At 39.7% G+C, this 72,089-nt stretch overlaps 1 protein-coding gene and 1 long non-coding RNA gene across 3 annotated transcripts; one reads left to right on the top strand and one right to left on the bottom strand.

Moving 5' to 3' along the window:
* Positions 1-16,640: 16,640 nt before the first annotated feature.
* Hao2 (hydroxyacid oxidase 2) lies at positions 16,641-50,923 on the bottom strand. The gene is made up of 8 exons (XM_010643537.3): positions 50,840-50,923; positions 28,225-28,363; positions 25,538-25,689; positions 24,369-24,652; positions 22,598-22,807; positions 18,514-18,672; positions 18,093-18,162; positions 16,641-17,147 (listed from the first exon to the last, which is right to left on the bottom strand). Exons 2-8 carry the CDS (start codon positions 28,353-28,355, stop codon positions 17,092-17,094), a joined length of 1,062 nt encoding a protein of 353 aa, XP_010641839.1. The 5' UTR covers positions 28,356-28,363; positions 50,840-50,923; the 3' UTR covers positions 16,641-17,091.
* Positions 50,924-60,641: 9,718 nt separating this feature from the next.
* Positions 60,642-70,414, top strand: LOC104875809. 2 transcript variants are annotated; one of them, XR_004515060.1, is made up of 4 exons: positions 60,642-60,739; positions 66,651-66,766; positions 68,080-68,215; positions 69,637-70,414. It is a non-coding gene; the product is annotated as an uncharacterized LOC104875809 (long non-coding RNA). The 2 variants fall into 2 exon arrangements; XR_784178.1 differs by lacking the exon at positions 68,080-68,215.
* The last annotated feature ends 1,675 nt before the right edge of the window (positions 70,415-72,089 follow it).

Genomic DNA, 72,089 nt, shown 5'->3' with positions numbered 1-72,089 from the left:
CTCTAGGCTCTCCTTAACTGGAGGGTTTGTGTTGAAAAGTCTGCTGTGATTCTAATGGGCTTTCCTTTGCATGTGATTTGTTTCTTTTCTCTTACTGCTTGTAGTATTTTATTCTTCTTTTTGGTTTCTGGGATCTTGATTATTACATGTCTAGGTATAGATTTTTTTGATCATGGCTAGTTGGAGTCCCATATGCCTCTTATCTGTATGTCAAATTCTTCCCCTCTGTTTAGGAAGTTTTCCATCATTAATTCTGTGAAGCACTTTTTAAAGTCATTTGTATTTTCTCCTGCTACTTCATGGATTCCTGACAGTCTTACGTTATTCTTCTCTGCATCATCTAGGAGTTGTAGGATCAATTTCTCATGATACCTTACTGATTTTATGAGACTTCTCTTTTCAGGGTCACTGACTGCAATTCTATCTTCTATATCTGAGATTCTATCTTTGCATTCTTTTATCCTGCTGCAAAAACTTTCAATAGAGTTTGTAATCTCCTCGATATCTGTTTGCATCTGTTTTATGGATTCCATTTCTTTCCTATGTTGGGCATTCATTGTTTCCATTTCTTTCTTATGCTGGGCCTTCATGGCTTCTATCATGGTCCTAAGCACATCTATTTTTTTGTCAGTCTGTTCCAGAGTATCGAATCATGACTTTCATTTTGCTCACCATCTCTATGGTTATCTGGAAATTATTTCTGTTTTGAATATTTCTAGAGCCTGATTGATCTGTTTTGTTATTTCCTGTGGTATGAATTCAGGGTGTCCTTGTGGTTCACTGTCACACTTTTCATCCTCATTTGCCCTACTGTTTGCCATTGGTGAACTGGAAGTCTGTCTTTGTGTCTTGCTTAAGTGTTTTCTCATTTTTATTTTTGTTGTTGGGTTGTCCTTGGGTTATTACTTAAATCTTCCTGATATAGTTGTGCTTTAGCTTTTGAGTATCTAATGACTCATAGATATTCCCATTTTCATATCAGAGAAGACAAGTCATTAAATTAATCACAATCCTTTAGCTCAGTTGATACAGTCAGCAACACAATAGGATCAAACACAACTTACAAATTGGTCAGTTGTCGTAGTCATTAATCTATCACCTTTAAACCATGTGAATTAAATTAAAATCAAGAAGTGGCCCATAATATGTTTTCAGTGAATAAACTCTTCAATATAGCATTTTTACTATTTAGGATGGGGGCTTAGACGGCGTTAGGAAGAGAGGAGTAGAGAAGTAAAAGAATTGGAGAAAGTTTCAAGTGAAGCCAGAAGACATAAAAATGACCATACACTCTTTAGGAAATTGTTAAAGTCAAAAGGGAAAGAGAGAGTGCAAGAATAAGGACAAGAATATAACAACTTGTGGCCAGGGATTTAGCTCAGTGGTTCTGGTGACTGTCTCGCAAGCACAAGGACCTGAGTTCAATCCCTAGTGCCAAAAAAAAGAGAGAGAGAGAGAGAATATAACAACTTAACAGTAATAGGGGCTTACTTTCCTTTTAAACTATTGACCCTTGAGTGAAGTAAAATGAGAGAAGAAAAGAATATAAAGAAAGAAGAAACAACAATAAAAGAAGAAATCTGAGTTAGGGCAGGAACAGGAACAGAAAGAAAGATGAGGAATAATATGGGGAGCAAGAGACTGAGTTGGAAAAAAAGGACACAAAAAGGAAATAATTTGCAGAGAATGAGGAAAAGCAAGAAAAAAAAAGAAATTTGAAGGGTCTCTTTCAGACTATATCTCTGCTGTCATAATATACAATGTGCAGAACTAAGTCCTTTGATCTCAGCTTCTTGATGGCAGATCCCTGAGATTCAGACTGATTTCAGGCTGCAAGGCCTGGATTGAGTTCCTTGACCTCCTGCAGGGATGAACTCCGCAAAGTTCTACTAAAGGTTCCTTCTGCCCTTTCTGTGAAGATGTTCAAAGTCTGGAGCTCAGAAAAATGCCCTTTATGACCACCTGTGCCCCTGCAGAGTGGATCCAAGGACTGGCACAATTAGGAGGCTTAAGACCAGGGGCGGGGGTGTTGCAGGTGCTCTTGCAGGGCCAGCTAGTCCTCTTGGATTGGGTCCAGGCAGGCTGGAGGGAGAATGGATCTTGGAGAGGATGTTTCACTTTCCACCTTCCACAGGGTGCTGGTCGCAGCCCAGGGGGAGTGAGGCCATGGCTACCCAATCTTCACCTATTGGGCCCAGGCTGGCTGGAGGGAGAACGGATCTCAGAGCAGCTTTCCTGGACCTCCACCTTACATCTTCTGCTGGGTGCTGGTCCTATTACTTATTTTTTAGAAGTGAGGACTTTTCTAGATGTTATTGATTTCTGATTTAATGGTATTGTGGCTAGAACATATTCTCTGTGTGGTTTCAGTTCTTTGATAGCTACTGAGATTTCTTTTATGATCTCATGTGTCTTCTTTTCTGGTGAACATACTGTATCCATTTTTAAACAATATTTCCTGAAGTAGGTGTAGTACTCTACTGATGCATCGTTTTGGCATGCTGCTCTGAGTCCCCCCTCACCTCATGCTGCAAACATTTTCTTCCTGTTGCCAAATGGGGCCTGAGGAGTTTCCTGGGGCTGAAATAAGAAACCTAACACACCCTTTTATAGAATAAGTTTCTAGGTTCGATGACTCCCATTGTGGAAAAGCTCTATTCAGGGTGCATCAGTAAGAGGCAAAGGAACCATTTATGCAGATGTCACCAAGCATTGGGTCTTTCTCTCTGCTGTTCTTGTAGGGCTATCTGCTCAGGAGCAGGACCTAACATCCCACTGGCCATGGTCAACAGTGGTAAGCTGACCGTCTGGCCTCTTATAAAGGAGAGATGTCTATCAGGGTTACAATGTGACTGGGTGGTTGGGCTTAATTATTTCTGGCTGAACTGAGAATGTGGCTCAGAGGAAAAACACATCCCCAATATATGAGGGGCCTGGGCCTAATCCCTAGTGTAGGGAGAAAGGGGCAGGGTGAAAAAGAAGGAAAAATTTTTTTTAATTTTTTGATTTAAAAATCATAAAAATAATTTTTAAATGGAGAAAAAAATAGAAAAAAGGTCAAAATTTCTTCTACTTGAAGTCTCAGGAATGTTTCTCTCTGGTTCTTCTAAGGTTGAAATTTGCTAGGTATTATTTGAGGCAGTGGTTGGGCAGTAGTGGGTTATCACCTGCAATTTGTAAATTCCCTCAGCTCTCACCAAATGAATAAGGGTGGTGTGCAGGCTTGGTCCCAAATTTCTTGGGGAACAGCATGAGATGGAATGTTGACCTAGGCAACACGAGGGGTATATTCTCATCAAAGGATTTTATTCTGTGCATCAGGGGCCCACAGAATATTGGTGAAATTGGATTACACTGGGTGTATACCTGCTCCAGAAATTTTCCGACTATGTAACAAGAGAGTGGTTTCTGTTAAGGCCACAGCAGACTGCTGGAATGCCTCTGAGATTGAGGAGAACAACTGAACCATGGATTTCTGTGCTACAAAGAGGTACGTAAGGGACCAAGTGATCCATTTTGCTTTATCCAGGCACCTTCAGATCTGGCCCTGCAGATGTGACTCATGTCTCTCCACATCACTGAGGGCAGCAAAATCGCTGATTTGGTGTTTCTTCCTCCACTCCTCTTCCAGTCATAGCCCCACTTCCCACACTGTAAACTTTTCAGCACATTGTGACCTGTACTATGAGTAACTACTTTGAAGATAATGATGAACAATATAATAACATTATTCTTTTATTATTTGATTATGAAAAGTTTTATACAATAAAAATATTTTAAAAACAAGAACAAAAATGTGTTTTAATTTTAGAAAGTTTTGTCTTTGTATTTGCTTTTTCTTTGTAAGAGAGCATCTTTTTGTTTTTATTTATAGCTTGTATGCTGAAGTATTATTTTGGCCATTCTTTTAAGATTATAATACACTATATACTAACTTTTTATTCTCTAATTATTTTGTTATGAAATTTTGTTGTTTTATAGAAGAAAAGTGTTTTTTAATTAATATCTACTTGTATTACATTAAGATTAAAAAAAATTTAATGGGCTACTCCATTTCTTTCTTTCTTTTTTTTTTTTTTTCCTGGTAGCAGGGATGAAACTCATAAAGGACCTTTCTTAATCTTTTCCTTCTACCATAGATAATCAAAATGTATGACACAAACTAGTGTTTACAATTTTTGGAATGTTTGACTAAATAAAGTGTCTATTGGCCTGGGCATCTAGCTCAGTAGCTCTGCTGCCTGCCTCACAAGTGTAAGGTCCTGAGTACCAAAAAAGAAAAAAAAAAAAGTAAATAAAGTGTCTATGTCTCATATATTTTTATATCACCATAAGAGCTGGCATCTAACACATAATAGAAGCTTTATAAATGTTTCTACAACAACTGAATAAATAAATAGGATTATGAGTGGCGAATAATAGACTTTAAAATGCTTTTATGCTTTTGAAACCCCTATGGACTAACACATAAGTGGAAAGAGATGTAATCAGTGACTATTTAAAGAAAAAAAAGCATTTCAAGGCTTTCCATATCATTGGGAAGCTGGAACTATTTCCCAGGACAAAACAACTTACTAAGGAAAAGTAATTGTAGCACTATTTGAAGGATGATTATGAGTAGATTTCCATGTATTTAATGTATATTTGAAGAGGCAATTATCATCAATAACTTCACTCTAAAGGGAGGCTGAGGGCCATATCTTTATGCTCCTTTTTTCCCCTTTGTCAATTCCCTTCCTTCCTTTCTTTTTTTGAGACAGGGTCTCATTATCCCTATGGAGGGTGCAGTCAAAACAATTACAGCATAAGTTGTAAATGTGAGAGAGAAACATTCTTTACCAGTATGTGTTGAAAAGTGAAAAAATTTCAAAAACACTGCAGATTTACACTTATTATATTTCTCTAACAAGTACATGACTTTCTGTGATTTGTCTGTTTGAAATTGGTGAAGTTTCAGTTGTAAAGATTTCTGAAACTTTTCATTTAGTTTGATCCTGGCTTGATAGCTCTTTCTTTAAAGCACACAATAATATTCCATTGTCTAGGTTTACCAAAGTTTATCTGTTCCCCTACAAAGAACATCTTTGGCAATTATGAATAAAATTGCTATAATGATTTGTGTGCAGGTTTTTATGTGATGTACTTTCCAAGTTATGTGAGTAAGTACCATAGAATGTGGCCCCTGGGTCACCCAGTAAGAATATGCTTAGTTTTATGGCAAACTGACAAGCTGTCTTACAAAATAGATGTACAATTTTCCATTTCCACCAACAATAAATGAGAGTTCTTGATGCTTTCACATTCTGGCTAACATTTGATGTTGCCAGTATTTTGGATTTTCACCATTCTAATAGGTTTGCAGTGGTGTCTCTTTTTTTTAATGTGCAGTTCCCTAATGATACATGATCTTGAACATATTTTTATATGCTTATTTGCCATCTTCTTATCTTTTTGGTGAGGTATGAAGTATGTAGGGAGATGTTTACTCAAATTTTTTGTGTATCTTTATATTAGATTGTATTGTAATGTAGGGCATTTTTAGGTTTTAAGAGATCCTTTCTATTCCTTTTGAGATTTAATACACACCTCTTCTGATCATTGTAGGCATTCCTATGTCCATGCTCCTAAGTCATTGAGAACATTTTTAGACCTTATGTTTTTATAACATCTTTTCTTATTTTCCTTAGCATATTGGATTTAGCCTTTGGATTCCAAAAACTAACTTAAAGATTTTTAGCTCAAGGATCTAAAAAGACACCAGTTATACACCAGTTGTAAACCCAGGTAGGTGTATAGAGGTAGAACTTATACTACATGATTTTTAAGGTAATCTAACATCATTACCTGTATGCAATTTAGCAGTCCAGAATAATCAAACCAAGCCCTCAGCTGATGATGTCAGGATTTAAGAGATGACTGGGCCACCATGACATTTTGAAGTTCTTTTAATAAGTACAGTTATTACAAGGAAGCTTGGGAGAACTTCACAACATATTCACTAGCCTTCAAGATCACATAAAAATGTATGAGATTGTGGCATGGTTTTGAGGACAAATATTACCCTACTAGTATATTTTCTTTGACTTTAAGTCTTATCTTTAAAACTGTTGTATTTTGCTACAAATGACAACTTGGTACTGAGATATTCTTATCTTGTTTCTGGCGTGAAGAGAATAATTCAACCAAAGTTATGCATTTACAAATGGAAGGAAAATAAGACAAATGGTGTCTGCTAATAGTTCTGTGATCTAGAAGTGAAACCTCAGAACATAAAGTTTTAGACTGTGCAGCAAGCCCCACTATACATGATGCTGATTCCTAACGGATAACAGGAATATGTGAGTTGGGAACCTAGCCAGAGAGGAGCAAAATTTATCTAGGTATGGTAATATGCTACAGAAAGTGGGTGGGTACTACAGTTTTCTCATGCATGAGTCTGTCTGAGGCTATGTTCTAGGGTCCCCTGGGTAATAATATTTCTCAGACTTTAACATCTGCAATTAGTTTAAACTTTTTAGGCTTTATCAAAATATCTGTATCTATCTTATGAGATTATCATCACCAAAATAAAGATCTCTCCTTACTCATTCATTGGTAAAAGATGGGTGGTTCACTTTAATTTGTTTCCAGAGTTTTTGAATACTTTCTCTTGAAATTCTTTTTTCCCCTTTTCTTTAGAGATCAGTGCCCTTCACAAAATAGATATTAGGCGTGCTCTGGCACAAGCCCCAGCGAGGAAGGCCCCCCTGAGATCTCTCCTGCTGCCTGCTTGGGCTCTGCGGGTCTGCGCCATCTCCTGCCTGCTCTGGCACCAGCCCCAGCGAGGGAGGTAGATGCACGGGCACCCGTGAACTCCCCCCCCATGACTCCCCCACGCTCTCAGACCTCCTGATGGGGCCAGTCCTGAGACTCACTCTGCAGAGGCTTAGGTGGTTATTAAGGGTATTTTTTATGAGCTCCCAAATTTGAATCTCTTTAAAGAAAGGGTGGAGGAAACCTGTAATAGAACTGTGTGGAATTCAACCCTGCATGTTGGGAAACTCAATTTAGGCCTTGTGGCCTGAAGTCAGTCTGAGTTGCAGAGATCTGCCATTGACTAGCTGAGATCAGGGGACTTGGTTCTGCACATGGCTGTGCATGTGGTATATTATGACAGCAGAGACATAGTCTGAAAGAGGCCCTTCAAATTATTTTTTTTCTTTCTCTTTTCCTCATTCCACCCTTCAGTTTCTTTCTTTTTTCTGTCCTTTTTCTCCAACTCAGTCTTTTGCTCCACCATATTATCTCTCATCTCCCTTTCTATTCCTACTCCTACCATATCTCAGACTTCTCCTTTTATCATTTTTCTTTATGTTCTTCTCTTCTGTCATTTTACCTCACTCATGGGTCAGTAGTTTCAAGGGAAAGCGAGCCCCTGTTACTGTTAAGGGGATAAATTCTTGTCCTTATTCTTGCACTCTGTCTATCCCTTTTGAATTTAATAGTTTCATAAAGATTGTATGGTCACTTTATGCCCTCTGTCTTAACCTAAAGCCTTCTCCAATTCTTTCACTTATCTACTCCTCTCATTCTAACTCTATCTAGGCCCCCATCCTAAATGGTAAAGATGCTATATTGAAAAGCATATTTACTGCAAACATATTTTGGGCTGCCTATTGATTTCAATTTAATTCGTATGGTTTAAAGGTGATAGATTAATGACTACCACAAGTGGTCAATTTGCAAGCTGTGCTTGATCCTATTGTGCTGCTGAAAGTATCAATTGGGATAAAGGATTGTGACTGATTTAGTGAGTTGTTTTCTCCAATATTATGAAAATGAGAATATCTATGACTCATTAGAGTCTCAAAAGCTAAAGTGCAACAATATCAGGAAGATTTAAATAATAACCCAGAAATTAAACCAAAGACAACCCAACAACAAAATTAAAATTAGAAAACACTTAAGCAAGATACAAAGACAGACTTCCATTTCACCAATGGCAAACAGTAGGGCAAATGAGGATGAAAAGTCTGATAGTGAACCAGCAGGACACCCTGAAACCATAGCACAGGTAGTAACAAAACAGATCAATCAGGCTATAGAAATGTTCAAAATAGAAATAATTTCCCAGATAACTATAGACATGATGAGCAAAATGGAAGTCATGATTCAAGACTCTAGAACAGAAACTGAGAAAAAAATAGATGAGCTCAGGACCATGATAGAAGCCATGAAGGCTCAGCATAAGAAAGAAATGGAAACAATGAATGTCCAACATAGGAAAGAAATGGAATCCATAAAACAGATTCAAACAGATATCCAGGAGATTAAAAACTCTACTGAAAGTGTACACAACAGAATAAAAGAATGCGAAGATAGACTATCACATATAGAAGATAGGATTGCAGTCAGTGACCATGAAAAGAGAGGTCTCTTGAAAACAATAAGGGATCATGAGAAATCGATCCAACAACTTCTAGATAGACTGATAGGAGTCTGCGAAGTAGCAAGAGAAAAAACAAATGACTTAAAAAAGCTGTTCACAGAATTAATGACAGAAAACTTCCCAAACAGAAGGAAAGAATTAGACAAACAGATAAATGAGGCATATAGCACTCCAACTAGCCACAATAAAAAAAAAATCTACACCTAGACATATAATAATCAAGATCCCAGAAATCCAGCAGAACAAAATACTACAAGCAGTAAGAGAAAAGAAACAAATCACATGCAAAGGAAAGCCCATCAGAATAACAGCAGACTTTGCAACACAAACCCTTAGAGGTCAAGGAGTGCCTGGAGTGAGGTATTTCAAGTGCTAAAAGGAAACAACCTCCAACATAGACTAATGTATCCTGCAAAACTCTCGCTCAAAATGGATGGGGAAATAAGATACTTCCATGACAAAGAACACCTGAGAAACTTCATGAACACAAAACAAGCACTACAAGGAATTCTAAACAATATCCAGAAAAGGATGATGAAGGGCACAACAACGTGAGGCCCAACAGGCCAAATCAAACAGGCAAGGCAATAAAATAAAAGGAAAGGGGGGGGAATTAAAAGAGTCAACCAAAGGACAATAACATGACAATAATAAGTCAAAACATATCAGTTATAACAATAAATTTTAAGGGCCTCAATTCACCAATCATTAGAAATAGACTGGCAGAATGGATTAAAAAGCAACATCCAACAATATGTTGTATACAAGAAACACACCTAGTGCAAAAAGAAGCCCATAGACTGAAAGTGAAAGGATGGAGAACAATTCTCCATGCAACAGGAGCCCAGAAAAAAGCAGGAGTACCAATCTTATTCTCAAAGTAAATTTCAAACCAAAACTCATTAAGAGAGACAAAGAAGGCCACTATATCATTGAAAAGGGAACAATTCAATACAAAGAGATGACAATCTTAAACATATGCACCAAATGTTAATGCCCCCAACTATATAAAACAAATGTTAAGTAACATGAAAAACCAAATAAGCACTAATACAATTGTAGTGGGAGATTTAAATACCCCACTATCACAAATAGACAGAACATCTAGGCAGAAAATCAACAACGAAATACTAGAACTGAACCAAGCTTTGGAACATGTGGACTTAATAGATATCTACAGGGTATTCCACCCCACAAAATCAGAATATATATTCTTTTCAGCTGCACATGTGTCATTCTCCAAGATAGACCACATACTAGCTCACAGAACAGGTCTGAATAAATGCAAAAGAATTGAAGTCATCCAATGTATGTTATCAGATCATAGTGCAATCAAGCTGGAGATCAATAGCTCAAGAAACTGTAGGAACTTGACAAACACATGGAAATTGAACAACACTCTCCTGAACCATCAATGGGTCACAGAGGAAATTAAAGAAGATATTAGACAGTTTTTACAAATAAATGAAAATGCCAATACAACATACAGCAATCAATGGGACACAATTAAAGCAGTTCTATGTGGAAAATTCATAGTACTGAATGCCCACACTAGGAAAACAGAGTGAGCTCAAATAAACAGTCTAATGATGAATCTTAGACTCCTAGAAAAACAAGAGGAAGAAAAACCCAAAGCTCTAACAAGAGAGGAAATTATAAATATTAGAGCAAAAATCAATGCAATGGAAACTACAAAAATGATACAAAAAATGAAAAAGTTGGTTTTTTGAAAGAATAAATAAAACTGATAAACCCTTAGCTAATCTTATCAAAAAAAGGAAAGAAAAGGCTCAGATCCATGCAATCAGGAATGAAAAAGGTGAAGTCACAACAGATCCAACAGAAATCTAGAGGATACTCAATACCTACTTTGAGAACAGGTACTCTAACAAACTGGAAAATACAGAAGAAATGGACAGATTTCTAGATACTTATGAATTACCAAAGTTGAACAAAGAAGATAAAAACATTTTAAACACCCCAATTATAGTCAGTGAAATTGAAAATGTAATTAAAAATTTACCAACAAAGAAAAGCCCAGGTCCTGATGGATTCACTGCTGAATTGTACAAGACATTTAGAGAAGAACTACTGCCATTACTCTCCAAACTTTTCAATGAACTTGAAAGGGAAGCTATACTTCCAAATTCATTCCTGGAAGCAAGTATCACTTTGATTCCCAAACCAGGGAAAGACCCAACTAAAAAAGAGAACTACAGGCCAATCTCCTTAATGAATATAGATGCAAAAATCCTCAATAATATACTAGTACACAGAATACAGAAGATCATCAAGAAGATCATACATCCTGACCAAGTCAGATTTATTCCAGGGATGCAAGGATGGTTCAACATATGCAAGCCAATAAATGTAATACACTCTATTAACAAAGTCAAAGACAAAAACCACATGATCCTCTCAGTAGATGCAGAAAAAGCATTTGACAAAATTCAACACCCATTCATGATAAAGACCCTGCAAAAAATTTTAATAGATGGTCTATATCTCAACTTCATAAAGGGTATCTATGAAACACCAACAGCCAACATCATATTAAATGGCCAAAAACTGAAAAGGTTCACATTAAAATCGGGAACAAGACAAGGATGCCCACTATCACCACTCCTCTTCGATATAGTTCTGCAAACATTAGCCACAGCAATAGATAAGACAAAGAAATTAAAGCAATAAAGATAGGAAAGGAAGAAGGTAAACTGTCACTATTTGCTGACAATATGATACTGTACATTGAAGACCCCAAAAACTCCACCAAAAGACTTCTAGACTTAATTGACAGATTCAGTAGAGTAGCTGGATACAAGGTGAACACCCAAAAATCAACAGCCTTCTTGTACATAAATAACAGACTCACTGAGAGAGAAATTAGGGAAATAATTCCCTTCACAATAGCATCCAAAAAAATGAAATATCTAGGAATCAATCTAATAAAAGAAACAAAAGACCTCTACAATGAAAACTATAGCACTCTGAAAAAGAAATTGAAGAGGATATTAAAAAATGGAAAAATATCCCCTGCTCCTGGGTAGGAAGAATCAACATAGTAAAAATGGCCATACTACCAAAACTGCTATACAGATTCCATGAAATTCCAATTGAAATTCCAACACTATATTTCACAGAACTAGAAAAAAGAATCCAAAAATTCATTTGGAACCATAAGAGACCTAGAATAGCAAAAGCCATCCTAGGCAACAGTCACATGGCAGCAGGTATAACAGTTCCCAATTTGAAACTATACTACAAAGCCACTGTGATAAAAACAGCATGGTACTGGCAAAGAAATAGGCCCGAGGATCAGTGGAACAGATTGGAAGACACAAAAACAAATCCAGATGTACTCAGCTACCTCATCTTTGACAAACGAGCTGACCATCCTCAGTGGAGGAAAGATAGCCTCTTCAATAAATGGTGTTGGAAAAACTGGATGTCAACCTGCCACACATTAAAACTGGACCCTTATCTTTCACCGTGCACTAAATTAAAATCCAAGTGAATGAAAAATCTAAATATTAAAACAGAAAGACTAAACCTGCTGGAAGATAAGTTAGGCTGAACTCTGGAAGACATTAGCATAGGAAAAGACTTTATGAACACATCCTCAGTAGCACAGGAACTAGTAGAAAGAATCAACAAGTGGGATGTCATCTTATTAAAAAGCTTCTGCACTGCAAAAGAAACCATCAACAGAACTAAGAGACAACCTACAATGTGTGAAAAAATTTGTACCAGCTACTCCTCAAAGGACTCTTATCTAGAATATATAAAGAATTCAAAACAATCAGCCCCCCCAAAATATAAGGACCCGATTCAAAATGGGCATCTGAAATGAACAGACCTTTCTCAGACAGAGAAGTAAAAGCAGCAAGTAAATATATGAAAAAATGTTCCACATCACTGGTCATTCAAGAGATCCAGATGAAAACAACACTGAGATTCCACCTAACCCCACAAAGAATGGCTGCTATCAAGAAATCAAACAATAACAGATGTTGGCAGGGTTGTGGGGAGAAAGGATCCCTTCTCCATTGTTGGTGGGAGTGCAGACTGTTGCAACCACTATGTAAATCAATATGGAGATGCCTCAAAGAGGTGGGACTAGAGGTTCCATTTGGCCCAGCCATCCCTCTGCTGGGTATCTTTCCAAAAGAACTAAAAGAATCATATCACAGTGATGTATGTGCACCCATGTTTATAGTGGCACAGTTTGTAATAGCTAAAACTTGGAAACAGCCCATTTGCCCATCAGTTGGAGACTGGATAAAGAAGATGTGGTTTTTCTATAAAATGGAATATTACTTAGCCATAAACAATGAGAAATTAGATTCATTCATAGGAAAATGGATACATATTGAGGATGTACTCCTAAGTGAAATAAATAAGTCACAGATGTGTGAATAAGCTGTAATAATACATAAAATCCTGATGAGATAACTGACATCGTGAAATGGGAAGCAATGGGCTAAATAAAGGTGTAGGGAAGGTGGGATGGGTAGGGGAAGGGCAATAAGGGAACAGAAAAAAATGTGAAAAAAATGAAAAGATGGAAATAAAGTGTTTGTAATTGGGGAGCAGAGGAGGGGGTGAATGGAGAGCAGGGACAAGGGGGAAAAGTGAGAACTAAGACCTGTCATGTAGAGGCACACGATCCCAGCAATGAATGTATCTGTACTGTATCCCTAAAATGTACCAATAAATTAAATTATTTAATAAAAAAGATATTAGGCAATTAATCAAAGGATTCTGTGATATTCTAGCAGACCATGAGCACAAATGGCAGACTTCTTTCATTTGTTCTTCTGTTGCTTCATGTCTCTGGCCTTAATTCTGTGAGTCCAAGTAAAAATAAATTCCTAAGGTCCCTTGAAGTAGTTCTTGAGTTAAGTTACATCACATAACATTTTTAAAATGTTTTTTGTTTTTTAAACAATGTTTTATTCCTTTATTCTCAACCTTTCTCTTATTTTTCATTTCCAGATCTTGCTCAAACATTTTAAAACATTCAGGTTAGGCTATTGCTGGTTTAGCTTTCCTCCATTCTAAAATTTCTTTTTTTCCAAGTTTATTGGTACATTTTAGTATACAATACAATTACATTCACCACTGGGAACTTGTACCCCTACATGATTATTTGGTTTTTATTTTTCCCCATTTCCCTGTCCTCCCTTCTACCCCTTCACCCCCTCATATTTACAAAGATTTTGTTTCCATTTTTTCCTTTTCTCATATTTTTCCTTTCCCCTACCCTCCCACTTCCCCTACCCCTGTAGAACTTTTCTTTCTATTTCACAGTATCAATTATACATTTTGATCCTTATTTACACTGTTCTTTAAAATTTTTAAGTGACACAGTAATTGTACATATTTATAGGGCAGGGTGTAACGTTTCAATATATAAGTATAATGTATAATAATCTGATTAGGGCAATTGATGTCTTTCTTACTCCAAATATGTCATGTCTTTGGGTGAGAAAGATCAAAAACATTCTTTACTAGCTACTTTGGCAATTTCAGTTAATGTCTGTCAGCCATTCTATTCTTCTGTTCTATAGAACATCAGACGTTAGTCTTCCTCTACAACTTCACCCCTTTGCTTGTTAACCATTTCCTGTCCATCCTTCGCCTCTTCATATCCTTCCCAGGCTCTGGTAATCACTATTCTTTTCTTTACTTCTGTGAGATAAACTTTTTAGCTTCCACGTACAATATTGTGTGATATGTGTCTTTCTGTGCCTGACTTATTTCTTCAAGTTCCATCAAATTGCTGTAAATCACAAAATGCAATTATTTTTGTAACTAATATTTTATTGAATACCACATTTTCATTATCCATTCATTCTTGAGTGTACACTTAAATTTATCCCATAGCTTGGCTTTTGTGAACAATGCTACAGTAAATATCCAAGTGCAGATGTCTCAAAATATACTGTGATTCCATTGGATATGTAACCTGTTAGCTGCATTTTATTGTTGTTCTATGTATGACTTATTTTTGAACAAACTCCACGCCATTTTTCATAAAGGCTACTAATTACATTCTCACTATGTAAGAGAATTCACTTTTTCTATCTAGTCTCATGGACTTTTATATTTTGTCTTCTTGATAATGGCCATCCTAAGTGAAGTGAGATGATATTACAGTTTTCCTCTGCATTTCCTTCATAATCAATTATTTTGAGAATTTTCCATAATCCTGTTAGCCATTTGAAAGTATAAGAATATGCTAAAAAAGTGACACGTCCTCTTTTGAGGAATGTCTATTAAGGTCATTTGTCAATTTTTCTTTTTTATTTTTTTGGTACTGGGGATCGAACTCTGCCCTTGCGCTTGTGAACAGGTGGTGGAACCACTGAGCCAAATCTCAGGCCCCAATTGTCAATTTTTAATTGAACTATCTATCTATCTATCTATCTATCTATCTATCTATCTATCTATCATCTATTGCTGTTGAATTTTTTAGTTCTTATATTCTGAAAATGTATCCCTTATTGTATGAATAGTTTGTGGATATTTTCTTCCATTCCGTCGGCTGCTTCTTCACTCTGTTGAGTACTTCCTGTGTTGTACAGAATGGTTTTATATAGTAATTGTGTTTGTCAATTTCTGCCTGTGTGGTCTGTGCTACTGGGACTATATATAAAAAATCTTTGATAAGACTAAAGTCCTAAAGCATTTTCTCTATATTTTCTTCTATTAGTTTCATAGACTTGGGCCTTTGTTTTTGATCCATTCTGGTTTTAGTATATAGTGAAAGGAGAGGGTGTAGTCTCTTTTTCTATATGCCTTTTTGATCTTGTGAAGTTGTGTGGTCTGTGTATGTCCAAATTCAATCTTCAATATGCTAGTTTTACATGGTGGGACATTTATACATTGATCTAGGTAATGACAGAGCCTTTATGAATGGAATTTTGACTTACATAAGGATTCAAGAGAACTGGCTGGACATTTCTCTTCATTTTTCATGTGAGAGCACAGCACTCATCTACTCCGGTGAACACAACAAACAGGTGCCATCTTGGAAAGAAAGGCTAGGGCTTCCCCCGACACTAAACCTGCTGACACTTTATTATGGACTTCCTACCCTCCAGAAGCATGAGGAATAAATGTTTATTGTTTATGAATTACCTAACCACATGTATTTTGTTACAGCAGCAAGTATGAATGGACAAAGATAGGAAGATATTGTCTTTCCAAGGCACATATTACCACTTCAGTTACAGCCGTCTTCAGGGCTCATGGTCATTTAGGCCTCCTTTCCCACAATGCAACTGTGATTGCTATGTCTGCAAGCAACCTGCCCCTGATGATGACACTTGCTTATTATGGTTCTGAGCTTTCGCCTCGGATATACTACTTCTGCTGCCAAACTGAAGATCTTTTCTTAGCCCCAAACTAACTACAGTATCAGCCCAATGTCGGAGTTAATTTGAAATCTGCATAAAAAGTTAGGATCTGATACTAAGATTATGGTCAACTTCTCTTTTAATTTTACTATGCTGTTACCAGTGACACCTCACTTAGCATACAAAGCCTCTTTTCAATGACTGTTAGTATATCAAATATTCTTCTAAATATTCTAAGTATCCTAGCTTTGCTTTCCTTTCATTTGGTTCCCTTGTCCTGCTTGACACAGTATGGTTTGTGTTGGGTAATATTTTTAATATTAACAGATATGTAGGTAGATAGAACATGATTTGTGGTGGGGAATATTTTAAATACATATACACACAGTGGTGCCACCACCTGCTTCTCAAGCCCAAGGACCTGAGTTCAAACCCTGTGTGTGTGTGTGTGTGTGTGATATGTGTAGATAAATAGAAAATAATTTCTCTGAGGGAGTATTTAAAAAAATATGTTTCTGTGTGTCCAATACATACACACATATATAGATGATATATTTTTTCAAGGCACAAAATTCCGTAGTTTTGTGCATTTATGTACAAATAGAATCTACTTACTATTTAAGTCATTACTAGTCTACCTTTTGAAGACTTTTTATTATCAGAAGAATCGAAAGAATTAGTGATTTGGGAGTCTGGGTGTTCACTCCCTCTAGTTTCTGGGTTCTGAGTACATTCTAGTCATAAGCAAGGCTGTCTAATAGCACTATGCCTTATTTTCTTTTTCTAAATATGCTAGTATATACTGGATACATCTGTTTAGGTTACGTAAAGACCACTATGGGTTTGCTTTCTTTTTTGGTGTTTCCCACATTAACATTCCCTGGATCAGCTCTTTGTTGTGTGGGATAAACTGGTGAATTCCCTATTATCTGTAGATAGGAGTATGGTTTTTGTTGTCAGATATTTTATATATGTATAGCTTTTCTGTCCAGAACACAAAGCCCATAGTTATTTAGGATACACAAAAAATATAACATACTAACTTTTGCAATCTCAGCTTATCTGCCATTTCAGTATTTTTAGTTCAGAGGAGAATTTTACAGAAAAGAACAACATATAAAAGGTGGTAAGGTAAATAAAGGTATGGTGCATTTGAGGAAAATTAAGGATTTAAGGTCTGCAAGTACCGGAGGGTTTGAGTGTCCAGAGTCTGAGCTACTGCGTAGGATTGGCCCCAGGCAGGAAAGCACTACACACTATGCTGTGAGTTTGTCTTATCCAGTGGACAATCATAGTAGTTCCTTATAATCTGGAGAACTGGATCAGATCCCAATTGATCTCAGCAACTGACCGGCAGCCTGAAAGAACCACATGGTTATATGCTCACTTTTCTCATTTCTGATTGCACTGGAAATGGTAAATATTTTATGAACCTGAGTCAATGTCATGTTTTAACACAGTTATGTCAAAAGTGTGCAATTCTGATTTTAGCATTTAAAAGAAATCAATTCTAACATGCAATAGATATCCCTGACCCTAACTCTACTGGGGAGGAGGAGGCTCATGGATAGTGCAGGCAATGGAGTACCTCATACACCAATCTAAAGGAAAGTTCTGTCAAAGGAAGAGACCCTTCTTTAGTAGAAAATTGCAATTTACATGCAAAGTGATGCTTAGCTGAGATTGCATACAGTGATTGAAGAGAGTCACTTCAGACAAAAAGTGAAAAGAGACAGAAGAAAGAGGAGCCAGAAGCGGGTATGGGGCTGGGAGGTTGTAGGCTTGAGTACAAGATGAGAGGGCCCTGGTGGTGAGCAGATGGAAAGAAGTTAATAATAGGCTGTTTGATATTGAACTTGAAGTTATTTCCATATCTATGATGTATTTACCTTCTTGTTTCCAAACATTAGCAAAATGTATTGCTCACAAAAATATAACTAATAAGAGGGTATTTTTCCTGATTATAGAAACATAGGAAAGGATTGAGCTTCTTGCCTGCATTGATTATGTGGGTAGAAACAGCATGCACTGAATCTGTAGACAGTCTGTTCATAGAACTAATTTAGCAGAAACGGGAATGCAGAGCCAGACTGAGTCTCCCCAGAACCTACAATGAGCTTGAAGAAAGCCCTGGGATTCTACTGGAAGAGAGCAGTGCTTGATCTTTGTCTTGATCTTTCTGAGAAGCATTACTGGATAGCTACCAAGCTAGGCAACTGGGTTAGCTACAGGGAGGGCTGCCATTCCAGTTCTACAAACTTCCTACTTTAAGCTCCAGATCAGGAATATTTTTAAAAACTTACCTGCAAGGACCATGGAAGTGTGGAACTCAGTTTTTAAAATGTTCAAAACTTCCTCAACGCCACATTCACCCTGTTCTCAAGACAGAAGGGGGGTAGGGCATGAAAAGAGCCTTGAAGAACATTCTGATCATTTGTTAGATACAAATATTAGACGATGTCACAGCTGTGGCAGGGAGGATGGGGAATATCTGAAATTTGAATAGTTTTGCAAATAAAGGAAAGCAAAGAGAAAAAGGTAGGAATAAGAGCTACTGAAAGTCTGTGATGTGCTTCAGAGGGAGCATGGAGAGTTGGGTGAGTTATAATTACCCTTAGAATCCCTGAAAAAAATGTCTGAACAAGAGGGGAAAGATTAAAAAAAGCATGAAAATGAATGAAAAGCTCTATAGCTTTCCACTGGTTCCTACTTGGCCACACTCACCTTGCAAGCCAGACCCCATAGGATTGGTCTTCCAAGAAAAATGCACTTGGCCCCAAGGGCCAGAGTTTTCAGCACATCATTGCCAGTTCGAACCCCACCATCCATGTACACTTCAATTTTCCCTTTTACAGCAGTTACCACTTCCATCAAAGCATCGATCTGAAAAGAAGATCCACACATGACTGCAAAGATTTCTGTTTTGACATTCAGGGGCATGGGGTGGGTACCCTCTCAGAGTAGGACAGGACCTGGAAGTCCAAGCTGGGGTCACGTTCTTCACAATCCCTTCCCCTCTCATGCTTGAGGCTCTTGGGGCTTTTCAACAGCGGTTGCGGTGACATTCCTGAGGCCCTGGAGCACTCTGTGGACACCCCCTCCTGCTATTTTCTGCTTCAATTCAAGTCTACCTTCTCCCTGACCCTTATTTAAATGTCTTCAGGCTGGAAGAATTAGTTGCCTCTCCTTCATATCTAAGAGGAACACTTTCCCTTTGTAATGATTACTTTAACATTAAAGAATGTGTTGACTTGATTTTCTTCCACTGCATCTGTTTCTAGGGTGGTATAGTTAGAAATGCCCTCCATTGCTAAGGGACTAAATCTTTTTGGTAAAACAAATGTGATCAGCCATGGCCTGAGTGTCTGGACCGCAGCCTGTGCTGCACACATCATTCCTTAGGTCACCATGTTTGACTAACAAGCTTCTAACTTCTTAATGGTTTATCTGAGAAATGCAAGTAGTAGCAGCAATTATACGCTAAAAGTTTAAGTTTTTGAAAGCCAAAATAAGCACAAGCGGTCATTCTGTCTCATCTTCTCTGTGGAATTTTGTAAGTAATTTTCTCTTTAGTTGCATTACTAGGTCTAACCACGCCTTGAAGCTCCGCGGTCACCAGACCACCACCAGACCAGATTTGGATCTGGCCTGCAAATGTGTAAGGAGGAACATCGTAGTCTGCCCCACCACAGGGCCTGGAGTCTTGGAAGAGGCTGTTCTGAATTGTTTCAGGGTTCTTATCTGTGCCTCTCCTAAGGATGCCAGAAAAGAAGAGTTGAAATTGTACCCTAGGTGCTTTCTGCTCTGTAAAAAATTAATCAGAATTCTGCTGGAATGACCTATTTGGGCTGAGACTGAGTAGGACAACGAACCATGGAGGAAAGAATCTAGTGGGTTAACTTATAAGTGGAAGGGAGAATTGAATACATTTCAGACTTACATGTCCTAACTGGAGAAATTCATGTCCAAACAGTATTTGAAATGTTTCTATGATGTTATGAAAAAAATAAATGTATTCATACAAAACTGTTTAGTCCAACTAGAAAATGAAGTTGACAATAATTTCAGAAATAGAATAGGGAGTGAATTTCAGCCCAAGATGCAGTATGGTTTTAGGGTTCATTTTTAATAGGTTAGAAGAGGATATTCATTAGCCTTTGGAGGATAACAACTGACTTACCCTATCCTCTGGTGCCAGGAGAAAATGTGGACAGTGATAGATATGGAATTTCATAGTAAATAGTATTTTTCAGCTGGGTATGGGGATATATATCTGAAATGCCAGCACTCAGGGGGCTGAGCCAGGAGCATTGCCATGATTCCAAAGACAGTCTGGGCTACTTGAGTTCAAGGCCACACTGAACTACATAATGAGACCCTGTCTCAGAAAAATAAACAAACAAACAATAAATAAATAATAATTTTTTAATTTTTTAAATGAGATTTTCAACTGACCATGTTGCAGTCATTGTACGGCACCAGCCTGAGAGGAGTGAGGGACTTATCACAAGTAGAGAATCTAAGAAGTCATCGAAACCATCAGATAAATGACAAGTGAATGTAATGTTTCTTTAAAAAAATCAAGTGGTAAACTCTGACCTGGAGGTGAGAGTTTATTTGAACCAACAAAAATTTTATGTGACCCATGGCAAAGATTCAAGTGAGATTAGTAAGACAGGATCCTATAAGGATAGGGTCAGATCCGGTCTTTAAAAATAACACTTTGGTTCATCACATATTTCTTTGGTGTTAATTTTTAATTTTTCAATAGTGTATAAAAATATTAATTATCTTATAAAGTGTTTTGGTACCTTCCAAAAGAGCTCTCCCTGGATGGCTTTGGGTTACACCAAAGGCTGAGAACAGCCTGTAGATCAACCTAACGTGGCAGGAGAAATCCTCTCTGGCTTGTGCCTTTGCCATGCCTCATTCTCCACTGAGAAAGCACAAGAGGAGATGTAGTCTGCTTCTTTGTCCCTGTGCTAGCTGGTCCTTCTAAAGGGGCAGGAGTAGCTAATTTAATTAAAGACAGCCTGAAACCTATTGTAACATGTCTGTATTAGTTTTCTTTCCAAAGCCAATCTGCCATTCTGCTTACTGTTCATCGATGGCAGGCTTTTCCCTGCTTTCTCTGCTCCTATTCGATAGGTAGGTACATTTGGGACAACCCAGGTTCTGCTGTGCTCTTTTGCACTCTTCCAGTTCCTGGGTGTGCGAGAGAAGGGCTTGTGGGCATCTTTGCAGAAGTTGGGTGTTAGAGGTGAGCGTGTGCCCTGCACATATACTTTATTCTAAAGCCACAGGTCAAGAGGTGGGGTGGGAAGTAGGAGGCCTGACTCAGCCCTTCAAAGTGGCCCTGATCGGAGAGACACAGTAAAGTGTGCTCCTTGCCCTGTACATGGACCTGTCATTCTTTTACCCATTCTCTGCTAGCAATCTCTGGGTGCAGAGGAGGAAGTGAACGTTTGGCACCTGAAACCTCTAAGAATCATATGCTATCAAACGTGGCAGTGGCTGCTGATACCTTCCTACTTTCTGAAATTCATCTTAAAGAAGCAATGGAGAATATGCTAAAGATTATAGCTTTAAGGAAGTTCATGGATGTATTTTTTTATAATAGTGAAAGATCAAAAAAGCAATATAAAAATTCAAAGACAGGAGATTGGTTATATAAATTGTCCATCATAAGGATACACTGTTAAAATACATGGAGCATATATATTGAAACAAAAGTTGCTCCTAATATATCTTTAAATGAAAAGAAGCACAAAATATTATGTATAATAATTAAAAAACTGAAATAGTTCTATTTACATTAAGAAATCAAGCAGGAGGATCACTGTGAGTTCGAGACCAGCCTGGGCTACATAGTGAGTTCCAGGTCAGTCTCAATTACACAGTGAGACCCTGTCTCCAAAAAAAGAAAGAAATCGATGACAAAAAGTGTCAAAATACTGACTTTAATGATAGAGATGAAAATAGAGGTGATACCTATTGTTTTGGTTTTGTATATGTATATATAAATGTGTGTTTTGTGTATATTTATGTATATTTCATAGCTTTATATAATAAAAAGGCTAAATGCAGGAGAAAAACATTCTCACTCTTTTCTCAAAATTAGTCAAGCAACAAGAGAACTTTTTGAAATGAGATAACACGTATACCTCCATGAGAATAAGTCAGCAACTAGTCCCCATCTCAAAATTCTTTTCCAGCTTCCCTTCCCCTCGTTTTCTCCCCACTAACCTCCGTGAAAATGAACACAAGCATGTGAGTGACAGAAGAGAATTGTAGGCTTAGAGTTTAGTAAAGGGTGCGTTAGGCCCATTTTTGTTTTATTATGAAAACCAGATTATTTATTAGTTTAAGAGAGGTACTGCTCCTTCCTGAGGTATGTCAGATGGGAAAACATGTAGGTATGATCAATGTGAACTTACAAGCTTCAATCTGACACTTCTTACAGAAGGTGGGGGTCTCGGTGCCCCTTTGGAACAGCTTATCTAGCCTTCTTCAACAACTTGCTTTTTATTTGAACTTGGGAAAGTGACATTTCTAAACTCCGGCATCACATTTGTTAACTAGGTAAAAACCTCTCTTGCAACACTGTCACAAGGCTTAGAGATGATGCATGTAAAATTTATTTAAAAACTTCACATTTACTAGGCTATTATTAATAATTAGCAGCCTTTAACGCCCATAGGGGACACACGTGATAAGAAAGAGTAGAATGTGCCTCAGACTGCACAGAGTACTTTGATGTAGACACACGACACTCACAAACACACTCCTCTGAAGACGTCCTACTTACTGAAGCAGGAACTTCATCTAACTGCCTTCCACCGTGGTTGGAGACAATGATGCCTTGGACTTTGTGTTTCACGGCTAATTCGGCGTCCTCTTTTGTCAGAATCCCTTTCAGGATGATGGGCAACTGAGTTATGCTCTGGAACCAGGAGAGATCATTCCAGCAGAAAGATGAGTTTATGGAAGACAGCTGTATGTCAGGTATGAAATTCTTCTGTGGGGAATAAAAAGTCACCTGAGTCCTGAATTCCTACAAGATTGCTTGACTTGTTCCAGGAGTGAGACACATAGGAAGGCTGCCGTTTATAAGCTTGGAAAGAGGACCAACAAAATCCAACTGTGTTTTTAGCTTGTTTCCCTAGCAGTTTTATAAAGGAATTTATACTTTGTTTGCTTTTTCTCTTCTTTCCTCTCCCTCACCCCCCACCCCTTTCTTTGTCTTTCCTTAGAATCAAATCCAGGGTTACTCTACCACTGAGCTACATTCCCAGCCCTTTTTATTTTTTATTTTGAGATAGGGTCTCACTAAGTTGAGACTGTGATTCCCTATCTCAGTGCTGAGATGACAGGTTTGGACCACCCCCACCTGGCTCTACTTCAATTTCTTATGCATTAAGCATTAATCATGTCCTTGCTCCATGGTTATTCCAGGGCGTGGTGACACAAAGACAGATGTGACAGAATCTCTACTTCAAAAGAATTCAAAGTTTAGTATGTGAGATGAATACGTAAAAGTACTTCGAAGTCAGTGTGATATTGTTTTTGAAATATACACGGATTAATGAGACCAAAACAGTACTTCAAGAATGTTGAATCGGCTATTACCCAATACCTACCATTGAGTTACCGTGTGTATCAAATATCCTTTCATCTCCATGTGTTTTTCTGGACACTGGGATAAATATCTAGAATTCCTCAAGGCCATTCTGATTAAAGAAAACTGCTGAGTTTCTTGGCTGGGTATTGTAGCTGCCTGTTGACTAAAATGCTGTTGTGACTGTCTAATGTAGCCAAGGAATTCCAATTTTACCCTGGTGTTCTTTCTCTCTGGGACACTCTATCCTTTACAAGAATGAGATTTTCACAAAAGAAGGTCATTTGTAGTCACTTAATTCGAAGACATCAAACAGGCATTCTGTAGCACCTTGCTCCTTCCAGAATGAGTTCTCAGGCTGGGGATTTAGCTCAGTGGTGCTGCCGCCTGCCTTGCAAGTGCAAGGACATGAGTTTGATCTCTAGTACCAAAATAAATAAATAAGAGAATGAGTTTTAAGTGTGCAGTGACGTTGACTCCTCAGTGTCCAAGGCAGCAAGGTAGGACTCAGTTGGCTAGGCTGGCTGGCCAGTCACTTCGCCTGTGAGTATCCTCTTCAGGGCATCCGTTTATCAATAGTGCCATCCAAAGTTATCATATTCAAAATATGCTTTTAAGAAGAGAAAATGTTAGATGATATCTTTACTTTCCTACTGCTGCAAAAATTCTTTCCAGGGCTTTCCCGTTTACACACGGTGACAGGTTGGGCAGATCCATGGTTAAGAATGTCTGGGATTATGTTCTGCTTGTTGGGAGGCTCTGGGAAGCGGGAACCATATCTGCCTTTTAAAAACTGTTGTATCCCAGGTGTCTGGCACAGGATAGGGACTCAAAAACAGCAGCAGCAACAACAACAACAACAACAACAAACCTTTGGAAAGAAACATGGGAAGGAAGGAGGGGAAAAAGGAAGGACATTTGCTTCTAAGTGTCTACCCGTTGGATATGGTATCATTATTACCTCTTCTGGTGATCGAAGGTCCTTTAGCATCAAGTTCAACTTCAAATCCACTTGGTTTCGAATGTCATTTCGCCTTTTGCCAGGCACAGGTACATCCACAGTGATTACCAAGGCTTGAAAACCCAGGGATTCTGCCCTCTGGATCAGCTGTTTATTTAGCTCCCAGTTGGTCTGCACGTAGAGCTGGAACCATCGGAGGCCTCTTGGGGCAGCAGCTACAATGTCTTCCAGGGTGCAGCTGGCATATGTGCTGGTGATGTAGCAGGTGCCAGCGGCTTGGGCAGCTGCAAAGCAGAGAAGAAGACATATGTGGAGGACAGAGGCATTCTGGATGGGGGTGAGAAACCCAAGGTGTCTGTGCTGTCTCTGACCCGCTTGCTGTATAGGCAAAGATAAAATTTAGATTTGCTGTGCTTCCCTCAGAGAAAATCCAGGAGATAGTTTGATTTGACTGAAAGGCTTAAAGCTGTCTAGGCACTCCTCTGCGTGTAAACTGTCTTATGACTCCCAGGCCCCATAAAAAAATGTTCCTGCTACAGATATCTTTTAATCTACAGAAGAGTATTGGGTAGGTTAGAGTCTTCAGAAAAAGAAAGCGGGCTTCTTATAATTCAATGAAGTAGAAGGGAAACAGGTCAGGGAATGGGGAATGTAATTACACTGCAAAAGCTTGAACATGGTGGTAGTTCCTGGTATCTACTTGCTCGGTAGCAACTAGAAGGATGCTAGTCTCACCACGTCTTTGGTGTGACATTACGTTTCATTTCCTGTGTCTGTGAAATGAGAGGCATAATGCTACCTGTGTTCTGTTGGGTGATCAAATAAGGGAATAGATGTGGAACATTGTGTCACGAACACATGTTAATAGTGAACACCTGCCTCACAAGGGCAAAGACCCAAGTTCAATCCCCGGTATCCACCCAAAATAGTGAACACCTGTTAACGACAAGGGGTTGGTGACGGCAATGATAACATTGATACCGCAACTGCTCTAAAATGTGTTATTTCTCACTTCCATTTTCTTCATTTCAATCAGCTTTTTAAAAAGCAGGTAAAGTCACTCTCATGCTACACATGATGTGCAAAAGGCCTGCCACAGCTCTGAGGGAGGTTTCCTGCACACGTCTAGCCTTCTGGGAAGGGAGCCCGAAGATGAGATCAGTTCATACCTCTGGCTGTGCTCATTTCTCCATCGGGCCAGGCGATGCGGTGGAAACCAGAGGGTGCGATGCAAATCGGGGCACTGATCTCTTCCCCTTGGATTGTGGTCCTGGTGTCCACCTCCGACACATCTCTCAGATACCGTGGACGGAGGCGGAATCTGTGCTACAAAACAAGTGGAGGGTGTCGGTGAGAGGAGTCTCCAGCATGGCAATGTTGCCCAAAGCTGGAGCCCAGGTGCCTGGCAGAGAGCTCATCCAGGCTGGATCCTGTTGAAATCTTGCTGGGCACAGTTGGCTGATCCTCAGTGGAAGGTTTAGGTCCATCAGGAGGCTCATTTCCAACATCGTATCCCATATTAACCCAGCCCTTTCCGAGCTGCTAGGGTACCATGGCCCACACCAGTCCCTGCTTTGCTTTTTTGGGTTTCTGTGTCTTTGTGCCCTGCCTCCCTGAGTAACCTCTCAGGCCTTAGACAGCTTCATTGATTCATCATAACAAGGGCCTAGAAAGGAAAAGAAAACATAGGGAAAAGTTCCAGGGTCATTCCCTCCTTGGCCAGCAACAAATCCTTAATAAAAGGCCACTGAAGAGGACAAATCCCAGAAAATGGGCATGACTGTTTTTCAGGAGGCTAATTCATTTGATTTTGACTTAAATACTGTATTGGTTCAAAAAAAGATAGGATAATTCACAAATACATTTGTAAAACACAGTCTTAAGACAAATAAAGACAACCTCAGAGTCCAAAATTTTTTGTTTTTTTACCAACATTATTTTTGTACATTAACTTAGGAAATTTTCCTGAGCATATTAATTACTCAAACTTGAGCAAATTAGCCTCTGTTACTTCATCAGTAAATATGAATAAAGAAAACAAATTTTCTACAAGTTTTATGAGGACAAACTGAAACCAATCATTAAAAGCTCTCAGTGTTTTGCTAGTCAAATATGAAAATACAGCAGAGACTAATGTTGACTTTTTAATTCTATTTTTCAGTTTTCTCTTGACTTTTCTATCACAGGAGTCATGAAACTTTTTAAATAAGATGCAGACAGCAAATATTCTAGGCTTTCTGTGTTACACAGTCTTTGTCACAATTATTCAGTTGTTTACGTAGCATAAAAGCAGCCACAGACAATAGTAAATAATTAAGCATGGCTGTGTTTCAGTAAAACTTTATGGACAAGGCAATTTTATGTTTCTACATGGTCATAGAACAATTCAGGCAAGAACAGACATGTGGATAATGGTGGACTGTATGGAAAGAGGTCTGTAGTAGGCAGGGACTGCACAGGGACTCAGGTCCTGGGGAGAATAAAGAAGTGGAGAGAAAAGAAGTGGATGAGGTTGCTTGGAAAAGAAAATCAACTAAAATGTTAGATGTTCCAAGGCTAGCTGGTGACTGCAACAACTATGCAGCCCCTGTAGTTGAGTGACTCAGATCCCAACAGGATGACTGGCTTGTGCTAATTGTGCAAACTTAATAACAGCATAAAGACTAATGGCAAGCCATCCCCTCCAAAGACTGAGGGAGAAGCTGAAAGGAGACACACAAACCCCAATAGAAGCAACCCACAGTCCCTACAATGGGGGCTTTTCAGGTCTGGAGCCCTCTTTTTAGAGAGGTCTGTATCACTTCTTTGCAATAAAAACTCACTTTCACTTGTCAACTTCTCAGAGTCCTTTCCTTTATTTCTATATTGGACTGAGAGTCTAGAACAGGGAACATCATAAGGTTGGTGGTCGCATGCCAAATGCAGCGAGACCCTAAGATTGTATCTCCTACTAAAAGATGGAGCCATTATAGTTTGTAGAATTTATCATTTTCATACAATAATGAGCTTCTCTATCAATGTAATTCTCAGGATATATTCCGAGACACATGATTATTAAGTGACACATGACTATAATTTTTACATCTCTTCTTTTACTTTTCTACGCTGAGCATTTACAAATGGAAAACCGTTTTGTTATCTACATTAAAGTAGGTGGTGGGCCAGACCTGGATTGTAGCAATTGTTGGGTGAACCATAGTTTATTCTCCTATGTGTTATGTCCAAATCTTCTCCTTTGAATCAAGCTTCTATCCCTCCAAGACTCCTGGAATCATTATTTTCTTCAGACTGATTCCTCCCTCTTTTCTTACATTTTTCCTCAAGACAACAGGTTAGAAACTTAGGACATCTGGACGTAAGAATGTGACAAATCTTCCTGGACTCTTATCCCAAAAGGGGTTGCAAAATTGTGGACTACAGAAGGAAGATAACTCATTTGTGCTGGTTATAAGATAAATTTCCTCCCTATAAATTCTCCCTCTTATCATCTCTCCAGCCCCTATTCTTCTCCCTGCAAAACAGAACAACAGAAAGACACTTCTTTTTGGTACTAGAGAATGAACCTAAGGTCTTTGTTCCAGCATCCCCGGCCACACTCCCTCCTTTACATTTTGAAGTCAAGTCTCACTAGATTGTTATCTGGCTTGGGCTCAAACTTGTGATCCTCCTGCCTCTGCTCACCAGAGTGCTGGGATTACAGGTGAGTACCACTGTACCTGGTTAAAAGACCAATTATTATATCTTGAGTATTCTATATTCTTTGGAAACAGGAAGGACTACACTACTAAGCATCATTTAAGGGGCTCTCAAGCAGTACACTTTAGCTTAACAATATAAAGGATTCCGAAGAGCAGACCTTTTAAATGCTGCGACGTTGTCATCCCGGGTGATGCCTTCATCAGCACCGCCTTCAATATAATCCCAAGTTGTCTTAGACAGCCGCTGTCGAGCGAGCGTCTCAAAGTCTGTCAAACACACCAAGGACATTTCTGGACCTTCAGAAAAACCAAACGAAATCAAATGCAGTAAGAACATAGGCAGTGTAGAGGAGAGGGTAATAGGGCAAATCACAGTGCCAAGCTCTTTGGCGCTGTGAATGGCTCCGCTACTCTAACTTATCGGAGTTGTAACTGGCAGTGCAAAACGAAAATTGCAAAGTCAGATGTTTTTGTTCTTTAGAGGTGAGCAGCTTCTCCAAGGTTTCTCTCCCTGAGCACATAATCAGTGCCCTCCTCTCCTTAGCACAGATGAAGCGACAAAATATGCAGACGCCAGCCCACAGGCTGGAGCCCTTTCCTTTCCCTTCCACAAGAACGGGGAGAATGAGCTGGAGATGCAGGAAGGTGATAAGCGAGTGTGGAGATCTGCCTTATCTCCCTGTGCTCCCCCCGTTCTCTGTTCCTTGCTGGAAAAGACCTTTACCCACCTGTGCATGGTGAGATGTTGATTTGAGGCAAGTGGGCCCCTCCATCTCCTTAGCGCTAGCTTTGAATAAACCCTTTTTACCGGAATAAATGGCCTCCTTTGCTTTAGTCAGTGGTGAGCAAAGGAACATCAGCCTATAAACCTAAGTGGCTGTAACAGAGTAACCGCCCAGGATGGCAGACAATTAACCTCCTATACAGCATTCCCCCAGCTCCATCCTCAAGTCCCGATTATTTGGACCCTGAAAACTCCTCATGTCTGTCCTCCTCCATTCTACACATATGACTTCAGATCCAGTTGAGGTCCTACCACCTCTTAAGACATTATTTTAAAAGTTTCCATTTTCATCTCTTGTTGCCACATCGGCTCTCCATCTTGTCTCCCTCTAATTGCCTGCTTCCTAAAATACGAGTCTTACTTCTTTATTCTCCAGTGCCTGTAACAGGGCACTCATGGCTTTCTAGGTCCTTCTTCTTAACTTCCTCATCAGCTTTATGTCTTGGAAGCTTTCCCTCATACGTGTAATTCAAGTCACTATGTGGGAAATTGGGCTGAACTGACACCAACAGGAGTACCAGGAATCTCCAGATGTCTGAATTGCCTGAGGCTATGGGGTGGTAGGAAGGAGCTGAGTCTGTACTATTCCTTGACCAGGTCACTGAACATGTTGCTTACTGTTTCTAGGAGGCCAAAATGTCAACACCGAGCTTTTTGTAATCATTGCTAATTTTGAGACCAAGAGTATGCTGGATGTTGTTTCCTCTCATCCACAATCTAAATTTTTATTTTTTTATTTCTTGTTTGTTTGTTTATCTTTATTTTTTTCAGGTTTAATTGAGTTTATTGGTACATTTTAGGGATACAGTACAGTTACACTCATTGTTGGGATCTTGCACCTTTCCATGACAGGTCTTGATTCTCATTTTTTCCCCTTGTCCCTGCTCTCCATTCACCCCCTCCTCCCCTCCCCATTTACAAACACTTTATTTCCATCTTTTCATTTTCTCACATTTTTTTCTGTTCCCTTATTACCCTTCCCCTACCCATCACACCTTCCCTACACCTTTAGCCCCTTGCTTCCCATTTCACAATGTCAGTCATCTCATTAGGATTTTATTTATTATTACAGTTTATTCACACCAGAGAAACTATTCGGTATTCACACATCTGTGACTTATTTATTTCACTTAGGAGTACATCCTCAATATGTACCCATTTTCCTATGAGTGAATCTAATTTCTCGTTCTTTATGGCTGAGTAATATTCCATTTTATAGAAAATGCACATCTTCTTTATCCAGTCTCCAATTGATGGGCAAATGGACTGTTTCCAAGGTTTAACTACTACAAACTGTGCCACTATAAGCATGAGTGCACATACATCACTGTGATATGATTCTTTTAGTTCTCTTGGAAAGATACCCAGCAGAGGGATGGCTGGGTGAAATGGAACCTCTAGTCCCAGCTCTCTGAGGTATCTCCACATTGATTTCCATGGTGGTTGCACCAGTCTGCACTCCCACCAACAATGGAGAAGGGTTCCTTTCTCCCCACAACCCTGCCAACATCTGTTATTGTTTGATTTCTTCATAGCAGCCATTCTTTGTGGGGTGAGGTGGAATCTCACTGTTGTTTTCATGTGCATCTCTCGAATGACCAGTGATGTGACACATTTTTTCATATATTTACTTGCTGCTTTTACTTCTTTGTCTGAGAAATGTCTGTTCATTTCAGATGCCTATTTTTGAATCAGGTCTTTTATTTGGGGGGTCTGGTTGTTTTGAGTTCTTTATATATTCTAGAAAAGAGTCCTTTGTCTGAGGAGCAGCTGGTAAAAATTTTTTTGCACATTGTAGGTTGTCTCTTAGTTCTGCTCATGGTTTCTTTTGTGGTACATTTTACTTCTTTGTCTGAGAAATGTCTGTTCATTTCAGATGCCTATTTTTGAATCAGGTCTTTTATTTGGGGGGTCTGGTTGTTTTGAGTTCTTTATATATTCTAGAAAAGAGTCCTTTGTCTGAGGAGCAGCTGGTAAAAATTTTTTTGCACATTGTAGGTTGTCTCTTAGTTCTGCTCATGGTTTCTTTTGTGGTACAGAAGCTTTTTAATAAGATGAGACCCCAGTTGTTGATTCTTTCTGCTAGTTCCTGTGCTACTGAGGATTTGTTCATAGTCTTTTCCTATGCCAATGTCATCCAGAGTTCTGCCTAACTTACTTTCCAGCAAGTTTAGTGTTTCTGTTTTAGTATTTAGATCTTTAATCCACTTGGATTTTAATTTAGTGTATGGTGAAAAATAAGGGTCCAGTTTTAATGTGTGGCAGGTTGAAATCCAGTTTTTCCAACACCATTTATTGAAGAGGCTATCATTGCTCCACTGAGGATGGTCAGCTCCTTTGTCAAAGATGAGGTAGCTGAGTACATCTGGATTTGTTTTTGTGTCTTCCAATCTGTTCCATGGATCCTCAGGCCTGTTTCTTTGCCAGTACCATGCTGTTTTTATCACAGTGGCTTTGTAGTGTAGTTTCAAATTGGGAACTGTTATACAGTTGCCATGGTTCTGTTGCCTAGGATGGCTTTTGCTATTCTAGGTCTCTTATGGTTCCAAATGAATTTTTGGATTCTTTTTTCTAGTTCTGTGAAATATAGTGTTGGAATTTCAATTGGCATTGCATTGAGTCTGTATAGCAGTTTTGGTAGTATGGTCATTTTCACTATGTTGATTCTTCCTACCCAGGAGCAGGGGATATCTTTCCATTTTTAAATATCCTCTTCAATTTCTTTTTTCAGAGTGCTACAATTTTCAGTGTGGAGAACTTTTGCTTTTGTTAGATTGATTCCTAGATACTTCATTTTTTTGGATGCTATTGTGAAGGGAATTGTTTCCCTTATTTTTCTCTCAGTGAGTCTGTTATTTGTGTACAAGAAGGCTACTGATTTTGGGGTGTTGACCTTGTATCTAGCTACTCTGTTAAAAGTGTCAATTAAGTCTAGAAGTCTTTTGGTGGAATTTTTTGGGTCTTCAATGTAGAGTATCATATCGTCAGCAAATAATGACAGTTTAACTTCTTTCTTTCCTGTCTTTATTGCTTTAATTTCTTTCTCTTGTGTAATTGCTGTGGCTAATGTTTGCAGAACTATATCAAAGAGGAGTGGTGATAGTGAGCATCCTTGTCTTGTTCCTGATTTTTAACGTGAAGCTTTTCAGTTTTTGGCCATTTATATGATTTTGGATGTTGGTTTTCCATAGATAGCCTTTATTAAATTGAGATATAGACAATCTATTCCAATTTTTTGCAGGATTTTTTATCATGAATGGGTGTTGAATTTTGTCAAATGCTTTTTCTGCATCTATTGAGAGGATCATATGGTTTTTGTCATTGACTTTGTTAGTATAATGTAATACATTTATTGACTTAAATATGTTGAACCATCCTTGCATCCCTGGAATAAATCCGACTTGGTCCAGATCTTCTTGATGATCCTCTGTTTTCTGTTTGCTAGTATCTTATTGAGGATCTTTGCATCTATATTCATTAAGGAGATTGGCCTGTAGTTCTCTTTTTTAGTTGGGTCTTTCCCTGGTTTGGGAATCAAAGTGATACTTGCTTTCTGAAATGAATTTGGAAGTACAGCTTCCCTTTCAATTTCATTGAAAAGTTTGAAGAGTAATGGCAGTAGTTCTTCTCTAAATGTCTTGTATAATTCAGCAGTGAATCCATCAGGACCTGGGATTTTCTTTGTTGGTAAATTTTTAATTACATTTTCAATTTCACTGACTGTAATTGGGGTGTTTAAAATGTTTTTATCTTCTTTGTTCAACTTTGATAATTCATAAGTATCTAGAAATCTGTCCATTTCTTCTGTGTCTTCCAATTTATTAGAGTACAGGTTCTCAAAGTCGGTATTGAGTATCCTCTGGATTTCTGTTGGATCTGTTGTGACTTCACCTTTTTCATTCCTGATTGCATGGATCTGAGCCTTTTCTTTCCTTTTTTTTGATAAGATTAGCTAAGGGTTTGTCAATTTTATTTATTCTTTCAACAAAACAGCTCTTTATTTCATTTATTTTTTGTATCGTTTTCTTAGTTTCCATTGCATTGATTTCTGCTCTAATCTTTATAATTTCATCTCTCCTTTGAGCTTTGGGTTTTTCTTGCTCTTGTTTTTCTAGGAGTCTAAGATTCATCATTAGGCTGTTTATTTGAGCCCACTCTGTTTTCCTAGTGTGGGCATTCAATGTTATGAATTTTCCCTCTAGAACTACTTTCATTGTGTCCCATAGATTCCTATATGTTGTATTGGCATTTTCATTTATTTGTAAAAACTGTCTGATTTCTTCTTTAATTTCCTCTCTAATCCATTGATTGTTTAGGAGAGTGTTGTTCAGTTTCCATGTACTTGTGAAGTTCCTACAGTTTCTTGTGCTATTGATCTCCAGCTTGATTGCACTATGATCTGATAATATACAGGGGATGACTTCAATTCTTTTGCATTTATTGAGATCTGTTCTGTGAGTCAGTATGTGGTCTATCTTGGAAAATGATCTATGTGCAGCCAAAAAGAATGTATATTCTGATTTTGTGGGGTGGAATACTCTGTAAATATCTATTAAGTCCATGTGTTCCACAGCTTGATTCAGTTCTATTATTTCATTGTTGATTTTCTGCCTAGATGATCTGTCAATTTGTGATAGTGGGGTATTTAAATCCCCCACTAAAATTGTATTAGTGCTTATTTGGTTTTTCGTGTTACTTAATATTTGTTTTATATAGTTGGGGGCATTTATATTTGGTGCATATATGTTTATGATTGTCATCTCTTCCTCTTGAAATGTTCCCTTTACAAGGATGTAGTGTCCTTCTTTGTCTCTCTTAATGAGTTTTGGTTTGAAATTTACTTTATCTGAGAATAAGATTGCTACCCCTGCTTTTTTCTGGGCTCCTGGCACATGGAGAATTGTTTTCCATCCTTTCCCTTTCAGTCTACAGGCTTCCTTTTGCACTAGGTGTATTTCTTGTATACAACATATTGTTGGATTTTGCTTCTTAATCCATTCTGCCAGTCTATTTCTCTTGATTGTTGAATTGAGGCCATTAACATTGATGGTTATAACTGATATGTTCTGACTTATTATTGTCATGTTATTGTCCTTTTGTTGATTCTTTTTACTTTTTCTCCCCTTTCCTTTTAGTTTCTTCCCTTGCCTACTTGATTTGGTCTGTTGGGCCTCATGGTATTGTGACCTTCATTGTCCTTTTCTAGGATATTGTTTAGAATTCCTTGTAGTGCTGGTTTGATATTCATGAAGTTTCTCACGTGTTGTTTATCATGGAAGTATCTTTTTTCCCCATGTATTTTGAAAGAGAGTTTTGCAGGATACATCAGTCTAGGTTGGAGGTTGTTTTCTTTTAGGACTTGAAATACCTCACTCCAGGCTCTCCTTGACCTGAGGGTTTGTGTTGAAAAGTCTGCTGTGATTCTAATGGGCTTTCCTTTGCATGTGATTTGTTTCTTTTCTCTTACTGCTTGTAGTATTTTGTTCTTCTGTTGGATTTCTGGGATCTTGATTATTATATGTCTAGGTGCAAATTTTTTTTTTTTTGATAGAGGCTAGTTGGAGTTCTATATGCCTCACTTATCTGTATGTCTTATTCTTCCCTTCTGTTTGGGAAGTTTTCTATCATTAATTCTGTGAAGAGCTTTTTTAAATCATTTGTGTTTTCTCCTGCTATTTCATGGATTCCTATCAGTCTTATGTTATTTTTCTTTGCATCATCTAGAAGTTATTGGATTGATTTCTCATGATCCCTTACTGTTTTTGAGAGGCCTCTTTTTTTCTAGGTTACTGACTGCAATCCTATCTTCTATATCTGAAATTCTATCTTCACAATCTTTTATTCTGTTGTGTACACTTTCAATAGAGTTTTCTATCTCCTGGATATCCATTTGAATCTGTTTTATGGATTCCATTTCTTTCCTCTGTTGGACATTCAATGTTTCCATTTCTTTCTTATGCTGAGTCTTCATGGCTTCTGTCATGGTCTTGAGTTAATTAATTAATTAATTTATTTTTTGGTCAGTTTCTGTTCTAGAGTCTCGAATCATGACTTCCATTTTGCTCACCATCTCTATGGTTAAGTGGGAAATTATTTCTGATTTGAATTTTTCTAGATCCCTATTGATCTGTTTTGTTACCTCCCATGCTATGGGTCCAGGGTGTCCTGCTGGCTCTCTGTCAGTCTTTTCATCCTCATTTGCCCTACTGTTTGCCATTGATGAACTGGAAGTCTGTCTTTGTGTCTTGCTTAAGTGCTTTCTCATTTTTATTTTTGTTGTGGGGTTGTCCTTGGTTTAATTTCTGGATTATTACTTAAATCTTTTTGATATAGTTGCGTTTTAGCTTTTGAGTCTCTAATGACTCATAGACATCCTCATTTTCATAGTATTGGAGAAAACAACTCATTATATCAATCACAATCCTTTATCGCAATTGATACATTCAGCAGCCCAATAGGATCAAGCACAGCTTGCAAATTGACCACTTGTGTTAGTCATTAATCTATCACCTTTAAACCATGTGAATTAAATTAATATCAAGAAGCAGCCCAAAATATGTTTGCAGTGAGTACACTTTTCAATATAGCATCTTTACCATTTAGGATGGGGGCTTAGACTGAGTTAGGATGAGAGGAGTAGATAAGTGAAAGAAATGGAGAAGGTTTCAAGTGAAGCCAGAGTATGTAGAATGACCATATTATCTTTACAGAACTATTAACTTCAAAGTGGATAGACAGAGTGCACGAATAAGGACAAGAATATATCCCCTTAACAGTAACAGGGGCTCACCTTCCTTGAAGCTACAGAGCCATGAGTGAGGTAAAATGACAGGAGAGAAGGACATAAAGAAAAAAAGAAAAAAATAATAAAAGAAGAAGTCTGAGTTAGGGCAGGGGCAGGAATAAAAAGGGAGATGAGGGATAATATGGTGGAGCAAGAGACTGAGGTGGAGAGAGAGGACAGAAAAAAGAAAGAAATTGTATGGTGGAATGAGGAAAAAAAAATTTGAAGGTCCTCTTTCAGACTATGTCTCTGTTGTCATATTATACCACGTGGACAGCCGTGTGCAGAACCAAATCCCCTGATCTCAGCTAGCCAATGGCAGATGCCTGCGACTCAGACTGACCTCAGTCCACAAGGCCAAAATTGAGTTTCCCTACCCGCAGGGTTGAACTGCACTGAACAGGTTTCCCCTACCCTTTCTTTAAAGATGTTCAAAGTTGGCAGTTTAGAAAAATACCCTTCATGACCACCTATGCCTGTGCAGAGTGGGTCCAAGGACTGGCACAATCAGGAGGTTTGAGAATCGGGGTGGGGGGATGGGGGAGGAGAGCAGGTTGTGGGGGTTTTTCAAGGGCGCCCATATGGCTACCTTCCTTACTGGATCTGGTGGAGCACAGTAGGGGAGGTCACAGGCCCACAGGGTGGGCCCGAGCAGGAGGCCGGAGAGACCTCCTCCGGAGACCTTCCTTCCTTACTCTGTTTGTTTTTTGAGACAGGGTCTCACTATGTAGTTGAGACTGACTTGGAACTCACTGTGTAACCAGGATGGTCTGGAACTCACAGTGATCCTCCTGCCTCAGCCTCGGGAGAGCTGGGATTACAGGCTTGTGCCACCATGCCCAGCCTCTAAACTCTTTAAACCTGGAGCTTTTTTTTTTTTTTTATACAACCATAGCAGAATAAGGAAAAAGGACAGTTTTGAGTCACTGTAGCAGACACCTCTGTGCAGTATTAGCAGGCTATAGTGTTACAAGCTTCTTGCCCTTCCATAATTTGGCTGTGTTACATTGGAAGTAGTCTGATCAGCTAAGCTTACTTCCAGCCAAGGTCAACTCAGCTCCAGCTAAATTCCTCCCCTCTGAATTGTTTGTTTTCTTCAGCGAAGATAACCTTGTGCCCTCATTCTGCAGTCCTGCCTGCTAGATACTTGTTATCAGCAGTGTCTCAAGGCCTGCCCAGATTCCCCTTCTCACAGTTGTAATAAATAAACTCTGGACATCCTGGAGTCCTTTGTCTTTGCTGTCCAGAACAGCTTAGATAAACCCAAGACTCAGTATTTCTCAAGTCTCTGTTCTCTGTGTTTCTTTTAATTTCCCACTTTCCTTTCTTGTAGATGTTGTATTGGCTTGCAGCAGGGCAAGACCACTGCCAGGGTCTCTGGCAACTCCCATTATCCTTCCTTTATAGGTTACCAGTAAATTTCCTCAACATGAGTAGGGTGTGGAGTCATTCAGTCACAGCACTTAGGATTCTCATATGAGAGGATTCCAGATGGAAAGACTGAGGTACCATACACCTGAAACTCTTGTCAACTGCCAGGCAGGAAGTATCAGTGTAAAACTTAGCCAAAGACTTTGAGTGGAAACTGAGTAACAAACAAAGGACTTTTAAGTCACTGACTGAAGGAAAGGGACAAGTCTCAGAAACTAGAGCTTTACCAGGACAAGGTCAGCTCCTCTAAGGGGGAGGGGGCCATAGGGCCAGATGGAGTGCTAGATATCTTGGATTAAGTAGAGGCAGAACTTGCTTGACACCTTCCAAGGCAAGTGCAAATCTGGTGAAGTCAAACACTGAAGTATCCTTTAACAATTACTTATGGGGGAGAAGCCCACCTGGACCAGCAAGCCCCAGCCAGAGGCCAGCCTAGACACCATTAGTAAGGATATGCAGCCCCCAGCCAGAGGTCCCTTGGTACAGCAGCACAGCTGTGGGATCTAGAAGGTCATCATTCTGAAGCCAGGAATTGGTGCAGTGGTGAGCAGTAGAGAGGAGGCCTCTTAGAGCCTCATTGAGAATTGAAGCCCGCTGGGAAAGCAAAGAGGGACCTCAATAAAGATGCAACAGACTGCAGTGAGTGGTGATTGTTGGGGTCAACACCTTCTACTCAAACCAGATGTGTTGTGGGGAAGTGCTGCTTGAACCTGCAGTAGGACTGTGGAGAGTTCAAACCTGAAGGAGGTTAGGAAGCTCAGTTCCAGCCTCACAGACAAAAACCAGCCTGAACCTCAGTGGACTGTGACTAACTCACTGAGATCAATCGATACAGATCTGTATGCTACTTGTGTTGTCCACTGTGGACAACAGAGACATGCCTCCTTGAATGGGACATTTTTTTCTTCTTTTTTCCTTCTTCTTCATTCCTTGCTTTTCTTGTTCCTGTTTTTGACATGTTTTTTTTCTCTATTGTCCTTATTTTCATAGGAACAAGAATATAGTTTCTATTTTTTCTGTTGCTCTGTTTGTTCTGTTCTTATTTTTGTTCCATTCTTTTCTCTTTTCCTTCTGTCTTCACCACCTTCCCAAAGTTTGCATGATCTTCCTGTGTCCTTCAACCTTACTTTTAATCATTCCTTCTCCTTATATTGCTCTACTCCTCCCAACTCTTTCTATATCACCCCACAGGGCAAATTCACTATACTTAAGGGCTCATTTACTGAAAATGATTGGTTCTAGTTTTTTTTTTTTTTTTTTTTGTAAATCAGGGATCAAACTCAGGACCTTGCACTTGCTAGGCAGGTGGTAGAACCACTGAGGTAAATCTCTAGCCCTGGTTCTAGATTTTTATATATAAACACATCTGGTTCTTGTGGTCAAAGGTGGTAAATTAATAGTTAACCACAGTTTGTCATTTTTTAGGCTGTATTTGATGCTATTGTTGATGGTGATTGTATTACTTTAGCCATGTGATGTGATTGTTTGAATTAGTCATCCTTCCTGGTATTCCAAGACTGAGATTACCTAAAGGCCACTACAGACTCAAAGCCCAGCAGCCAACTAAGCCTGGAAGACAATTCAGGAAGTAGTCATTGCCTAAGGATTCTAAATACTAGCAATAAAGATACTCACAGTAAGCATTTTACAAGCAGCAGCACAGGAATCAACCCAAAAGCATCAACAACAAGAGCAACAACAAAATAGAAATGGGAGGACACCTAAATAAGACTTAAAGCCAGCCTCCCGGATCACCAAAGGCAATTCCAAGGGGCAACAAGATGGAATAATCAGAAACTGAACCACCTGGACTCCCTGAACAAAAGACAATCTAGAGGAAAAAAATCAGAAATAATTTCTCAGATAACAACAGAGATGGTATCCATAGTGAAAGACCTGATAAATAACTCTAGTGCAGACACAGACTTAAAAAAACATAACAGAGGAGCTCAAGAACATGATGGAATCCCAGCATAGGAAAAAAATGGAATCCCAAAACTGCTATATAGATTCAGTGCAACCCAATTGAAATTCCAACACATATTTCACAGAACTTGGGAAAACAATCCAAAAATTCATTTGGAAGAAGAGGAGGCCTAAAATAGCCAAAACAATTCTAGATAACAAAGACAAGGCAGGTGGTATCACAATCCCCAACTTGAAACTGTACTACAAAGCTACAGTGATAAAAAACAGCATTGTACTGGCAAAGAAACAGCCATGAGGATCAGTGGAACAGATTAGAAGATGCAGAAACAACTCCAGACATACACAGCTACCTCATCTTTGACAAGGAGCCAAACACCCTCACTGGAGCAAAGACATCCCCTTTAACAGATGGTGATGGAAAAATTGGATTTCAACTTGACAAAGATTAAAGCTAGACCTATATCTCTCACCATGCACTAAACTAAAATCAAAATGGATCAAAGATCTAAATATTACAACTGAAACACTAAACTGGATGGAAAAGAAGTTAGGGAGGACTCTTGAAGACATTGGCATAGGAAAAAACTTCATGAATAAAACCTTAATCACACAGGATCTAGTACAAAGAATCAACAACTGGGATCTCATCTTATTAAAGAGATTCTGCACAGCAAGAGAAACCATCAACAGAGGGAAGAGACAACCCACAATGTGGGAAAATATTTTTACCAGCAAAGGTCTGCTATATGAATACATAAAGAACTTTAAAAAATCAGACCTCCCAAATTTAAAGACCCAATCCAAAAATTGGCATCTGAAATGAACAGACATTTCTCAAAGAAGTAGAAACAGCAAATAAACATATGAAAAATGTTCAACATCACTGATTATTCAAGAGAAGCAAATGAAAATAATGCTGAGATTCTACCTCACCCACAAAGAATGGCTGCTATGAGGAAATCAACCAATAACAAATGCTGGTGGTGTTGTGGGGAAAATGGAACACTTCTGTACTGTTGATGGGAGTGCAGACTGGTGCAGCCTCTAGAAATCAGTATGGAGATTCCTCAAAGAACTCCATAGGATTAAAGTTTCCATTTGATGCAGGTATTCCCCTATTGGGTATTTTCCCAAAACAATTAAAAGAGTCATACCACAACAAAATATGCACACTCATGTTTATAGTGGCACAATTTGTAATAGCTAAAACTTGGATACAGCCCAATTGCCCATCAACTGGTGACTGGATAAAGAAGATTTTTTTTTATATGTAAAATGAAACAGTACTCAGCCATAAAGAATGAGAAACTAGAGGCATTTATAGCTTGACGGATGCACATTGAGGCCATACTCTTATGTGAAATAAATAGAACAAACATGTGTAAATACCGAATCATTTCTGTGGTGTGAGAAACTGAAAGTGTAAAAAAGGATCAAAATGTATAATAGATAATGTGAAATAGTAAAAAAAAAGTGTGCAAAAGAGAAGTGGGAGGGGTAGGGAAAGGGAAAGAAGGAAAAAGAATAAGTATGAGAATAAGAAAAAGACAGAAACAAAGTCTTTGTAAAATAGGGAGGGGTGGAGAGGTTGAAGGGAGGGCAGGGGGTTGGGGAAAAACAACTAAAATGTACCGTGTGAAGGTATAAATACTCAATGATGAATGTCATCTTACTGTATACCTAAAATGTACCAACAAACTTAATGAATTAAAAAAAATCACAAAACAACAAAAAATTACTCATGGGACTAAATGGGAAAAGTTGTATTATAGAAAACTACCCCTCCCAGATGGAAGCTAGGAGGATGACTTTGGATCATAACCACATGGCTTTTCATAGGAAGCTTTTTCAGTGAAAGAGTAAGAAAGTATTGAGGTGCTGATTTGTATGTGATGAGTTAATATAGTAGGACTAAAACTATTACTCTCTGAAAGATGAGATTGCAAGGTTGGACCTTGTCTGTTTTTTTTTTTTTTTTCAGCTTTAATTGAGTTTATTGGTACATTTTAGGGATACAGTACAGTTACATTCATTGTTGGGATCTTGTACCTCTACATGACAAGTCTTGATTCTCATTTTTTCCTCTTACCTCTGCCTTCCCTTCACCCCCTCCTTGTCTGGTTTTTAGAAACACTGATTTCAACAGAGTTCTCACTACTCCCTGGTAAGAGTGGATCTCTGTGTCTGACATGTTTGTACCGACCATGTGATTGATGCTGGACACGAGCTTTCCTTCCTGGAATCTAGGACTTTGGTATAGAAGGTGATTATATGACTGTCTCCCAACACAGTACTCTAGGCATTGAATCTCCAGTGAACCTCTTTGGTAGACAGCTTTTAACACATGTTTTCACTTCTCAGCACTGGAGGACTGTTGGGGACCTTTGGAGACAGAAACTGGTGTCCAGCCTCCTCTGTTCTTTAACTTAATGGAGTTGTAACTGGCAGTACAAAATGGAACTTTAAAGTCTGATTTTATGTCTAATGAAGTAGAGAAGCCATTTATAATTTAACACATTGACTTCACTGGAAGTAGACTTTTGGAAGAACACACCTGATTTCATCCAGATTTTGCCCCATAAGCTTTTCCCTTTGATAATTATGCTTTGTAATTTTTCACTGTCATAAATTTCAGACTCAATGATATGCTGAGTCCTGTGAATCCTTCCAGTGAGACATCAAACCAGAGACCCCCAAACATACTTTTTTAGCCTTAAGCTTTGGAGTACTATATGACATGAAGCTGCTGTTTCTAAACTTTTCTTGCTGGAATTTAACACTCCCCTGTATGTCACCTCTGCTTTATGGGATGAGAAGTCTCCATCAGGTTTTAACTCCTGATATCCTATACATTGCACACTCACACAAATACCCTTCTGTACATTTCTAGCACAGAAACTGCACAAAGCTTGTATCTAATCCTGGAGAAATAGCTCACACTCACTTGAAAATACTTGCCTGTAATAGCATGAGTACTTTGAAAGCTTCCTGGGAGTAAAGCATTAACCCTATCCTACTAAAATGCTGTATTCGCCCTTGAAGTCTTTTAGGTGCGAGTTCATGATAGCTTAGTCATTCAACCATTTTTTTTTCTAGAACCTAACTAATAATCATTCATGGGAACCCCCATAATTTCCTGGAAACTGCAAATATCCTCCAAAACTGTTCATTTGGACAAAAGTTTGCAAGTAGCCAATACAAGAGTGTTATTCAGTTGCACAAGAGTGTTATCCTTGCTTCTGGTTGGTGGCTGCCTTTAACACATGTTAGGCCAATGCCAGCATTCCTGCATAACAGCTCACTGTACCACATGTATCTTGTATAATCTTGGTTGGTTTTATTCTTTTTAAAGCCCCAAGATCCCTAAAATGCTACCCAAATGCCTTGCACCTTCTAAGGTTTTATTAATACAATGTTTTATTAAATTAAGTTACTTAACTGTGGAAGACATAACATACTTAAACTATAAAAACAGACATTTATTGGCATTTTTCTAACCATATCTGAAAGTTACGGTTTTTCACAATTCATGGGTGCTCTAGGAATGTAACTCCCGCAAATTTCAGGGGTCCATTATTCAACAAACACTATTTTATCTAATTTTTATATCTTTTCTAATCTTCCCTTACCCTCTCTTCTATCTACTAACTTCCTCTTAAATTATCTGCAAAGTAGACAGAAGTATTGAGAGATAATGGGGTATTAACCTTCCATTTTGCATTTGAATTGAGAATGAGGCCTAGGAAATGAATAACTTGTGCAATATTTATTAGTAAATTATTACAGGAGATGGTTCTTGAATTGTGCCTCCTGATAACCTCTGAAGAGAGATACTGTGCTCCCCATTTTCAATTTAATAGTACAAAGCAAAATAGTGGGTGCAAATAAATCATATGTTATATGTAATTTAAGAGATTTTAAAATGTAGCCGTGTATTATTGTTTTATAACGTGTAAATCTTAATAGAGTATTCAGTCCATTATTCTTATTAGATGGATAGCTTGAGACTTAACAGCTGAAGACAAGAGTAAGTTGGTGATTCAAAGCTTTTCCAAAATTTGGGAGACAAGAAATTAGCAAAATATGATTGCTTGAGATTTCAGTCTGATCTATACCAGAAGTGAAGCTACCAGAGATTAAAGGGAGTTTTTAAGTTATTGAACCAGTTTCTAGTATTCTCATTTTGATTTCATCTTTATTCCAGTACTTATTTCTTCCTCTTCCTCTTCCTCTTCCTCTTCCTCTTCCTCTTCCTCTTCCTCTTCTTCTTCTTCTTCTTCTTCTTCTTCTTCTTCTTCTTCTTCTTCTTCTTCTTCTTCTTCTTCCTTCTCTTCCTCTTCCTCCTCCTCCTCCTCTTCTTCCTCCTCCTCTTCCTCCTCCGCTTCCTCTCCTCCTCCTCTTCTTCCTCCTCCTCTTCCTCCTCTTCTTCTTCCTCTTCCTCCTCCTCCTCCTCCTTCCCCTTCTTTTTCTTTTGTACCGGATCCAACTCAAGACCTTGTGTTTGCAAGGCAAGTGGCAGCAAAATCCCTGGCCCTCTTCTGTTCTTTACTACAACTGCTCAAGAGGAAGAGTTAGAATGAAATAATGAAATTTTTATAAACTAGATATTATTTTAGGAATGTTAGTTCATTTAACCCCTTTAAACTTTTTGCTTTATAGTTTTTTAAAACGGCAAGGTAGAGTGAACAGACCAGTGACAAGAAAGCTAAAATGTAGAAACAAGGGTGTTCAGTGATATCTGTTGCTAAAATCTGAAGTTCAAACTCTTTTCCCTGATTGAGGACTCAGGCTAGACCTCGCAGACATTTCGAGGAAGACCTCACCTCCTTCAGTGTTATAACTTGAGGGGATCCACTTCAAGATTTCAGGATTCAATTAACTGATGTTTTCGTTGCTTTAGGAAGTGAGTTATCAGAGTTTACATTTGCACGAAAGACTCGCAGGGCATTCTGTGTGAAATCTCAGCAGTCCTTGAAAATTACAGGGTAACCTATGGGAATGCAGGGCATTCTGTGCGAAATCTCAGCAGTCCTTGAAAATTACAGGGTAACCTATGGGAACAGAAAGGGGAAAACAACATCTACCTCTGATGACTCACTTTCAGGTTTGCTTCTTTGATGCTATAAAACATCCTTCAAGACCTCCTTGTTCCTGGGGGAAAAGGCCATCCACTGAGGGTTTAGTGACTGGTACAGAATGGAATCTTTGGTGAAATATGTGAGAGAATAATTTGGCTCTTGGAAAATGCACACGCATCTTTTCATGATGATTTTGAATTTGAGATTTAACCTCTGAGCCCTAAAGCAGGCTCTGCTCCCTAAAATAACTGCTTATCACAGCTGGGAAATAAAGAATGGTTGGTGAGGTACATAAAATACACATCGGTTAAAAAGTAAATGGATTGTTCACACTAGAGATTACTCAGCAAAAGGCATGGATAGGGAAGACAGCCCTTGCAAGCAGAGGGGACAAGGCTACAAATGTCATAACATGAAAGATAGCAAAGCTTGTAAGTATTACAGTCATCGGTGGGTCAGATGCTATAAATGTGACACTAGCCAGTTTCTTGGGTTTTAGAGAGGTCTGTTCTTGTTCCTTAGGAATTACACCAAGTTTCTCTGTGGAATGACGGAGATAATGTCAGAAACTACAGGAACTACATGTTATGGTTTTGGTTTGAGAGATAAAGTCTTCAAGGTTGTCAGAACAAGCTTTGATCATCGCAAGTGGGGGGCCTTTCCTGAAGCTTCAAGGATGGTAGTTTCAAGGCACAAAATCATCACCATAGCAGCTGCAGAGTTTTCAGGAGGAGGCTGTCGCATGGCTTGAATGCTAGCAGGAGCCCAAAGTCTCAGGGACAATGTAAATCTCAAGCAGACAGCCATTAATCACAGCAGAAAATACCCCAGGGACTAAAGCTCAGCCCCCCCAGAGAGACCTCAACATGGAGAGGGAAGTGAAGGGAGAACTTCCCTTCAGAGTAAAACTGGGACCAGAGTTTTGTGACACTGAGTGACCTAAAGAACTAAGGATTACATTGTTTGAGAGCAAAGGAACAAAGGGCTCAGTGAGGGTGGATGGGCACCAATCCAAGTAAATTCTACTGTCAACACTGCTTCCTGGGTGTTGTCAACCCAAAGTCCAGGGAGGAGAATCACCCTGACCTCCCTGGTCCCTCCCACACTGTAAGTGAAAGATTCAGGACTGCCTTCAGATATGATGGCCATGAACTTTTGTTGTTTATTCTGATTTGGGTGATATAATCTGTACCCTTCAGCCCACCAGTCTTTAAGAATCTCATTCGCATGTTGGCCTTTCCAGTAATGAAGCTTTCCCTCCTGAAGTATCAGTGCATTCTACTGTGAGGAGGACGCTGTTTGGCTTCTTCAGAACTGCCTCTGTAGCCAGGTCAGGGGAATGATTCGTGTCTTGTTTTCTTATAGGTGCAGAGGACAGTAATGTTGATTATGTCCAAAGCATGCTGTATTAGCTACATGCTCATCATGGTTCTCCCACACATAGTGAAGCCATTAGCTACCCATTGTCCTGCCTTCTCAGGCCACAGTGATCACAAATCTTTTCGGTCAGGACTGAAAGAAAATTAGAGCGGTTGGGCTTGATGGAGCCGAGATAGACTAAAAGTCTAGAGAGATTCGGCTGAATGTGGTAGAAGGATTAAAAGATTCCCCTCTTGGGCTGGGGATTTAGTTTAGTGGTTCTCCCGCCTGCCTCACAAGCACAAGGACGTGAGATCGATCCCCGGTACCAAAACCAAAACAAAACAAGCAAACAAGAAGGGAACCTATCTCTTGCCTGCACATTCAGCACATTCTCTAAAATAGTAAAGGATGCTTGCAATTACTTCTAGTTAGGCTGCTAGCATAAACAGAATTAGATTCTCTTTACTTAAGATTTAGGTTCTCATCATAGACCTAAGAGTCCCAGAAAGTTACCTCACCTGCACTGGATTTCACCATTCTGACTCTTCCTCTCTTCTCCTGACTCTAGTTAGGCTGTATCAGCAGGGAGGGTTTCACTTGAATAAACCTGTTTTGTTCCAACAGTGGACTAGTGTTTGTGGCAGCCAAGGCCACCTTCTTCCGGACAAAGGTGACTGACATTATTGGTTTCATGAGAAGACGTGAACTACTGTTTGCGAAACTTCATCTTTCCCATTTGAAAAGCTGTAGGTTTTTTATTATTTCAGTTTAATCTGTACTATGTCTGAAGGCACCAGAAATTAAAGATTGGGTTGTGGTCTTTTGGGTCCCTGAATTCTGTCTCCTCTAAATACAAAGACCTCCGATTAATGAGGTTATATTAATATTCTAGTTCATTTACTTTGTGGAAATAAATACAAAATATGGAAACGGTACAGTATTTTTGGTTTATTTGCTGACAACAAATAGCCTTGAGCTCAAAGCCTGCCTTACTTCTCCTCTCCAATTTGGGAACTTGTCTTTTTCAAACTGCTCTGGACCTCTGATGCCACCTTATGGTCTCAGTGGGAACTACTCATTTTACCGTTTCCACTTGATAACAGGGTAAGGGTTCTCAGAGCACCTGCTTTCTTTGCTGTCAGAGTAGGCATTCAAAATTCATCTCACTATATATTGATACTTCTTTCCCCTGCCTCAGCTTCTCCAACCTGCTGATTGATCTCAGGAGAGTCTTTCCCACTCCTCTTTCCTTTCCCCAAGCTCTCCCGTGTCCTTCCCTTTCCAACTTGTAAACCCAAAATAAATCTGTGATGGCAGATGAAATCCCTGCTACATAGTCCCTTCTATCAAGGAAGAAAAAGTTAAAAAAATGTGAAGTTGTATACACTTAGTAAAAATACTTCAAAGGCTTTTTAAAATACCCTTAGAATTACCTTAAGATTCCTTACATAAATTTCCAGGGAGTTCTCTTTTCTTCTAATTAAGACTTACATTCTTGTCATTAGCCTTCATAAGAAATAAAAGAAACTGTTTATTACATGATCTTTGTGGTTTTCAGTGTTGGTTAATGACTAGCAATATACCATTGATTTATAGTCACTTACATCTGAAATATGCCCTTTGTCTGCTACTTTGTGAATCAAGAGCATATTTTAGTCGCTTGGAAATCTAGTCACTTTTTAAATACCATTCTTTGTATGGGAAAATACAGCCTTAATTTCAAACAGATGAGTTCCAAGTACAGTTTTGAAACCCAACCATAGTATAAATTTGCGCTTTCAAGGGGGTATTGGTTAGGACATTGTAAGACACAGACACAGATGTTCATATAGTTCCATGAAAGGTAGGGAGTTTCTTACTCTATTAAACAATGGCATAGTTTTATTATGGAAAGAGCCTGGGAGACAGTGGGCTGGCTCACTGAAACAGATAGAAGCAGCACTCCCCAGTCCCTGCTAGAGTTTTAGTAGAGGAGGGCTCCCTCCTGTGCTCTGACACCACTGACCTGTCAAAATAAAGATTGACTGGGGCATTTGTGAAAAATAAAAAGAGAAGAATGACAATAAAATGACAACCACTTATCCAGTGCTTGATTTTGTGCCCTGGATTGTGTGAATTGCTTTACAAGCTTTAATGGTTTGATCCTCATGATTTCCAAACGTAAGTATTATTATCCCTGTTTCATAGATGAGAAACAGGTCAAACTGCTTTGCCCGACAATACATGTTTAGGAGTGTGTTCTGACTTAAACAACCCTGCTGGTAAGCACTATGAAGAGAGGAAAAATGTGTGCTGCCAGCAGGGATTTATAAAATGACAGGTTGACAAGGTCTGTAGGGGTCCGAAGTGTCATAATTGTACACAGCTTTTTCCTGCCCACAATAAAATCACAACTTAGAAAGTAAAAACCAAAACAAACAAGCATACCCCCCCAAAAAAATCCTTATTTAGCTGGTCATTTAAAATAATTTGTTATGAAAGAAAATATATAAATGAGAAGAATATATATGAAAAGATGCCTCACTTCATGTCATTAAAGAATTCACATTGAAAGAGCAAAACACTAGTAAAATGACTATTAGAATAGTCACTACCCAGAATATCACCACACCACTAACAATTTAAAAATCTCTTACATTTAAATTGGCCTTAAAAGCCCATAAAGCATTCTCCTATGTACTATTTCATCTGATGAACAAAGTCATCAGGTGAGAGTAAGGGCAGACAGAGGGTGGGTGTAACAGTCCCACTTTATAGATGGAAAGGTGAAAACCCAGAGATTGCAAGTGAATTACACAAGCTAATGTGACAAAAACGGCAAAACCTGACCCAGAATCCTTCTGACTCATTTCTCGTATGTCTGAATCAGTCTGGGGTGTCCGCGTGCGAAAGAAACACTGAGTCAAGCCTCTACCCTGTAGGGTCAGAAGTGCTTCGGAAAGCGAGGTTGGCCAGTTCCCACAAAATCTAAGCCACTGGGAAAGGTATCATGTGTGACCCTGTGAGATCACTGCCCCACCTCTTTATTTGCTTGGGATAGTGTGTGCAAACTGCCGTCAAAAATTACGCAGTGGTGCAAAATAGTCCCTGAACGCTTTTCTTTTCACCACAGGTTAGACGTCTGAAATGCTCCAAAATCTGGAACTGTGAGCTCCACCACGACTCCACAAGTGGAAAATTCAACACCGGACTACAGGCAATCAAAATACAGGTTCACTAAAGTTATTTATAAAATAACCCTTAGACTATGTGTACAAGGTGTGTATGAAACATAAAAGAATGCTGTTTTTAGATGTAGTCTCCATCCCCAAAAGTCTCATGAACAAATGTACAGATATTTTAAAATTCGCAAAAATCATAGAAATGGAGCATTTGTTGCAAGCATCTGCACAAGGGATACCCAATCTGTACTGACTTCCAGTCTTTTACATATATCTAGACCTAGCAGAGGCCATCCCCAGGTGGTAGTAGGAAAGAGAGGAAAGGCAGACGAAAGCAGGTGACAGAGGAAGGCTGTGTCTCTCTTTTCCTTCCTCCTGGCACTGCCTGCTAAGGCAACTGAATTTCTGAAACCATTGCTTTCCACTGCATAAAGTACTGAAGGCCGAAGGAGATAATAGAGTAAAGAAGACAGTCTCTATCAGATGCTGTACGACTCGGTGAACGTGGACTCAAACCTCTGCTTTGAGAAAGTAATTTTCTGAACGAAGACTATTAGCACCTATGCTGTGGGATCCTCGTACGCATGAGCATTCACCCTGATAGCCGTACAATGTTTCTAGAACAGTGCCTCTTTTGGAGCACACTGTCAATGAATGGCCGACCTCCTTTACTCATTCCTCTTGCGGACAGAATTACTTTCCTCTGCGGTATGGAAGTTGGAAGCTGCCTCGATATTTGCATACTTCAAACTCTGTGCCGAATTTCCACATTCGTTTATCCTGTAAGCTTCATCAAGACATATTCTCAGCTAGGACGACAGAAGCATTTACTCTTCCTCCTGGGCTCCCAATGTTCCTTAGTTGCCTAAAGATAGACAGGGTTACAGGATGGGCCAGTGGGTTGGGTGTGATAGTGACATCTGAGAGTTCTTTTCTTCTGCCACAGCAAACCAGAGGCCATGTCCTCCAGAAGGCCTTGCTGTGTGATAAAGGCTGCCTGGGTCTCGAATCACCTTTGGAAAGGAATATCCCTAGACATCTTATATAGCAAGAAAAATATTTATGTGTTAACCCACGAAGGTTTTAGGATTTATTCTCTACCATAACACAGCCTAGGCATTGTATAAAATGCTATCGATTTTATTTATTTTTTTGTTTACTTTGGTATTGGGGAATGAACTCGGGTTCTTGCGCTTGCGAGGCAAGCACCAGAACCACTGAGCTAAATCCCCAGCCCATACGCTTTAGATTTTAAAAATAAAAACCCTATTTCTCCTCTTAAGGCTTACAGTCAAAGCCTAAGACAGCGTTCAGTAGCTCATTCTCTGTTCATTAATATGACTTAGAGAATGGCAGAAGTGGTTTCCTGAGGAGAGTTACCGGAGAATTTGGGAAATTTTCCTATTGCCATTCAAATGTTACTCCACAGATAATATTCCACTTCATCTGTAAAAGCTCTAATTGTTATCTGTAAAATTGGGATGCTGCTATTTAGCTCAGGGATCTCATAAGAAGCAAAGAATTTTGTAAAATGAAGACTAGCATAGTGATTCACTGGAAAGGCTTTGGAACTTCTATACTAATTCAGAGGTAGAAGACCATGAAAAACCTTTCTCCTTTGATACTCTTTTCAGACTTTATTCTGTTTTATTCAACTGCTACCTGTAGTTATATCAGTATTACTCTGTCTCGAGTATTATACTTCTCCCAAATTGATCCTTAACCCAATCACATTCCCAGAAGTCTCTTCCATTGCAGGGAATTTGTAATCTAGTTCTAAGTAAGTGCAAACCCCAAAGAAACTATACCAATACAGTCATTTGAGAACTTCTAGCTTTTTAGAAGCAGTAGCCCTGCCACTCTTTACTTCTGCTTGTGGCCAGGAAGCTATGGTCAAAGTGATAAATATATCCCCACAGGCAGAAGTTGTACATTTTGGGTTTTCAGAACTCTTTGAGGGAACATATTTTGACCTATTTACCTAAAGAAATGTATAAATTTTCTACCCTATGGTTCTGAGACTTAACTTTGATAGACCTAACTTGTGTAGCCTCCTTGGTACCAAGGCTTCCTCTGCCAGTGTCCCCAGTATCCCTTCCACTTATCTCTGTGTGACCTGCCTTGCCAAGCCTCTTGTCTGTGGATTCACAGTCAGCTCCCTCAATATCTTAAAAAGAAAGTGTTCTACCTGCCACTTGATCTTCTTCTCCAAATCTAAGCACACAGAAAGCACCCAACACAAACCTGATTGAGTCCAATGTTTTCCAGTCCTCAAGAACCGTGCTGTCCACAGGCAAACACACAAAGCCTGGCTGCCTTCTGGATGTGATGAGAAATACTAACCCATTTCCCATGACTCTGAAATAAAAGAAGTTCAAAGCTAAACAGTAACCTTTTAAGAAGGACAGTCAGCACAGCTGTAATAAGTAACAACCAGAGCAAGGTTAGTTTTGACCTGAACTTGACTGGGCTTGCAAATTCTTTACAAAATCTCTTAGAAGTATTGTGAAGTTCATTACAAGACTAAATTTCAAAATAAATTAATCGCTTACTTATTGCCAAACTCCATGCTGTTGCTTGTTTGTCAAAGATGCTTAGTGGAAGGAAGTAGATAATTTCAGGTAAATAATTACAAAGGTTCCTGTGTTGGGGAAGAAAGGTAGCAAGGGGATGGGAGGAGAGCAGACAGTTTGGAAGCTGTGGGCAAAATATCCACGAAGATTTGTCTAGCACAGCTCTAGGTGCATTCTGTGCAGAGCTTTCCCTTCCTGACTAGATAGTCATAAGGCAGAGAGAAGCACTGACATTTTTGCATGGAGATACAATTTGGTAAAGTAAGATAAAGGCTGAGAACAGCAAACACCAAAGTACATGGCAAAAAATAATTGGCTGCCAAAAAAACCCCAAAAAAACAAAAAAACAGTTCAGTGTGGATCCACAAATTTCTCTAAACAATTTCCAACTTTTCCAGACCCTTTCTCTCTTCTACACCAGTTACTGCCACCTATTTTTAGTATTGCAGCTGCAGCTAACATTTATTAAGTGTTTAAGATGCACCAGCCACATTACATGCACTGCTTTACTTAATTCTATCCACAGACATACAGATAGATACTGTTGTCCCAATTTTTGGAAGAGAAAATTAGATTAATCAACTTGTCCAAAGCTTTTCAGCCATACTGAGAAGAACCGAAATTTGAACCTGGCTCGAAGTCACCACAGTGGAAACTATGGCCTGATCCAACAAACCCAGCAGTGAGATATTTTAGAATCTGTAGTTGGAGTAAAAAAAAAATCTCCTGCTGGTTTATCATACTTTCTCTTACTCAAGGTTCATCCTACACTTGCTTGGAGGATATGTGTACCCTGTTTTCTGACCACTAGATGGTAAGAAATGCTCAGCAGTGCTTTCAAAGTAGCCATCTGAGATCTGAAAACTTCTTTTCCATAGTTATGCTCACCCCTTTGTATCTGAGCTCTAAGATGTGCTCATGGCCAGCTCTCATAGCACCTGGCCCGCCCACAATCCCTTGATCTAAACTTGCCATCACATCTTCCAGTCTTGGACCATGTTTGTATCTTCCAGATGAAGTTCCTGGGAGCATGATGCCCACAACACAACGGAGGGCCCACCAAAACCATGGAAGGAGGTGAGAGCTTGTTTTATCTCATGGTACCACTAGAGTATTTTGACTGAATTATGCATTTAAGTCATTTAGGAAATTGAGAATTGTCATCCCTTGTTTGTTGGTTGATTACATCTTGTGTGTGTGTGTGTGTGTGTGTGTGTGTGTGTGTGTGTTTTAATTTATTTATTTGTCAAAATGACAATAGGTTTAAACTGACAACATGGAAAGATTGAGAAACCTTTTATAGTTGGACTTCTTTGATGGACATCTTTTACTTTCCAAACAGGGCCTTGTATTCCTTCCTTGAATTGTTTGGCAGTTACTAGATGGCTTGGACTCATTACACACAGCTCCTTAGGATGGGTTTTGAACTTCTAATTGGCTTGCAGTTTAGGGATTTTGGGCGTGTCTGAGAATTCACTTGGAGGCTAGGGAGGTTTTGGTTGCTCACTTTACAGGGATGGTTGTTATGATTATCAGGAAATGGTAATGCGCTTCTCTTTAAAATCCTGAAAACCCTTTTCCTTTCCAGTGGGAGGCTCCTGAGCCCTTAGGAAATTAATACTTACACAGATGGGCAGCAAAGATAAAAGACACTTGCTGTCTCCTCTCAGAACTGGGAAGAGATACCAAGAGGCACTCTCCATGATGGGTAGCAGCCTCATTAGACATTCCTTTTAGACCACATACCCCCATCCATGGGTCAAAAGGGACTAGGGAATCATGCTCATCCAGGAAGACACAATGTAAAGACCTGGCCTCTCCGGTGTCTTCACCAAGGCTCCCTCATAAGACCGACTCTCATCCTAAGGCACTGTAGGAGACAAATGATCTCCGGATGACACTGGAAAAAGCTATCTTCAAAGGATACATATCTGTGAGCCTTAGACACCGCAGCTTAGAGGAGCACCTCTAAGCCTTTCTGGTCTTATCTCTCTGGAAGCTAGAAAACAGTTGCTCAGGTCCCTTGATAATTGGTTTAATTTTCTGTTTACCAATGCTTACCTTCTAAAACAGGGCTGTTACAGTGGGAGTTAACTGTAGCTCTTGTCTTTAGAAGTATGTTTTATTGAGGATCAGAAACCCGCCTAAGAAAACTTATTCTTGATTGTCTTTCTGTTCTTGGGGTAGTGAGGATTTGGGAAACAAGTGTCAAGTCCCATAGATAAAGTTCCCGAGAAAGACTTTCACAGAGAGTTCCTGTTAGATCAGGCACTTTTCTGTCCCTTGTCCCCTTCCCTTTCCTTGAGAAATAAGGCAGCTGGCAGCAGCAGTTGGTCCAGGGCAAATCTCTCCCGTGTGGCTGCCAGATTCCAGGACTGTCCAGGACCGGGTTTGCCGTCTTTCCAGGATGGTGACTTTCCCTCACTATGAAATCCTTCAGGGTCTGGCTTTTGTGACCGTCACTAGTTTCCCAACTCTGGAGTGAATCTGCCCTTCACATTCAAGGGCTGGAAAAGCACTCCTTCAAAGGGGACTCCTACCTCATGCTACCCGAAAGGGCACTTTTGTGTGGGATAAAACATCTCCATAGAACCCATGTCTTGTTTTTTTCCTAGTTCCCTTGAACTACCCCTGGACTATATTAAAAAAAAAAAAAAACTGATCTAAATTTAATCTTCAAAGTCTCAAAGAATGAACCAAAGAGTTTTAGTCCCAATTTGTCTGTCTTTTTGCCATTAGAATGGGGCTGGGAAATGGGGAATATGTCCACACCTCTCTCTCTTTTCCTCTCCTCTCAGGAATCCCACTTGGACAGGGTGGGCTGATTTTTAAAATGGGGCCACTGAGAGAGAGATGATTATATTAATAGGACTAAAAGTGGCATTTGGGACCCTTATGCATTTGATGACAGCTTTAGACAAACCAGGTATCTAAAGAGCCAGGAACATCCCCTCCCTTGCTACAATTTTATTCCAGAACATGTCACCAGGCTGCCAACCAAGTTCTACACTCAGAGATACGCTGAGGGCTGAAAAGGAAAAGACCATGCGGAAGAGGATGCAGGCACCAGTGGGGGCAGACAGACTGGTTCTATCCTCTCCCCCAGTCAGCTCCAGCCCACTGCTCGGCCCTGGCTGGGGCACGGAACAAGTGGGAATGAGCAGGGAACCCCTCTCTCCTTGTTTCTTTTCAAAACAGGAAAGCACTGTCGCAGAAACACACCCACAGCAGGGTGCTTTAGGGATGTGTCTGGCTTTTGACTTCCCCAACCCTTTGGAATGCATATTTAATAGGAGTCCTTTGAACTGCAAGCAAAAGTGTCAGCTCCTCGTTTTCTACACCCATACCTGGCCTGAGCACTTCCTGAGAAACAAAAATACTTGCCAAAGAAAAATGTATAAATTACAACACTGCACCTTTAACAGTATGTCAGTTTGAAGAAGACATTCACATAATAAACAACTGTGGCTAAATTTAAAAAAAAACAGTTTATTGTAGTAACTCTATTACAAAGGACCCCAAAGAGCCTGTAATGTGGTAGCAGCTATTCCTAAATTAAGATAAACCATCATCCTAACCTTTCTTTAAATAGTTCCTACTTTCACAGCACAACATTTTCTCTCTCTCTCTCTCTCTTTCCCCTTCTGGTTCTTATTGGTATTAACCTATTACAAGATAGCTCTGCTATAATTCACCTCAAAGCCCTAAGTGATAACTTCCTATAAAAAGTCTTCACTAGTCTATTTATAGTTACAAACCTAAAACTAAAAAAGGGTTATTGAAGTTCAACTTGGCAAATTTGAAAGTAATTGTTTTGTGCCTTCTTTGTTTTTTGTTTTTTTCATCTGCCTATTTAATCTGTGTTAAAAACCAGATAAAATAACTGTGGCAGCTTAACTAAAGATTTATTTGAAGTAATATCAGTTTTACTGTTCCTTTTATTTTTTTCCCTTGTGAACTTTTAGTTCCTTTTGAAATATCTGGGAAAAACCAGTTGCATCATTTTTCAGGGTAGCCAAACTCCAAAACTTATAATAAAACATTTACGCTCAGATACAAAACTCTGAAGTCTTAAAACATTACCAGATGAAGGCTGATAGTGTTTAGGGTTACATAGGACTTACAAATAAAAGCCTTAAGTTTGATAGCATTAAGGTTATGTATGATTAGGTTATTATATTTCTATGTGTCAATTTTCAGGTAGATGTTCTATTTTAGTTGGCTTATAGATAGATTCTCGTATGAGTCCAAATGCTTGCTGCTCACATGGCTTAACAATAATCTAATTTAAATCAATTACCAAGAGTGGAGACACATTCCCATCCAGGTTATTGACAGGAAAATCCACGTGACCCCTGTCTTTGTCTGGATCTGCTGTCACAGCTATCTTCCGCAGATGACCCGGGTTCCTGGCATCTCCAGCTTCCCTGCCCTGCTGCCTTCTGAGGAGCACACTGCATGGCCTCCTACACCTTCTTTTAGAGTTCTTTATTTTCAGGACCTTGCACTTGAAGGGCAGGAGCAGTGCCACTGAGCTAAATGCTGAGCCCTATTTGTTCTTCTAAGATCTGGGTGGAAATCTTCATGACCTGCAACTTTTGCATTCCATATAGCTGTAAAGTCATCTTTGCATGGATGATGACAAGGTCTGCCACCAGGTCAAGCAGCAGCCACCCATCCGCGTTGGATCATAGCTGCAGTGACCTCTGTATTCCTGCAAGGCTGAAAACTATAAAACGAATGAAGCGCTGTTTCAGGAAGGGGCCCAGAGGCTTTCTTCACAAATGAAAGCTGTACAGCTTTGGATCCTTAAGCCTGTGGATATTTTTCCTGGATGAGTAGAGGACTTCCCTTGCAGAACAGAAAAAGCAGAAGTCATAAAAGGGCTTGCGAGAGAAATCCTCTCAAGTTTGGGCTTCCTTCATCTACCCACAGTGAGGATACCTGCTTTTACTTCAGAAATAGTGGGTGGTGTTTCTCAGGTTCTTGGAATACAGTGGAGATTATATGTAGCCCAGAGGCCCCAGTTAACTGGCAAGACTGCAAGGACTAACAGTACACTAAGATTACCTTGGCCAAAATGTGCCAAAAAGCTCAGCAATATTGGCTAAAACGCCTACTTATTGCTCTGACGTGATCAAAGACACTCTCAAAGGAGATCTCAAAGTCAGCCTCTTTGGGATTTTTGTATATAAGCTCTTTTCCAGGAAAACTTGTTCTGAATATAACCTGTTATAGAAGTTGAAGTGGAAGTCAATCTATTGCAGGTAACCTCTGCCCTTAATAAGCACGTAAATTTAAATCTTCCTTCTCCTACAGGAATAATACGCTATCCTATGAGCCAGGAGCCTGGGTAAATTTAAAAACTCAAGTTTTCCTGGAAATATTTCCTGTGTTACTTAAGTTGCTGTCTGTCATCCATTATTCTAATTGTGTTTGTAACTTGTGTCATCATCAATGAGTTTCAAAATGTTATAGTGAACTAATTGCAAAGGAAACTCAACATAGGGTTTTATAGGGGCCACAGGTGATCCTAAGGCCTATCTAGGGTCTTAGCATCAAGAGATCCACACTCCACTAAGAAAGGTAAAAGAGTACCCCTATTCAGCAGTGAGCAATTTCAGAAAACTGATCCCCACCTCTACCTGCCTCAAGATCAAGGAGTGAAATGTCACAGGGGGACTTTGTTCTCCAATAGATAGTTACTTTTACGAATAATCACCTTCCTTGCAAGGGAGGAAAGGGTACTATTCCCCTGTCAATGACTGCTGAGATGATTGTTCAAATTTGTTTGTTTCAAATGAGATCTTCCCAAGAAACTCATAAGAAACCAGCCTAAAATCACCATGTCATTTTTGCCCTTTGCTTTTAGGCAAACTCGAGTAAACTGTGCTCCGTACAGTACTAAAATCTCTACCCAGAGGCATTCTCTTCACCATTCTTGGAACATGCAATATGTAAGAAAGCGTGACTTCAAACTAAGCATGCTCAGAAATGTGCTCATGGCTTCTGTGGTGATGCGTTTCTCACATGGGTGTGAGTTTCCCCAAGAAAACCCTTTGATGTTCAGAGTCACCGCGCTGAGAATTATCCCCAGTACTTCCTTGTTCGTTGCAATAGCAAACCTTTCTTCACTCTATTTTTTGAAATCTTCTGGTCGTGATTATTGACTTTGTATTCACTAAAAGGCAGACCCATTATGGTCCATTATAGTATTAACCCTAATAATAATGACAAATAACTTTTATGGGCCATTGACTATGAGCCAGGCAGTGTTCTCAGGGCTTAGCAGGGATCATTATTTTCATTTTACATTTTTTCAGGTTTTTAAACATTCCTATTTTAAGAAAATAATCAGCAAGGAATCATTTTATTTTTCTCTGGAAGAAATACCATGAATTATTCAAGGATCAAGTTTTAATCACTCAAGCTAAATGAAAGCTTTTGTGAGATTTAGGTACAGTATATCACTGCAAAGCTAAATAAGGGTATTAACTTCTGAATATTTTACATTAGCTGAGTTTAAGCTGGGCACAGTGCTGGACACTGACTTCAGCTACTCAGGATGCTGAGGAAGGAGCTAGTTTGAGGTCAGAAGTTCAAGGCCAGACTCAATATAGCAAGGCCTCATCTCAGAACAAGAAGTATTTAAATTGCCCATTACCAATGATTTTGTGGTTTATATAATCAGTGAAAAAAATTTTTTTCATTATTTGAAATGAATGAAATACAGAGGTCTCCAATGTCTGAGAAAGTAGAATCGTATCCATTAGGAGCCTTACCTTCTTCAAGGAAAAAATGCTAATGGCTTGATAGTTGTCCATTTTTATCAGAGTACTAAGAAAACAAATTTACTTGAAATTTGTGTGTCTCTAACCTCCAATGTTGCTAGAAAATGTAGGCTGGGCATGGTGGTGCATGCCTATAATCTTAGCACATCAGGAAGCTGAGGCAGGAGGGTGGCAAGTTCAAGTCCACCAGAGCAATTTAGCAAGACTTTGTTCTAAAATTTTAAAGAACATTTAAAAAGGGTTTGTAGCTCAGTGTAAAGGTCCTGGCTTCAGTTACTAGTTCCAGAAAAAAACCAAAAAAAACAACCAATACCCACAACCACACACATCTACCTACACAATTCAGAAACTATTCCCTAGGTTCAAGCTCACATTCCAAATCCTCTCCATCATCCCCTGAGAGTTCTTCATCCTGACTCTGGGTAGCAGCGCTTCCTTGAGATTGCTGATTAAAAGAAGCCATACCTTTCATCACCGGCTGTAATCTCAATGAACAGGCCTACTAATCAATACCATTCCACTTTCAAATTCATCTGGTGTGCAACCATAACAAGAAAAGCAGAAGGAAAAGATCGTGAGAATTTGGGCTAGAACCTGTTCCGTTCTTTCTGCATGGACAAGCCATTCCAAAATGGATGCCCCACCTGATGAGCTGGTACCATATTATACTTATGCAAAGAACTGTGGCTACATGGAAAATCCTGCCAAATTTCCTGAAGCAAGGCTTGAACTTCCCAGGAAGTATGGTCACATTCTCTGTCTGACATCACCAAAGATGAATTCTTCAAAAATGCTCAGTGCTCACCAGGCATGGTGGAACAGGCCTGTAATCCCAGCATGTGGGAGGCGGAGGCAGGAGCATTACTGTGAGTTCAAGACCAGCCTGGGCTACATGGTGAGTTCCAGGTCAGTCTCAACTACATAGCTAGACCCTGTTTCAAAAAACTGAAAAACAAAACGCTCAGTACTCAAAAGGATCCAAGGCAGATTTCCTTTGGTCTTACTCCTGGAAGGGTGGTAAATATGGCAGATAAGAAAATTCTAAACCCTATAGACAAGGGTCTCCTCAAGTACTATAGCTCATGGATTCCCTTCTAGGAAAATAGAGCTGTGCAGAGTACCAGAAAAGGGACTGAACCATGAATTTCTTAGATGTATAATACTATTCCAAGGTTGATGTTAGCTGTCAGTATCATCATATTTTTTGTATGTCTTCATATAAAATGAAAATACAAGTTCAAGGAGCAAGGACTGCGTAGGGTAACTGAGTCTGTGTGGATTGTGTCTCAGAGATTCAAACTTACTGCTTGTCAATTGAAGGGTGACTGTAACTACAGAGGACCCTTGACTTATGAACTCAACCAGTTCCCGAGGGCTTGTTGTTTCTCAAGTTGGTTGTTAGTCAATACTGCTGAGATATGGATATTTACCTGGGTACATGCTACAGATGAGAGGCAGATGAATCTTCCATTAACCTAATGTCGTTGGTAGGTCAGGCACCTGTATTCTAAAATATTTCTAGTTACTCTTTTCATGACTTTCCTCCAGCTTCTTCTTGTCGCTTTATATTTAAAGAAACCGAGGAACACAGAGGAAAGAGTAAATTGCCCAAGATGACAGCTAATAAACAGCTAAGCTGAGAAGTAAATCAGGCTATCTGGTCCCAGAGTCCACATGTAACTATTTTGTTTTTATTTTAATACCACAGAGAGTTACCCATAGGAGGTCAGAGTAGAAATAAATCACTATTTTTTGTTTTGTTTTTTTGAGACAGGGTCTCACTATGTAGTTGAGACTGACCTGGAACTCACTATGTAGCCCAGGTTGGTCTTGAACTCACAGTGATCCTCCTGCCTCAGCCTCCTGCATGCTGGGATTACAGACATGAGCCACCACGCCCAGCTTGAGAAATCACTTTTGAGCTACTTACTTATTTGCCACACAGGTAGATATTTCAGCTGGCCCTTTAACATAAATTAAACATTTCTGCTTCCAACTCTAGTTTTTGGGTCTGAAACAGCCTACAGGTCTACCTTCTATATCTACTGTGGTGCTGGTGTTCAGCTAAGTCCTATGAGCTACTGAACAGAGAGCCTTCAGAGAGTGGGAGAGAACAGTGCTTGAGCTGGGGAGGAATGCCCAGAGATTTCCCGGACTCCAGGAAAGGTTTCTCGGCTCATTCACTGACATCCGATTCTGCTCCCACCAAAACACATTGTGTTCATGCCTTTGTGTCTCGTATTGTCTCTTCCTTCACCCTGTAAGGTTTTTATCACGCCTACCCATTCTTAGGACTAAGTTGATGTGTCTCTCCAGCTAGTACGCCTTCTTCAGTGCTGCGGACAGAGCTGGCAGTGTGTGGGGTGTTTGTGAGTGTGTGGGTGTGGGTGTGTATAAAACATCGCACCGTATTCTACATTCCAATTGGCCCATCACCGTAGTGGCTTCGTCAGGACTTGGGGTTCCTTGAGATAAAAAGTCATATTGTATTCATTCTTAAATTCTACTGCCCAGCCCAGAGCCCCAAACCTCATAGCTGCATGATGTATTTGCTGTGGAATTAGGGAGTGGATATTTTAAAAATGAATTCTCAGGCAGAGAGGCAGAGCTGGAATGCTTTCAGCATCATTCATTTCAAATCACCCCTCCTTTCTCTCTTTTCTACCAGCGTCCCACTGAAGGGTATGGAACTCAAAAGTCAGGACACCTTTATTCCTTGGACTGTTGCTGACATTCCTGAACTTGCAAGGTCCTCAGCAGATCCAGGGCCAGAGCTCCAAGTAAGTACTGCAGGTTATATTGGTACAATCAGCTTCACGGGGCTGAGGGTCCTTTACTAAGTCCTAAGAGTCTAACAAAACCCATACATGCCATTCTGACGCACAAGGTGAGCCCACAGTTCTAAGTACCAGGTGAACTACGTTAGGTCCCAAAGGACTCCCGGAGCCTGCCATGCCTCTTGGGTACATGGAGCACCTGGAGCCTCTGCAATGCGGCTTCCTAAAGCTGCTCCCTTTCTCTTGAATCACTGAATTGGGGATTCATTCCCTGAGCTGGGGATATCTGGATTCCTCTTCTTACGCGTTTGTAATAGGTTACGAACATCACACTGCAGCGCGTTCCATTGCATATTACATTACATTACTGCCTCCATCTTGCTTCGTTTCTGTTCCATTTCTCATTCTCAGGCCCTGGCCTTCACCCTTTATTCCTTGCTTATTTTTCTGAGCTGATTCCAAGAACCAGATGTTGACTATAAAACTGACCGGAAGTGAGAATGGCCTGCTCATCATACTGAGGCGTTCACCAGACTGCCTTCCTCAAGCTCCCGGGAAACCTTGTTTTCTACCAGTAGCCCCTAATCTAGGCTTCACATAAAAACCCTTCTGATGTCCCCAAGGACCAGAAAGGAGGAACTTGAGAGATTAGTCTATCTCCTTTCCAGACTGTTAGCGTGCTCAATAAAACTCAGTTTCTTTTTCCCAATGTCCGTTTCTCAGATATTGGATTTATGCATTACATACTTTGGAACCTCGATTTGGATCATTTTGGTGAAAATTGCAGCAGCTATTAACTGTGTTTCAAATTTATTTGATCTACAAGTTGCTTAATCCACTTCCCATAATTGTGGGTGGACTATAATTTTATTACTCCACTACAACGATGTGCCCACAGTAAGGGTTTTCTAAGGTGGCTCTTGGTCATTGAAGACCAGAGCATGAAAACAAGTAGAAGAGAAGAAGATAGAAGTACAAACAGAAGACAAGTATGATCTCTTTGTAGCTGAAACAATCTTAGGTTTTATTTTTTAGTTCAAATCTAACTTGTGCAGAATAAAGTGTACATATTAAAATGTACAATTTAAACACTTTCGTCACACCAGAAAGTTTCCTTGTCTTCCCAGTTATACAGCTTTAATTTCTATCACTATATTATTTATGTCTATGCTAGAACTTTGAAGTATTGCAATCAGTTAAACTTTCATTTGATAATATATCACTTCTTCCACTCAACAAAATGCTGCTGAGATTAATTTCTGTTGTTTGTATGAGCAGCTTACTTTTTTGTTGCTCCTGCTGTATGAACATAATACACATTTCTTTATTCATTCACCTGTCCCTGGGTATTCGGATAGCTTCCAGCTTGAGAGGCTTTTAATAGTAGAGCCCCTATGAATAGAATTCTTTTTGTAAACACGTTTTCATTTCTCTTGGATAGATGCCCAGATGTAAAATTGCTGAGTAAAGGGGTAGATGTATTTTTGCCTTTGTAAGAAAAAGTTCTCCATACTACTTTCCACTTGAACTCCTAGAGTATGAAAGCTGGGCTGATTTCACTCCATTTGGGCTTCATTATAATACAGTGCTTCATTGTCACTACTAGAAAGAACAGTTCGCCAAACCATAAAATTGGTTCTTACAAACTGATTTCACAGGACTTTTTGTCCCCAAGAGGTGAGTCACACTTGGGTATCCTTGATGGGGCCAGCATGTGGATTCAGGAAGGTTGTTTACCATACAATACTGGCAGAAACAGTGTGTCTGGCCCGCCAGGCAGGATCAAACCCAACACCCATCTGATGACAGATGTTCAGGCCAGATCCCCATCACATCCAAGGGAGGCTTTGTAGCAACTCACTATCCCATCCTGAGAGTAATCAGATAATTTATTTGCAGTCTGTTCGCTAATTGTTCCCATACCAAGTGCAGATCTTAACTTAAATGCCCTATGTGACATTTAGATTTCTGGTCTCTATTATGAAACGCTTGATAGATTACCATGCTCATATCCTGCCAGGATTATTTAATGATTTGTTTGAGGTTAAAGCTGATTTCTGAGTTTCCCTAGAACAAAACATGATATAAATATCACAAGATGTGGCAAAAATGCTGAGAAAAACGTTACCTTACTGTCAGTAGAGAGACAATACATAAATATTTGAGGTGATGGACATAATAACTACCCTAATTTGATCGCTATGCATATATGAAGCTATCACACTGTACCCACTAAATACATGCAATTATCATGTGTCAATTAAAATTTTTGAAAAAGAAGGACATGGACATTGTACACTAGCAGTATAGCATTCAGCAAGTCACAGCACTGGACTTTGGGTGACTTGACCTGAAGTGGGAACTGTGTTTGCTATTTCTACTCCATCGATACAAGGGTGGGCATTGGATTCAAGCATAATACAGACACATCTGAATCCAGGCGCCATTACACCTTATAAAGAGTTTTATCAAGCCTGACTTTAATTTGTCAAATCTGGCTTTTCATCTCTGCAAAGTGGAGATGAAAATAGGTACCTTACTATGTTGTTTTAAGAATTAAGTTGTGTCATGTATATAAAGTACCATCACAGAAATGCTCAATTAATGGAAACCTCTGAACGAAGTATGCCACTTCTGCAAATCACACAAGGGCACAAACGTCCAAATGGCAGATGCATTCAGTCGATAACCAGCCTTTGCTGAGCAACTACTATGACCCAGGTATGTGTTTTAGCTTGCTGACGAATCTCACAGGAACAGCAATGCTCTCTGGGCACTGATTTGATTGGTAAACCATATGTCAGGCACCCAGGGTCATATGGGGCCATGCATGGCCTTTTCAATATTAAACACCAAGAAAACTGGCTTTAACTCCCATCCTACGAAGAATGGAAAATTCTCATTTCTTCCTCTCCATATTTCCATGGATCCTAGAAAACCTACATTTCTTTTAGATAGTTCCTAAGTTCTTACTTCTGCTGAATTCTTGATCTCCATTTGTGCCTTGCCTCCTGTAGCTATTCTCTTAGCCAGTCTCCATTCACCCACATGTAAAACTCATCTTTTTTTTCTCTCTTTACCTAAGATATTGCATATCACACACAAATCATTAGGCTGGCCTTTTTCTGCCTTTTCACTTTCCTCTGATATAGTCTCAGTTCTTACCAATACCTTCATTCTCTTAAACCCAAACTTAATCTTTTTATGGAGGTGCAAGAATGTGACCCCATTGTGAGTTCTGCTCTTTTTCTGTCTGAATATACACATACTGAAATACTTTGTATCATATTGTACTATTTTCTCTTTTATATTGGATGTAGGATATTATTTGATTTTTATAGTAATGAACATTGGTAGGTCTTAAATGTCTATAGATTGAATTTCAGTATGGTAATGGCAACAATAACTACTATAATTTTAAATTATAAAGAGAGGGCATTGGAGCTGGTGGTGTTGCAAGACTGTGGCATAGGTGTTGTGTAGGTGAACTGGAGAATCAGTTTTCCATTGTTATGATTTCTCTTTCTGTTGCTGGCAACCACTCTTGTTAGCGAGGAGGTCCCCAGGGTGAACCCTGCAGTCCTGAGTGAGGTCTGGTTGGGCCCTCCTTTTGTCTCTGGTTGCTGAGCATTTGCAGGGCAGCTATTTCCCTGTCTCTACACTAGATGCCAGTAGCATCCCAGGATATTGATAGGTTAGCTGCTCTGGGCCTTTCTGGGAATTTTTGTAGTCAGCACAGTGAAAAACGCTGCAGCTTCAAGCCGACTGCAATCCTTCTGCAGTTGCAGGGCTGCTGATCATATCACAATGCCCTGATGCCCACCTGCTCTGATTTCAGAACAACAAGGTTAAGTTTAGGCACAAGCAACTTCTGCAGTGAGATCCAGAGTACAACGTGGGTTCCCGGCCCCTGCAGTGACTCACACACCCACCCACGGAGCACATCTGCTGGAGACTGACCGTAAATATTTACCTTTCATTAAACATGTCATCACTGCCATTCACTCAGAGCCTCAAGATGTTCTGCAGAAGCCAGGGGCTGAGCTCAGCCCTGGGTCAGGGGACAGGATAGCGTGAATTTGGGATTCCTTCTATCTCCTGGATTGATGCTCTTGCAGGTCTGCCCCACCCACAGCCCGGAGAAAACTGTCTCTGCTGAGCTCCAAGTTCACTCCGGGTTTTATCTAACAGAACAGAAATAGAACAATCCCTTTTACAAGTAAATATATGTCTCCTCTGGGTTTCCAAAGGATCTAGTAACAATATGGGAAGACGCAGAAAAAACTGACAAATAACGCACTGCAGGGCTGCTCGGTAAAATGTCACTGGTGCTCCTGAGCAATACAATAGACGCTGCACGTAACTGCTGGTACTTGCAATGTGGCTAGTGCGACTGAGAAACTGGATTGTACAGTTTATTTAATATTATTTCATTTAAATTTAAATAGCCATATATAATATAGTGGCTACGTTATTTAACAGACAGATATATACCACAAAAGCTTTAATACCGAGCCTACAAAGTAGCAAACCTTATGCTTGAAAGATATTTATTAAGCCTCTGTATCTGAATCCATGGATTCAACCCACAGTGGGCCGAAAATAGTTTTTAATTCATTTTGTAGTGACCATGCACAGATGACTCTTGTCTTTTCAGTCTAAGCAATACAGTGAAACACCTCTTTATGTAGTATTTTACTCCATATTAGGAAGGATAGGTAATCTAGACATGCTTTAAAGAATAAAAGAAGGTGGGCTAGGAATGTAGCCTGGCATGCACAAGGCCTTGGGTTTGATCCTAAGCACCTTACCCCAAAATTACAGGAGGATGTGCACATGTTATCTGCAGAGACTATGCCATTTTATGTAAGGGACTGGAGCATTTGCAGATTTTGTTATCTGTGGGTGGTGCTAGAACCAAATTGCTGAGATACCTAGGGATGATTCTCTCTCTCTCTCTCTCTCCCTATATATATATTTACATATATGTGACATACATGTAATTTACATGTATTCATGATAATGAGCAACAGACTTTGAAAGAGATAGTTGAAATTAGGCCTGGATAGGAAGCTGTTGTTATTGGGAGCGGATAGATGGACAACACTGGGAGGAGAATTTGCTATAAAAGAGTAAGATAAACAGGTCAATTGGAACTAGGGGTTTTCTAACCTACAGATTAAGAGGAGACACAAAGATGAAATGGAAGAGAAGGAAGGAGTTTGAGCAAAGAAAGAGGACTGACATCATTAAGGCCACACCCCTCCTTTGGATGCCTGGATTTGGGGTTAAGGGAAGGGCAAGCGCACAGCAGGAAGCGCAGGTGGTAGTCATTCCTGGAGAGTAAGAGGAGGGAGGGCCTTCTCCTGGCAGCAAGCGGGGAGGGGGCAGTGGGAGCAGCTGAGAACCAAGGTTGCTGCCGATTTGATGCTTTTCATGCAAAGTTTTCTTTTTTCCCCCCTCACTTTTACATCAAGATTTTAGCGCTTCGTATCTCAATGTTTAAATTCAACACTATTAAGCATGTTCTGAACATTTTCACATTCACATTTACAAAAATTCCATTTAGGCCTATGATTAGAAAAAAGAAAAGAAAATAGAGATTTTATACACATTGTTGTACATGACCCCTTGAACAGTAGCATTTTTGTATACTAACTAAGGCCTGCACCACTAAGTTTTTAAATTTTAAGATTGATAGACTTTTTTGAGCTATCAGTCCCTGAGTTAGGACCCATCGCCTTCAGGACACCATTTTTCAGGTTAGTTGCTTAGCAGCTATCAACAATTGCCATAATGAAACATAATGCCATCTATGGCTATCTTCTATATCTTAGTTTTGAAAAGATGTAACAGTGACTCCAACTTAATGGAAGTGGAAGAGCCATCCGTGTAATTTGCTTTTGCCTTGCAGAGGGAACTGCTTACAGACCTGTGACTCCGGCTGAAGCAGTGTGGAGCGTGTTCAGGTGGGCGGCTCACCCAGCAGGTGTGCATCAAGTGCTTCCTGGGTGCCAGCCACCGCTGCAGGTATCACCTATGCTCTTGTCATTCCATCATCTCCTGGGAATTTCAAGCTCATTAATTCAGCACTTAGGATTCTTCAGTACCTGACCCCAACTTGCCTGTGTGGCCTGACGCATCAGTTACGACACTCACGATCACGGACAATTTAGGGTTTCTGTCTCGCTCTGGCTGCCTCTCATTGCTGTAAAGATCTCCCGCCCGAGGCTGTACGTACAATCACCCCTGAAAACTGGAGACCACTCTTGCATCTAAGATATATACATATATATGTTGTGGTTTGTGCCTAGCTGTTCCCCCAAAGCCTCATGCAGTTGTGGCGGGGGCTTTGTCAGAGGTGGCTGGATCCAGTGTGTGTGAGTGACTCTTGGTGTGGTGCTAGGCCCAAGGGTACGAGGATAAAGGGTGTGGGTGCTATCCACCCTAAGTAGTCCAAATAAGATAAAAGGAGCAGGGAGGAGCTGTTAAGGTCCCTTGTTGCTTCTGTTACCTCTGGTCCCTCTCTGCCATGCTTTTCTGCCTTGGAGCCAGCTGATTATGGACTGCAATATCTACAAACAATAGACCTTCCCTCCTTTAACTTTGGGTGTTGGGTATTTTGTTTCAGAAAAGAGAAAAGTAACTAAGACAGTATGCATTCACAAAGCTGTCGCAGATGCAGGATTCTTCTATGCTACCTAGTTTTGCCTGCAACAAAGCCTCTGGAAAATAAAATTTAGAAAAATTATGTAGATTCAATTACAACTATTACAAACTGTGAATTCCTACAAACTATGACAAAAATTAGTATTGCTAAATGTAACAACTTAATGATTTTACAAAACTGATATTTGGCTAATTTATCTTCAGTCATTTGGGTTTCATAGATTTCCTCTTTCCTCTCCCGTTCCTCACTCTTTGGTCTTTTTATCACCCTGAAAATCTCTGAAATGGTCCATTCTCTTTAGGAGACTTTATAGACATATAGGGCTGACAGACTTCATAGAAATGTATAGCCAACGCTTCAAGGTAATATGGAAGCACTTGTTTTCCTGAGGCTTCTATTTCTAAAATCCCCTGAAGACTTGGACCTTGCAGGAAGGTTGCAGTTCCCGTCAGCAGCCAGCATGACTCTCTCTCTGCTACTTGCTGGTTGGATAACTCTTGGCAAAGTATCCAACTTTTCTGAGACTTGATTTCCTCATCTGAAGTAGGAGAATAAGATTTTGTATTCAAGGGCGAGTTTTATGAGAATTAGTAGGAACAGTGTGCAGATGGCCCGAGGCAGTCCTTGGAATACTGAAATACTTTCTCCGGGCCTTCTCTTCTTCCCTGTGCAGACTTCCATTGCGGTGGCTCTTCAGCAAGGCAAGGCTCATGCTGCAAATCTTTCCTCTTTTCATCAAAGCCTTTCTGAGCCAGTCCCTACCTTCCTGTAACTTAGCTTCCAGAATGGAAGAAATAATCCACGCTAAGGTGAGGTGACAATTGAACAATATCATTGTCAGGTGTTATTTTATCAGATGCTGTAAGCTACTCGCACCAATTTCATCCTTCTAGCTTTGTATGCTTCAACTTCTTTCTTGGCAGCACAGCTCTAGTTTTGAGGGGTGTTCCACCCTCTTCCATGTAATCACGTGCTTAGAAAAGTAGTTGCTGTCATTCAGGGTAATAATGATGGGAAGTCCACTGTCTATGCCAGTTGGCACATTACTCATTTCAAGCCAAATATGAAGGTGTTTGCCAAGGAGCTTCTGAATAAGATGTTCTCATCTATTAAGAGCCACCATTGGCCACCATTGGCCAGGTCTGTGGGTCACAACATGCTTGTGACCATGAGGAATGATAGCCTAGTTCATGAACAGCATGCAGAGGATGGTAGAGAGATAGGACGGGGGACCCAAGGCCCTTGATAATGCCACTGAAATGTTGCATTAACCAAATGTGGAAACACTGTGACTTGGAACCTCTTGGTGTATTCAGTAATAGTGTATCTTTTTAACTCATTTAGGCCAGGTTTTCTGTCACTTTGGTGGAAGGCACTGACTGATACAGGAAGGTACTATATGTGGTTGTGGAAGACATGAACCAAAGAGGAGATGGAAAGTCTGGCCTCTTAGGGAATACAAAGCAAAGAAATGCAAAGCTGCCAAATGAAGTAATTAGATTTAAATAGCCTTTTGTACAAAGAACAGCTTATCAAGGATGCCATGGAATGCCCGGTCACTAACTCGGGAGTGTATTGTTTTTGAAGTATGTCTTTACGCAGGTTTGGTCCATGTTAGTAAAGAGTCACACGTATAACAGAGCTGTATGTTAAATAAAGTGCATTACTCTGCTTAAGAAAAAGAGAAAGATATGGAGATGGTTGTAGCAAAATATTGTTCCTGGTGAGTGTAAAGTCCACTGTAAAAGGCAGAGAAGCCCAAAAAGGGGCTTAAATAAAAGCATGCAAAAATCAAAGTGGGAGCAGATAGAGAGGAAGATGGGCTGTAATTTAACCACAAAAATAAATTGTAGATCCATAGTCTTCCTTCCCAATGTGAGATAGCTCAGTATGCTTTCCTGCCAAGTGAATCGGTGGCATGATAATATGGGTCTTTAGGTTCTTAGAGCGTCCCTGTGGTGAGCTAGTTGGAAAAGAGTGTAGGGAAGACAAACTTTCCCGAGGACCCTTCCTAGCCAGGCCACTCTGAGTGGGGCCCTCCCTTTGCTCTCAAGGTCTCTTTCTTGAACCCAGATGGAGCCCTTTTCTTCCTGGTCTAGTTTTTCCTAATAGAGGATAAAGTAGGAAGAATCAGAACAATAGTGGCCTCAGAGCACAAAACCGGTTCCAACACCGAGCCTTGTTTTTAGGGACACAAGGACCAAGATGACTCTGATTTTTCTCCTCACAGAAGCCTGGCCTTGCCTCCTGCCTCCCTGATCCTTCTTCCTTTGCCCATCATCCTCATCACCCCAGCTTTTAACAAAGCTCAGCAGCAGTGGCTCTCATGGGAAAGTTTCACAGGAAAAAGAAGACAGTGGGATACCACTACACGAGAATTCAAAAGAGCACTGAGGACAGAAAAAACTGGGAGCTTTGATGAGCTTCCTGTGCCTTCAACTGCTGCAAGGTCTGAATTTGAGTGATGGTACCAGAAGGCGGCCATTGTTTCAAGAACACTTGGGAAATGCTTTGGGAGAGAAGACTGTGGCTCTACAATTCCGTTCTGTGGGGAAGTCATAATCAGCAAACTCTCTATCTGCTCCCACACTCATTTTTCCACAGCTTTAGTTCAAGAGCCCCTATACTTTCAAAGTCTGAGGCTGCCAAGGAGCGGAGACTCATGGGCTGGGGTTCAGGTGGGTAAGAGTTTGGTATGGACAGCCAGTCTTCCTGTTTGAAGTCTGCCTCCCTCTCTCACTGGTGATACTTATGTTGGTCAAATTACCACACATCGCTAAGCTTTAGATTGTTTATCTGCGGAATGGGTTTAATAATAGCAATTATCTTAAATGGTTGTTATTAAGATTAAATAAATGAAAGGTGTATATACAAAATTGTAATAGTTATTGGCACTGGCTACACGTGTAATCAACATTAGCTATTATTTCAGAAAACAGAAAACCAATAGCACTGGAGATAGGTGGTTACTCTGTATTCTCAAAAGGATCAGACAACTGATAATTTAACTTTTCAAACACTGAAAAATCTTTTAATTTTATTTTCAAAGATTATGTTTCTAAATTTTTTTAGACAACAGACTTGTTTCCATATCTTTCTGTTGAATCAGGTTTTTGTTTCTACTCTTACAATTAAAAGAGTCCTGTAAATCCAGGGTTCAACTGTCCATTTTCATCTTGATCTGTCAATAGTATCTGAGGTAGGAGTATACTACCTTCTGGAAACTCTTCATTTGGCATAAGGACATAATTCTGTCTTGGTTCTCCTCAGTGCCTAACTAGCTGCTCCTTCTCTGTCTCCTTGGCCATTTTATCCCCATTTTCCTGATTTCTAAACACTAGAATTGCCCTAGGACTCAGCCCTGCACATTTTTCATCTTGGCTGATGGGAGTTCCATGTTTCCGGTTGCTCAGGCCACTTTCCTCAGGCCTATGCCAACACCCAGTCGGGACCGCTGACCTGTCCCACATATGTCCTCGGTTGCACAGGGTATTTTTGTGACTGTTCATCTGGACCCTGTTTCACCTGACTATGATGCTACGGGAATTGTAGTTTAGCATTGGGAAGATGTGTGAAGAAAGGCTCAGCCAGACCAAGGCACAGTGACATCAACATCATAACGGAGAATATTTAAGCTCCCCTCATCGTCAACTTTTTCTGTTCCTCCTTTATCTGTTCCACATCTGTCCTGCGTCCTGCTCTGTCTGGTACACGAATTCCTTTTGTGAATATTGTGAACTTATCTCCAAGTCCCTCCGATACCTACACTATCACCTTGAGCAGAAGAGTTGAATAAATGCATGAAGAAGTTTCCTTAAAGATTAAGTTTTACCTTAGGGGTCTTAGCCTCGATGTTTTATTTTGGTAGAAATGGCAAAAGGAGCTGGGATTAAACAACTCAATGCGATCAGTCTTCTCTCTAGAAGCATAAGTGTGAAGAAGAAAAGAAACCAGAAGGCAAACATATGGTTTCTCTTCCTGACTCTATCTGGTTTCTCATTTGGGAAAATTACCCTAACGATCCCCGCCTGTATTTTTATTTATCATGAAAAATTAAACTGAAATTAAGATGGGTCAGATGGTTTCACACCACAGAATTTGAATGCTTGGCATTTTTGAGATGGGGAGGGAGACAGCTGGGGTTTACTTTTTTTTCTTAAGTATAAAAATAAAAAAGTCAGAAAAAATCTTTAGTCTTTGTGCTCTTGTCAGTGAAGATCTGTGTTATTATCCCAGTGGTGCCTTGCTGGAACTATGGAAAGAGAAACGTAAGTTTTATAAACTGATACATTGTTCACAATTCCATATGAAAACGAATTTAAGGGTCACCAAACCAGGGATGGGCCCCAAAGTTGTGAGGACCCCTGATGAATAAATAGAACCACAATCTGTGGTTCTCCAGAGAGTGAAACAAAAGTTACCTATTGTCTTCCTGAAATATACCAGCAGGAATGCAGGCCTTAATTAAAGAAGCCGTAGGTTTTTTTTGCTCCCTTTTTCTCTGAAAGACAAATAATAAAAAATGAATGAGGTTTAAAGCAAATGAGAACCATATTGGGAAAGTGAAACATAGTCAAACTTCTGGCTGAGCTGCTTGCAAAGAGCTGAAGTTCTTTAATCATCCCACTGGAGATGGAGCCAAAAAATGCAATTTGAAACACACACACAACACACACACACACA

This window comes from Fukomys damarensis, unplaced genomic scaffold, assembly GCF_012274545.1.
Source record: "Fukomys damarensis isolate Sample0158 unplaced genomic scaffold, DMR_v1.0_HiC HiC_scaffold_33, whole genome shotgun sequence".
Lineage (NCBI taxonomy): Eukaryota > Metazoa > Chordata > Mammalia > Rodentia > Bathyergidae > Fukomys > Fukomys damarensis.
Note: the sequence above shows the minus strand (reverse complement) of the source record. Positions and strands in the feature narration are given on the sequence as shown.

Excerpts from the sequence above, each read along its gene's own strand:
- Hao2 (XM_010643537.3), bottom strand. The coding sequence starts at position 28,355 with ATGTCCTTGGTGTGTTTGACAGACTTTGAGACGCTCGCTCGACAGCGG. Across the intron at positions 24,653-25,537 it reads AGAAATGAGCACAGCCAGAG|CTGCCCAAGCCGCTGGCACC; the intron begins GTATGAACTGAT and ends TCTGCTTTGCAG. Across the intron at positions 17,148-18,092 it reads CACTTCCATGGTCCTTGCAG|GCTGCCGGTCAGTTGCTGAG; the intron begins GTAAGTTTTTAA and ends TGGTTCTTTCAG.